This window comes from Anoplophora glabripennis, unplaced genomic scaffold (assembly GCF_000390285.2).
Source record: "Anoplophora glabripennis isolate ALB-LARVAE unplaced genomic scaffold, Agla_2.0 scaffold248, whole genome shotgun sequence".
In the NCBI taxonomy this organism is placed as follows: domain Eukaryota; kingdom Metazoa; phylum Arthropoda; class Insecta; order Coleoptera; family Cerambycidae; genus Anoplophora; species Anoplophora glabripennis.
In genome coordinates this window covers 592,593-664,681 of record NW_019416351.1, presented here as the reverse complement: position 1 = coordinate 664,681, position 72,089 = coordinate 592,593, and the positions used below count along the sequence as shown (strand labels likewise).

The following is a 72,089-nucleotide window of genomic DNA, read 5'->3' as shown; positions in this document are numbered from 1 at the left end:
TTAACAGATTGTACCGAGTCAATAGCAGGTGTGGGACGATTCTAAAAATAACCCCATCTGCGGTGGAGTGGGCCTGCCTCCCCGAATTTTTCATCCCCGGGAGGGATGACGCGACAGTCTGGAGCCTGGGGACGCTTCTACTCTCACCCACGTACACCCGCCGGCCGAAATATGTTTGTAAGGAAAGTCGGCATCCAGAGTCTGGAGATCGAGGATAATGTTATTGGTGGCGTCGACTCAGATTATGTAATATTTACACTTCGATGGTCGAAATGGGGAAAAAAATCGTATCTAGCGCGTGGTACGCTACAAACAATTTAAAAGANCGCCGGCCGAAATATGTTTGTAAGGAAAGTCGGCATCCAGAGTCTGGAGATCGAGGATAATGTTATTGGTGGCGTCGACACAGATTATGTAATATTTACACTTCGATGGTCGAAATGGGGAAAAAAATCGTATCTAGCGCGTGGTACGCTACAAACAATTTAAAAGAAAACAAAAAATAAGATTTTTTGATTTTTTTTCCTTTTTTGACTAAGTTGTGAAAATCTTTATTTATTATTAACAAATAAAACTCTTGAAATATGTTTTATTAAGTAAAGAACCAATCTGTTGTAAAAATAATAAAAATATATATTATAATATTACAACCGACGAAAATCTAAAAATATTTTAAGTTTGACCGGTTATAACTCAATCAATATTAGTCTAAAAACTTTTGGAAACGCATCATTTTGAAGGGAATCTCATATAGTTTTCTTGTAAAGCAATTTTCCTTGCCTACTTCTACTAAAAAAAATTAGAGTAAAAAATGTAACAAAAATCTAAAAATCTTATTTTTTGCTTTTTTAAAAATTGTTTATTAACGACTTTTTGCATAAAATTTTTCTTTTAAATTTTTTAAATAAGCCATTTCGATTCAATTCTCTACAAAATTTTTGCTATGAACTATACCGAAATTTTGATTCGTTTTTGTGCTATATTTAAAAAACTGCAAGAATGCATTTTCAACCCTCTAATTTAATATCACCCCGCGGTTTTTTCATTTTTAATTACCCTTCAAACAAGTCATGTGATGAAAATCCTTGAACGTCTCTTTTCCTTCCTTTTTTGCAAAAAATTAGAATTAAACGCGACGAAAATCGAAAAATTGGCTAATTGTAAGTTTGAGCGGCCATATATCAGTCTATTTTCATCCAAAAATACTTTACAACCTCTTATTTTGAAGGAAATTTTATCTACTTTTTTTCTATGAAGCAATGCCTATACCTATCTTTACTTAAAAAAAAAAACTAGAGGCAAAAAAGTAAAAAAAAATAAAAAAACTAATTTTTCGTATGTTTTTCAAACTGTTTATTACGATTTTTTGCATAAAATTTTCCTTTAAAATTTTTTAAATATGCCATTTGATGGGAAATTCAATTCTCTAAATAATTTTTCCTATGAACTACAGCGAATTTTTGCTTCGTTTTCGAGCTACATTTAAAAAACAGAAAGGGGTGTATTTTCACCCCTATCTCCAATTTCCACCCTCTAATTTAATAGCACTCCGCGATTTAAAATGACCATTTGAACGATTCATGTAATAAAATATCTTGAACGTTACAAATCCTATAATCAATAGCCTAACAGTGCAATTGTGAAAGTCACTTTACCAAAAGACTATACGTAATCTCTCTTTATTTTATGTAATTTTACTCTCTGGCGAACAACTCGTGATCAGATTGTCAGATATTCAAAATTATCACCTGTTTGAAATTCTGATTGCGGCGTTTCAGTTTCAGCAGATAAAAGCAGGTAAAATAAGTCTGGTATTTCTATATAAACATACAATACATGGGGTGTCTATTTTATAGCTTTCAGTTAATTAAAAAATTTCTCTAAAAAATCTTATCTATACGATACAACAGTATCAGAAACCTTAAATAGATGTGAATTGTTTTTTTAACAAACCAATATTTGCCGCCTGTTTTACCACTTCGTTTTTAACAAACTTGTATTTGTTATTAGTTCTTTTTACTCTATTTACGTCTTATACAGCGGTATTTCAGTCTCTGTAATTTGTACACGTGAACTAAAAATTTTTTATTAACCTAGTAATACAAAACACATTGAAAGTCTTGCTGGAGCTGGTATAAAAGCAAGTACATTACCATAAAAGTCACAGAACTAATATTACAAGCTGCCAAATGTTTACTGATAGTTGCCCTCTTTATTACAGAAGTTAAAGCTAAAGGAATTGGCAGCTGAAATTTATGATAAATACAATCACTACTAAAATAGAACCAAACAGCTTAAAAAAATGTGTTTTTAAATCAGCATATATGATTTGTACTTATTTTTCTATAGCGAAGATTTATTTTCTGTTAGCAAGTGGTAAACATGATAGAATAATTTTTTTTAACAAATAAATAAAGGTAAATAGTTATGCTAAATAATCTTTTGATAGAATATAGTGAACAATACCTAAATTGTTATAACATTGTCGTTTTCAAATGAGTTTTCCCAAGATGCTGCAAGCTGCGCAAAGTTTGACCGACGGAAATGAAGGTAAATTGTAGAAGATGCCGACGGTAAGTAAGATCCCAGCTTTAACGCCCTTAAAAATACATCGCTACATTGTGAGAACAAAGTTATAAGTAAATATGTTGCACAGATACTATTAAAAAATTTAATATTTACTGTAAATCCACAAAACTTTAATATTTGATATAAATACCGCCCCCCCCTTAATAATATTTTGTCGTAGGTATCTCATACACAAAGTGAACACCAGTGGAAAAATTTAAAATCAAGCAAAAAATCAAAGCGGGCTTAAAATATTGAAATTTTATAATAATTCACGATTTAATGCTGTTATCTGAAGATGGAGTACAATAAACAATTTTTGGATGAAAAATAGTTTTATAAACTGTGATTTTTTTTAAAAATTAAACTGGTCATTCTCGTATGCTACCATCATCCATATGGTAGTTTTCATTCACTGAACCTTTTTATAGTAATCATTAATTTAAGTTGTTCAGTAGTATTCGAAGAACATACCAACGATTTTAAAATGTATCAAGCACTTCGCGTTTTTTCGAAAAAAAAATAATAAAACGGCGACAATCCGCCCATACCAATCGAAGAGGCAGAAAGCACCGGCCCTGGATGCTAGAGTGTGGAGGCGGTAGCTTTGCCTGGGCTCTGGATATAGAGATCCAATGCGGTATATCGCTCTGAATGGCCATTTTTAGAGTGTATTATTAATACCTACACACAGAACATATCACTACAAGATCAAAAATAGATTTTTAGTAACAGATTTTAAAAACAACCCCTTGAAAACGATTCTCACAAAAATATATCGAGTTTTCTATGTGAATTTGATGGCAATAAGTGGATACAAATAAATAACCATGTATGCAAATGCAATGTTAAAGTAAACGTCATGTCTTAAATCATTAATTGCTAATCTAGTCCTTTCAACAGGGAAAATTTTATTAACACAGTCTGTTAAATATTTTTGGGGGTGAATATGCCTATACCACTATTTTGTGAGTTCATTTAAATAAATTCAAAACCATCCTAAAAAAAATCCTGCCAAATAGTCCTATAAAGTAATCGGAGAAATAAATAAGCAAACCCCAAGAAGGTAAGACCTTGCATGCGTTTGGATTTATTGGTAACAGAAAGTTTTCGCTTTCATTACTTCTCTTTAAAAAAAAAGTATTGATGATGATATTGCTTTCTTTTGTTCCATGCAATTAATTTTCTATTTAACTTTCANAAAACGATTCTCACAAAAATATATCGAGTTTTCTATGTGAATTTGATGGCAATAAGTGGATACAAATAAATAACCATGTATGCAAATGCAATGTTAAAGTAAACGTCATATCTTAAATCATTAATTGCTAATCTAGTCCTTTCAACAGGGAAAATTTTATTAACACAGTCTGTTAAATATTTTTGGGGGTGAATATACCTATACCACTATTTTGTGAGTTTATTTAAATAAATTCAAAACCATCCTAAAAAAAATCCTGCCAAATAGTCCTATAAAGTAGTCGGAGAAATAAATAAGCAAACCCCAAGAAGGTAAGACCTTGCATGCGTTTGGATTTATTGGTAACAGAAAGTTTTCGCTTTCATTACTTCTCTTTAAAAAAAAAGTATTGATGATGATATTGCTTTCTTTTGTTCCATGCAATTAATTTTCTATTTAACTTTCAACTAAAGTATTACTTTTCCAAACACCTTTTCCAGCTGTAGACAAATCACTATCGGAATCTGCCAGAAATGAAGCAGATGAACGCTGGAAGCAATGCAATATATTCTGGCTGTTCTGGATTAAAAAATGTTATTAATTACATTTGGTATCTTGTGATAAAATGTCATAAAATGTTTCCCACAACTTTTGTTTCTATGTTTCATAATATAATTCAGAAAACGAAGCCTTTGTGTATAATATCTTCTATAGATTTGTTATATGTGAATTCCCGCCATCTACAGGCCCCAATCAATCCAATAATCACACTTTTAGAGATTAACAAAGCAAAAGCAAACAAAAAGAAGAATAAGAAGAAATATTGTGGACAATGTTTAAATAATTCGATCGTTATCATTTTCAAATGGTATGAAAATAAATAGAAAACTGTCAGTGAATGCCATGGTTTTAAAACTGATAGTCTCTTCTAAACTGCAGGAGTTCTTCAAGGGTACATACTTGGACCTCTTTTATTGGCTATTCCTATTAACGATATTTCGAAAGGTTTAATGTATAATATCTATTACACACTAATCATAATAAAAGTATTTTGTCACATTAACTGTATTTGAGACAGCAAAAATTCTCATAGTATTCTTGTGCCACTTCAATAACTGCTGACATAGAAACATGTTAGCCCTTTAATGTCAGCAAGCATGTCATATAATGTTTTCAAGAAAAAAAAAGTATAATGACCTCGCTAAAGACTACAGCACACCCACCCACCCCATTAAACAAGAATATGAATCAATCTTACCCAAGTAGCAATGTAAAATCGTTATTTATATCTGGCGCATTCTGAATTACGTTTCTAGTCTAGGCAACCCGAGTTTTATCCAAACTGATCCCGTAAATTTTTACTGTAGTTGTAATAGTTCAAAGTCTGTCTGGAAGAAACTGGATAGTCGCCAATAATGTACTTCCGAATACCGAAGTTCGTTGCCACTGCACTCTCAGACTAGGAAAACAAGTCAATAGGAGTGTTATGTCTTTTAATATCCAGGAAATTCATAGTTTCGAAGGTTTGAGAGTCTGAAATAGTCGAAAGAAGTAGGCGCCTGCTTATCTTTTGTTTACCGAACCCACTGAAGCTGTAAGTGTCTCTAAAAGTATGTTTGTTGGTATTAGTCTTACAAAATATTAAACCATTAATATAAATTACGAATTCAGAATTTAATTTTTGGGTTTGTTATCATTTATAGCACACGCATGATGACGACTTTCGTGGGCGGGACGAACAGAAGAGAAATAATGGACTTATTTTAGGAAAATCGGAATAAAGATGAAAACATCGAAGTAAAATGAGACGAGAAAATAAAAATGTCTCGGTAAAGGTAAATATAATTCATGTGGGCATGAAAAATAGCTTTTTATGTGAGGGGAATAACGAACAGCCATCTGTATCTACAAATGATGTACCAGGAGGAATTGCTTTGTAACTCAATTGAGGAAAAATATTCTTACTGAGACTTACTGCTGTAGGTACATAACTAAAAAATTCGGATTCAGGGACCCAATATGTAGCTTTACTTTGTTGTGTGTTTGACATAGGAGAACTACTATTAGGATCGGTGTAGTATGTTCCAGAAGTAAATTATTGAGTCTAGGTTTGTAAATATCAATATAAATATGAATTACATCTTATCAATGTAACAAACAAATTAATGTCCAATTAATAAAAAAGAAATAACAGTGCTACTGATGACGTTACTGAACATTACTGGGTCAAGGAATGGAGACATTTGTGGATTTCAATTGATAAACAAATGTATTAGTTATTGCAAAAAGGGCTAAAAATCGCATTTTTAAAAACTTCTATATCTTTAAAACGAAAATAGATTTTTTTATGAAACTTTCAGAATATGTAGTCCTTAGCGAGTAGAATAACAGCAATTTTTTAAAATTGCGAGATATTTGATAGTTTTGCAAACATTGAATTTATCGAAAAAAAAAAATTTTTCAAGTTTCAATAAATCATACAGTAATGAATTTACGTGATTCATCTTGGGAGTTGTACTTTCCTGAGGTAATTCTGCGCGAATTGCACAATAATTGGAAATATCCGAAAAATCCACCGAAACTTTGACTACTTTTTGATCGAAAAATGTAGATCTTTTTCGTATCGTTGAAATTTAATTGGAATGGCATTATTGCCATTTGAAAGTTGACATATTTTCAAGAATTTAAAAAAATGTCCTACGACCAACAGGAGCCGAGAAATACGAAGTATTTTCGACAATTTGACTGGCCTACTAGCGTATTTACTTTATTTGTGTTCTTTTTTTTACCAAGGTAAAATGTCATTTTTGTACCCGGCGATGTATCCTGAATGACAAACAGAATATTCTCAAATTCTAGATATTATGGCACATGAAAAAGTTTCCCTCAGGGTTGGCTAATCAGAGAGGCTTATTCGAGGACCAAAATTGACCTTTGTACTTGTCACGGCACATTAAAATTTCGGCGTTTGTGGAACTGAAATAATTTCGGTTTGGTTTATGTCCCCTTGGATCTTTTCCCAAATTAAGAGACAAAAGGGTTCATATCCAACGAAAAAAATAGGGGCGAGTGGGTTTCAAATGGACAGAGTTTCGAATTCTTTCATGATCCCAACCAAATATACATATAAGCTCATATAATCAATTTTCGTTGTTTTTAAAGTAAACAAATGCACCACTCCACGAGTCTGGCTTTTCATCAGCACGTCGTGAACAATTCTCTCCGAGACGTCGACACGCAGAACCCGATTAACAAAATCTCAATAGTTGTTACTATTTGACAGTTTTTAGAGAGCTGATAACCAGAAATTGTGCGACTTTTTCGGTACCAACTTTTGCTTTCCTTCCTATCTTTCCCCCACATTGATTATTGTGCATTAAGTATTCCGCATTCGCATCAAAACCGAGCAAAATGTTATTTACATAAATATAGAGCGAGATTTAACATCGGCAGCGTTGTTTTTCGCTAACGTCCTTGCTCCAACTGGCGTTTTAAGAGAATCAAAACGAACGTCAAGGTGGAATATTAATTGTTTCTATACAGATTGCAGCCTAGTTCTGTCGCAGTGAATCGCGAGACGTCACTTTGTCATTTGTGATCAAACAATAGAAGTTTATCTGTACATGATCGACTGAAGGACGACGAGAATAGACGTGTTTGGAATATTCCTGGTTGCCTACAAGAAATTGCTTCGGACAGAGTTTGCTTAAATGCAGTTTTGTCAAAATATTTTTTTGACAGTATACTTTCTACATTCTTTGTTATAACAACGCACTGTACGAGTATAATATCAACGATACAAAAAAGGAAAAGGCTTCTTCACAGATAATTAACTGAAAATAAGACAACGAGGGTTAATATTTGGCTAGGGGTATTTGCAGTAAAGAATTGACTCACCAAAAACATAAAAAGGATTCTCTAGCTAACAAAATAACTCGCTCGCTTCGTTAAAAGCATTCAAAAAGGAGTATAAAATAGACAATATTGAGAAAGGGATTATAAAGAGAGGAAATATTAGGAAGTATAAATAACTCGTTGTTAATTATCTCCAACTTCTCCAAGTGTAGGATGATAAAATTAAATACCCGAATGATTCGTAGATAACTTACCACGCTGGCAATTAGGGAAAGTAAACGGAGCATTTTTATTGCGAGATTACTGGTAAATAAGAGCCAGAAATGTTTACCGATAATTAAATATGACATCTGATGACCTTTTACTTTTACAAATAAAATATTAAAATCTTCATAACTTTCAATCATTTAATTTTTTTTCGTCAAATATACAACTCATTAACTACTATTTACACAAATCTTTAGGCATTCGCCCAGCTTTTGAAATTTTCTGATGTATTATAAAAAAAACACAACCTTCTATTACCTTTAGTTAGTACGAAAAATTATATTAGGTACACTTATTTTATCATTTTGAATTCTGATTTTTATTTCAGTAGAAAATAGCTCCAGAAACAAAAGTTATAGTGCCCCTTCTAGGGATGAAAAATAAGATAATGGAAATAACCCCAGGAATCGATAAAGCAATCAATTTTAAGCAAAAAGTACCTTCTGAACATTTTTCGATAAGTCAGTATTTTCTGACTCATTGGTGATTGAAAATGTACATTTTTTTATTAAAAAAAACATTTTTCAGTAGTTTTTCTCGAATAACTCGGAATATAGACATTCTATGAAAAAAAAAACCTCACGAAGAAAATGAAGCTTATAGAAAAACAAAAAGAGTTTTATTTCATTTATGTAGGTGCAATAGGTGCTGGTTGAAGATAATTTCATGTCCGACAGATACTAAATTGGAAGCATTTAACGTAAAAGAAAATCTATTTTTCAAGAAAAATAAGCTTAACATTTTTTAAAGTACTTTAAAAAATCCTTAAAATGACCTTGACTTTAAGTCATTATCATAAAAATTAACAGAATTATGATCAAAATAAATTGTTAATTCGCTTTTTCGGACAAATAAAAATCAGTACAAAAACTGATGAATTTTTCACCAGACTTAAAATTAAAGGTAATCCTACAATTTACATTTTTTATGTGTTAACAATATATTAATCAAGTTTAAGCGGTTTAGAATGCATATTTTCGAAAATATTATAATATAAAACCATAACATATTTTTGAAAATAACTTTAAAATTAAAAAAGATACGAAAAATATTCAAGAGTACAAAAGTTTAGATTTTTTTTTTCACAGAATATTTTGTTTTTTTTTATTTGTGTAAGATAAAAATTAACAGAAACCTCAAAAATCTCAAAAATAACGCGTTAAATCGTTTTTGGATCATCTTAATAGCTTTAAAATTAAGGAAGTTATCGTTAATAACCAAAGGCACCTTACCGTTTCAATTTTCGAAGCATATCAATATTTTGGTTATCTATCCACAACTTTGGAGCATTCATAGGCATAGGAAAATTTGAAATTATGACTTTCTGCATGAAAAAAATATTGAGAAATAATTATTTTGAATATTGCTGCATAAATTAAAGTAAATCGCGAGAACGAAAGTTATTACGAAAAACATTTTTATTTTGCGTTGTTTATTGGATTATTATAATTTGTCATTGGGGCTGGTTTTTAAAGGTTAAAACAATGCGATATAGGTATTATAAATTGTATTGTACACAGTTAAAAGAATTTAATTTATCCTGTTTGTTCTATCAAATCATTTCAAACTGTCAAAAACTATTTTTTTTAATATTTTGTTATTAGGGGTACTTTTAAGAGTTGAAATATTGTAATAAATAACCATAAACTATTGAAAAGGTTTCTATCTATAATATATGCGCTATAAAAGTATTATAAGGTCAAAGAAACTATTAATTTTATATTTTTATCATTAAGAGTGGTTTTTAAGTGTTGAAACTTTATAAAAATAATGTAAATTTTAACCACATAACATAACATAATATAACATTGGTGCTATTCTCCCGAGTCATCTATATTTATATAATTTTAAGTCAACGTAACTACCATGAAGCCGACTACGTAAAATTCTAAAACGTAGTAACGCAGTTATAGGAGTTGTAGTAGTCTAAGTGCCAAGAATTAGACTAGAGAGCTATTATTAGTTTAATTCACAATAATTATAATTATGTTATTAATACTGAGTAGAATGTAACTTGAAACGTCCTTGAAAGGTTCTTCTTGTCCTTATTTGGCTTTAACCATACCGACAATTAATTAAAAATGTCATTAAACCGCACTGACCCTCCACATCTCCCACAATCGTAAAACCCAATAGAAAGTTGTGGCCAACTAATGAATGAAATACGACGGACCTTGGTCGATCGAGTGTTAATTATAACATACATCTGTTGGAGCTTGAATAATGAAGCAGGTAATCCATCGGTTTCCAGGAAGAACTGGGCGCGGTTCCAGTAGCAAAACAGTCGTCATTATCAGTTTTTTTTCCTGGAAATCCGTACGGAAAAAAACCGCGTGCGTTACGTAATCGTCCTTAAAAATAGAATCTACGCGCCAGGACTAATAGCCTTTTTCAGCTACCTTTTCATATTGATAAAATTCCGGATTGTGACATCATCAGGAGAAGCCGTCAGTGGCGTGTTGCCCATACTTCCCCGTGGAAAGGGGTTTTGTAAATTGTATAAAAATTGTTTACAAAGAAAATACAAAAAACATACCAAAAATGAACCATCTTGGTAAATCAGTAAGTAGTAAAAAATATTCTATTTGAAAAAATATTTCTGTCAATGGAGTTTTCGCAGCTCGATTTATTTACTCTCCAATTCTGTACACTCCCTGTATAATATTCTGAATTCTCTGCATATTTTTAGGTATTTTTGGTTCTTCTTTTGCATTGTCTAAAAGTACCTACATGAATCACGTTTATTTTATCCAAAGAGCAACATAAATAGGAAGGCCATGATTGGGTAACTAGATTAGTTTAAAGAGAAAGGAGACACTGCTAACGAAGTTATAGGCTCTGTGGCTTTGGGGGCAATTATTAAATTATCCCTTGTTGGCAATCATTTGAGGGATTACCAAGAGAAATATTTTTTTATTAAAAAGCTATTAAGGGCCAATTTCTGGCACGCTGCTCCACAGGAAATGTGAATGTCGCGAGCGACAGGAGATTGATTGGGTGGAAAGCGCATTATTGCAATACGGCAAGGTAAGCTATGTCAAATTTTAGTACATAATCAACTGAATAAACCAAGGCAAACTATTCTTTTAATACTCCGAGTCTATAATTCAGCATTTGGCGATAATTTTTGTAGCAGCCTAATTAGCATAATTCCAATACATAAAAATTAAATCTTACGCTTTCGTCTTAATTCAAAAGGATTTTATAGCCCCATACTGTTGTTTACATGTTTACTCTCAAGATGCAAATTATCCACCTCATATTTTCTTATAGGCTACCAAACTATCCCTATATGATCAAATCTTGTAGTAGGACCTTTCACATGATACATTTTTCATTCACGGGCATAAACCTCATATCTCCAAAAAACCAACGAACCCCGCACGACTGTACATGCATAACACGACACCCCATCGATTTTTAACCGAGACCATGCATTAAGTAGATGAGTAAAAGTAACAATATGTTGTCCAAGTCCCATCGATTAGATCCTGAGGGTGGAAAATAGGAATTTATGAATGAAAAGGCCGGCGGGAAATCTAGGGGTATCATAAGCCAGGAAGTTGCATATATTATTGATGTCGCCCGGTAGTATGGCGATCAATACGGGAACGCCGCGTCGGCCAATGGGGTGGCAGCTTGTTGAATATGCCGCCAATGGGGGCGAATTGTCGCAATTTCGGCCGTCCATCCCCACCGCTGATATTTTCATTGAGAACGTGTGGGTGATACCCTTTCCATAATCGAGGGGAGGCTTCGGTTATATATAGGGGTGGATGGTAAGGGGTAGCGTGTTTTAATCTGAAGGTCTGCTCGTTGCCGATTCGCAGTGAAGTGTCCACGACTTGATTGTGCTTCAAACTTTCCCATCAGGACAAATATGGTGAGTTGATTAAATTACTTAAAAATTATATGGGACGTTTAAATTTTACTCAATTTACATCACGGAAGATTGAATATTTAAAAACCTTAAATAGATACACAGGGTGTTTTAATTTTGGTCACACCGCAAGTACATAGAAATATAATTACATATTAGGTCCGCAATTGATTTCAAGTCTGCATATTGGCAAATACTGTTAAGAAAGTGCAATGCTGTGAAAAGTTTTTAGTGACTTTTTTTAAAGCATATTTAAATTATAATTACACGATTCCTGAATATTGGCGCTAATATAATATTATTTTAGCTACCGCTGCGCCTGTAGTTAAATTTTTCCAATTGTTGTACAGAACTTTTAAGTGTTGGAGAAACATATGTAGGAAAATCGTGTATATAAAAATATGTCATATTATAAATAGTATTTATTCAATTTGTATAACACCTTATAAAAAATAGTCATGATATCCAGAATTACTTAAAGATGAAAAAAAAAAACAGTACGCCGCCATTTCAAAAATACTTCTGCCGCCATTTTGTGAACCACCAACGGTTTACTTCCGCCTCCACAACCACCGTTAATATCGAAATGTAATCTAATAAGTTACAGAGAAATATGCACATATCATGTAATCAGTCACGAACAAACTTTCTAATCAGCACACAAACACATCTAGATAACATCAAATTCATATGAAACGATCCATAATTTCCAGCGAGATTTATTTTTGACGTAAATTGCCCACGTCCACGATGTGTACACAGATAAAAAAACGTATTAGTCGAATGCCCGCACAATTTGTCAAATTGTTTACAGACACCGGCGCCGATAAAACGAGTTTTCGCATGAGATATTAAAAAAAACAAGAGATAAAAGCGAGCTACTCAACCTGTTGTTGGAAATGGGTCGCAAATATCGACCCACTGTGACAAACAAAGCGCCGTTTTATCCTTCGATAGCTATAACACCACACACCACATTGTTTTTTCCACAACTCACCCTTCACTGTTGTTTCAGATGGCTGTTAAACTTCTACCCGCGCTACAATTGCTCCTAATTATGTGCACCACTGGGTGCCTATCTTACCCCAACGCAATTTACGGAACTAAAAGGTATGGACGATCTGCCGGCTCTCGGCTGTCCTCATACGACTCCTATCCCTACCAAACTGCCATGCTAAGAACCCAGAGGTACCCCTTAAATTACTATAAACTCTATCCTTACAGCCAAGCCTACCCCGAGGATTACTACTACCCCCAAGAATCTTACCCTGTGTACTACCCCGCCCCTAGAACTTCCAAATACGAAGTTTACCAGGCGGTATTGCCCTACTACTACCAAGAGCGGCCAGTGACGAGACCAGCTTACAGCTACTACGGGTACGGGGATCCAATGGTGGATCTGCAGGAAGAGATGATCCAGGAAGCTGAAAGGGAAGAACGCGAAGAGGCCCAGCCTATCGGGCACGAGTCTTACTATGAGAACGACAATGGAGCGAACGAAGACGAAGCTTTGGATGAAGTGAACGCTGCTTTCCTCCAGAACCTCATCTTGTCTCAAATGTACCAGGACTCTGTCGAGAATGAAAAGAGCGGCTACGACCAGTATGCTTACAATGACTACGACGGTACCTATGGCAAATTTGAAGACATCAACGACAAGCCAACCTACAGCACTGAAGATGAAGATGTAAGGGAGTTGAAGCAACTCTCTCACCAAACCAACAGGAAGCAACAGCTCAGGAATCAAGACAAACCCGACGGCATCCACTGGTTCCAGAATAACAAGAACTACAACAGGAACGAGAATAAGAGGTCCAATTCCGATGACGACGTACCGCAAGCCTACCCTGGGCTATTTACCGATCGCAAGCCAATTATTAAACCTGTAACTACCACAACTCAGACACCATCGACCACTGAAGAAGCCAAGAAGGAATCCAGGGGTCAGAAAGAGGAGTTCCAGATGAGACCGGCCACGCCAGTACGCAATCCCTTTTCCAACTCTGTACTGAACATGTTTTCCAGGAACGACAAGGAGAAGAAGAGAACGCCTTCTGTCTACGACACCATCAGGCACATGCTCGACGTGGAAAAGAGCCTGGAAAATGTAAGTACACAAAATTGTATAGATTTCATTTATGTTATACTGAGATTTTTAGGGAATAGCAAATACTAAACGTATGTGTTTTTCTTATAAGATTTCTTTTTGGCCCTCAACGTGGGGCTTCAATTATTACGTTAAAAATTTGATTAAACATTTTCATTTATTGAAAAATGTTTCGTATCTGCTGAAGTGATTAAAGAATAACGAATACTAAAAATTTTCACTCCACTCCATACGTTTTAATTATTACGAGACTTCTTTTGGCGCCCGACGTGCGGCTCCAATTACTACACGAAAAATTTAATGAACACCCTTGTACCGCTTAATTCCATTCATTTCTAAATTACATTACACATACGGATTCCCTGGAGTTCCTTTTAAAATTCTACCGACCCCCGTACCTGCGCCTCGGAATTTCGGCACCAAGCAATCCCGCTAATTCATTCAGCGCACCACCCATTCGTCCCAGTTTCGATTTCCACTCACCCCCCCAATTCCATTCATCGCTCCTGCACTGCGCTATACTTAGCTCGTTCGTTTGGCAACCCGCCAGAATCAAAACTATCCCGTCGGTAATATTGGGGTAGGCTATTTCGTTATACATTTCGCGCGATGACGTCATCCGCCCCGCCTAGGGCCGCAAAATTTTGTTGTATAATGTATAACGCCCAGGGCTATGGATTTTTTTACGATCCCAGGAAATAACACGCGGAAAATGATAAAACAAGTTTTCAAGCGATATCTTGTGTTTGTAATATTTCTTGAGTAGAAAATAAGCTTTTAACATATCTATTCCGCTATCTAGTCCAACCAAATTACATTAGGAGAAAAAAAAAATTGTTACTTAGACTTTTATAAGTGGAAATAAACCTAAAAAAAATAAATGTGTAAGCAGGGGCGGCGGAGGCTTGATTTGGGGGGTTGAAAAGTTATGAAAAATTGTATAATTGGGATTTCTGGTGAATGTTGACGTCAAATAAAAAAGTATCCAATATAAAGGTTGTAGATCATGCAAAAATCTGCAACTTTTGTAGAGGACATTTTTTAACATAACCTCAAAATTTCCGAGAAAAATGCGAAAAACAGTTTTCTCGTTTTTTATTTCTCATTTCCGCAAAAATAATTTAATTTTGACGGAACTTGGTGAGAGTACCTATACCTTTCTCTGTCTTAAATAACCACAAATTTTTTTAGGTAAAAAATCAAGAAATTTCTGAGATATTCATTTTTTCGGCCTGAAATACTTTTTTTCCAAAGAAAAATTCTACTTAAAAAATCATTGTAGAGAGTTCCGCCGGTAATCATTTTTTTCGTTTTGACATATACTTTCTGATGACATGCTCAAAAATGTAAAAAATTAAAAAATGACTTGCAGCAATGAATTTTTCAGTATGTAATTGTTGATAATTTGTTTAAATAAAAAAAAAATCAAAAACTAATTACACCATTCAATTGTACGGAAAAAATACAAAATAAACTGTCTCATTATTTGACCCAAAACTTTTATTTTTGTACAGTATTGCTATAAACATCTAAGTCGAATTAAAATGCACAAATGATAAATTATCTCTGGATGATTTGAGATTTCAACAATACAAAGTATTAACTGCATAACTGCAAAGTTTACTGTTGACACGAAATCCGAAAATCCGAAATTTTGCAAAATCGTTTAATTTTTTCTGGCTTTAATTGAAAACGAATTTTAAATAAATTGCATATTTACATTGCCATTTTTTCGCTCTATCCAATGGCGTCAACATTTTTGCAACACGACGTTTCGTCTTCGACGGGCCATCATCAGATTAATTTTTTTAAATATGTCGCTGCTACTTTTATGACAAAATCTAGTCATTTTTAATTCTGCATTAGATGATATTACTATTGTAATCGCTTAGAAAGGTTTTTAGCTATCATTAAAAATTTTTCCTGAGTACGGCTCTGAACGCTTTCAAAATAGCTGTATCTATTGGAGGAGAGAGAGAGAGAGAGAGGATAAAAGTCAATACAGCACAAAATATCCAACAATTTTTTTTAATCCATAATTTAGAAAGTTGTACCTAATAAAAAAATAATATGAATTTATGATTTTTAATTAGTACTTATTCCGAATAGTAGTAAAAAATTGTTGGATATTTTATGCGGTATTGATTTTTATACTGTTATGAGTTCATTAAATAGATATTTTGAAAGCGTTCAGAGCCGTACTCAGGAAAAATTTTAAATTATATCTAAAACAAGCTAAAAACTTTTTAAGCTAGCAATATCCTCTAATTCAGAATTAAAAATGACTTTAGATTTTGTCATAAAAATAGCAGCGACGTATTTAAAAAAATTAACCCGATGATGGCCCTTCGAAGACGAAACGTCGGATTGCAAAAATGTTGAAGCCATTGTATAGAGCGAAAAGTGGCATTGTAAATATGTAATTTATTTTAAAATTAGTTTTCAAATAAAGCCAGAAAAAATTAAAAAATCTTGCAAAATTTCGGGGTTTCCGGATATCTCCGGAACTACCCGGAATTTTAAAACTTTAGAAACGGCATATTGTCAGGTATAAAAAACACAACTTTTTTCTAATCTGGGCCACCCCGTATCTCTTACCGTTTCCTAGATCATAATAATGCTATCCCATCCTTATCTTGGACACACTGTATAATATATATGAATTCATCAAACTTTAAAAAAAAATAAGTACACTAATCCATCCTACGGAAAAAAAAATTATTTATTTTATTTATTCACTATTCGACTTATGTTTATAGCAGTACTATATAAAAATAGTTTTGGATCAAATAATGAGACAATTTTTTTTTGTATTTTTTTCCGTACAATTTAATGGTGTAATCAGTTTTTGATTTTTTTTAAATTTAAACAAATTATCAACAATTACATACTGAAAAATTCATTGCTGCAAGTCATTTTTTAGTTTTTTGCATTTTTGAGCATGTTTCTGAACTGTGGTAACACATTTTTTTATTTCACCAAAAAGTATATGTCAAAACGAAGAAAATGATTACCGGCAGAACTCTTTTCTTTGAAAAAAAGTGTTTCAGGCAGAAAAAAAATGAATATCTCAGAAACTTCTTGATTTTTTTATCTAAAGGTTATTGAAGACAGAGAAAGGTATACTTTCACCTAGTTTCGTCAAAATTAAATTATTTTTGCGGAAATGAGAAATAAAAAATGAAAAATCTGAAAAAAAACTGTTTTTCGCATTTTTCTCGGAAATTTTGAGGTTATGTGAACTTTACAAAAGTTGTAGATTTTTGTATGATCTACAACTTTAGTATTGGATACTTTTTTGTTTGACCTTAATTTTCGCAAGAAATCCCAATGATACAATTTTTCATAACATTTCAACCCCGCAAATCAACCCTCCGCCGCCCCTGCTCACGCATTTATTTTTTTTAGATTTATTATAAGCCCTTTTACCATTTCCACTTATAAAAGTCCAAGTAACAATTTTTTTTTCTGCAAGTGTAATTTGGTTGGACTATATTATGTTCCTTTAGGCAATTTTACAATAATCTCGCGGATAGGACTTTTTTCGAGTAAAAATTTAATTTGTGTGACAGAATTTTAAATGAACATTATTATTAATCTTGCGTTGGGTCCCCAGCGTGTGTTTATAAAACATTCTCGGTTACATAAACATTGAATGTCTCGATGCCGATTCGATTTTGCTAAATAAGTTAGTTATTACTGAGATTCGCCATTAGACTGTTCACACTAAGTGATTAATAAAAGTTGGAAATTAAATTCCTAAACGTTTATTTAGGCCTAAAGACTAGTTATCCTGATATTTGCTTGGTCAATACCTACTTATCTGTATTTTATATTTCACGATTTTCTGGCAGAATTTAATAAGCAATCTAACACGCCTCGAATCAGCAGATATTTGGCAACACTGTCAGAAATTATTCACTTCGCGACCAGCAACTGCTGCAGAAATATTTGTCTTGAAATGTGGACGATGGAAAATTACATTCGAAATATTATATTAATTGAAAAAAAACCATACCTCTGCGGGGATCGAACCCCGAACCTTCAGATTAGTAGGACAACGCGTAACGCTTTAAGCCACAAGACCACACTCATTTAGTTTCGATAACCTGGCTTATATACTTAACGTTGTGCCTATTGTGATATAGACAATAATTATAATGAATATATTGGCAGACGGCTGGATACCAGAATATTATTGGCATATTTTGAAGAATTATCAAAAACAATAAAAAATAAGTTGTTGCATATTTAAAAAAGACCTATTTATCTTTTAAGTAAAATTTTTCTTTGAAAAAAAGTGTTTCAGGCCGAAAAAAATGAATATCTCAGAAACTTCTTGATTTTTTTATCTAAAAAAATTTGAGGTTATTTAAGACAGAGAAAGGTATACTTTCACCAAGTTCCGTCAAAATTAAATTATTTTTGCGGAAATGAGAAATAAAAAACGAAAAATCATAAAAAACCTTGTTTTTCACATTTTTCTCGGAAATTTTGAGGTTATGTTAAAAAGTGACCTTTACAAAAGTTGTAGATTTTTGCATGATCTACAACTTTTGTATTAAATACTTTTTTGTCTGACGTCAACTTTCGCCAGAAATTTATTTTTTTTACGTTTATTATAAGCCCCTTTACCATTTAAACTTATAAAAGTCCAGGTAACAATTTTCTTTTTCTTTTTTCCCTCTAAATGAGTTATTTTCCACGGTCTAAGCCATTAAAAATATTAATTGAAATTAAAGGCACTTGAAAGAAAAACACCGTCCGCGAAAGTAACAAATCGACACAAATGCGTCACCGGACTTACATCGTTAACAGCACTATGTATTTAATTAATAAAATATAATATATAGGGTGATTCATTAAAAATGAGACAGCTTTAATGTACAGGGTGTCAGAATTTTAAACTAAACTGTCGAATTTCCGCAATACTTTTGGCGACTTTCAGCTTCATTGGTGAAATAATGATTTCGAAATATCCGAAAAATAAAAAAGAATTTTTTCCGCCCAATCGATTTAATTTTGAAGCGCGGTTGAATTAATGAACCACCCTGTATAAAAATCGTCATTCGGGTACTATTGGCGTGTGCTTCAACCTTTCTTCTCCGTCTTTCCAGAGTCAGAAGGAATCCGAAGTGCGTCCTTCGATGAAGAAGAGGATCGTCACACCCGAGGAGAGCCTGACCCGTCAACTTACAGTTCTCAAGAAATCGCAGTAAGCACGTAGTCCTAGGCGAACCTGATTTTTAATAAAATTTAACTAATCATCTAAGAGACGGCTATGACTCCTTCTGTGAATATCTTATACTCGCCCAGTATAAATATTGACTATCCCGAGGAGTTCGATTCGCCGCTACTTTGAGACAAGGGTCGGGGCAGATACCTGAAATTGTTTGTTATTAAGACTGACTGAACTAGTATTAGATGCTATTATTACTGTCAAATTGTGTTGATAATCTTAAAAAAAAAAGAATATTGATAAATCGGATAGCGGGGTTCGTTTCTATCTTCAGCTTGTAAATACACTTTTGTGCTAAACGTTTGGATAACTATAAATGTCTGCGTTCAACACCCCTTCTTGATTGTCGTTACTTTTTATTTGGCAGTAGTGAAATGATTGGTGTTAGCGTAATACTTAGGCGTACCTAGTTCTTGTGCCCGACACAATTTTCCGTTAAAGATAAAGACTGATTAGTGATTTTCATTACTGGTAAATAAAAAGTTGACAAGGGGACAATAATACATATATTATATACATGAGAAATAATATCATTATACATATTAAGAAGTTTACATTTCGAGATGTGTGATCTGTACATTTTTACAAGTATATCAAGCAGGTTGGAAAGTACCAATTTTTAACTCTAAGATGTTTGACATTGCTTTTTAGGTACCAGTAAGTTTCGTGAATCATAGCCTTTGCCGATTCTACTCTAATGTATTGATGTCTTTGTCGTTTTAAACAATATACGTTAAGTGTTACACTTTTTCGAGTGGATAGCCCAGATGTTTTGCGTTTTTGCTTGCAGTTCATCCTCACTTGAAAGAAAATGTTAATAATATACAGGCTGTTTATAAATAAGTGCGAAATATTTTAGGGGGTGGTTATCTTGTGAAAAAAACTTCATATAGGTCGAAATATGCTACGTTTCCGAGATAGTGTTTAAATTTTATTTTTTTATTTATTTTTATTAATTATGTCAGAGTTTTAAAGATATTGACTCGAAATTTGATGGTTGTATTTTATTTAGAAATATTGAGAGCAACTTTCTAGATAATGTATCAATAGAAATTAAAAATACACAACTTACAGAAAAATATGTTCTATTTTTTTCCTCAAAAAACGGTGCATCCTACAAAAAAAAAACTGAAGCGACGAATTTCATTCAGAATTGATAGCGGTTTTCTAAAAAATATCAAAACGGGAAAAAGTCAATGGCGTACGATTTTTTTTATTAAAAAAAAGGTTGTGGCATTCTCGTACGAACGCCACTGGTGCAAGTAGAAATATTCGGATCACCCCAAAAAATCCACATTTATCCCTCCAAACCGTTTTTCAAATTTCAAGTCAATATTTTTAAAACTGAAATAATTAACAAAAATAAATAAAAAATTAAAATTTAAACACTGTATATAACTTCGGCAACCACCCCCTAAAATATTTAGCACTTACTTACATAAACACCCTGTATAAGTAAAATATGGCCCCGTTTTATTTGTATCTTGTAACTTAGCGAAATTATTCTCAATTTACCAAGCACATAAAATGATGTACTATTGCGTCTTGTTCAGGATGAAATAAATCTAGGTTTTGCAATTCTTTCACATATTGTGTAGAACACACAAAATAGAGTGCCTTTCCGTTCTAATACTTCAACCATCCACGTCAGTGGCGTACACAGAATTTCGTCATGACTAGCGTGAATTAAAAACCACTCAATGCGATTTAGCGACAAAAGAAACTGATAATACTGAGTTTAATAATTATCGAAAACCGTTAAAAATATAAAACGACCCCTAAAGATGCCCCCTTGCGTACGCCACTGATTCATGTTATCGGACAACGGGTACCATTAAAAAATGTTATTTTTTTAGACTTCGCTTATCATCACTGATCAAACCCATACAATACTGAGCGCTAAACCTTATTTCGTGGGTCGTACGATAATGACCTTGGTTTTGACCCAGAGGTCATACTTAGGGGTCATTTGGAGGTCAGGCTTTATCGAGAAATGGAAAGAGCAAGAAATTCTACGTCCAGAGATGCATATTTGATCTTGGATCAGATTGATCCCTAGGGGCCCTCTGAATGTCAAATCAGCTGTCCGACTAAAATGTTTAGATTTTATGGCAAAGTTGATTAATTTTTGTGGCAAATTCCGTACGAACTGCCGTGGCCACGATTTATGGTCTAATTGTAACTCTGACCTTGAGCCCAGGGATGAAATTTAGGGGTCGTTTAAGCTGATTTGACCTTAAGAGGGCCCTATGGGTCAATCTGACTCAAAATCACATATACATCTCTCAACGTAGAATTTCCTGTACTTTCCATTCCTGGATAAAACAAATGGGGTGTTCATTTAATTCTCATGTTGACTTCTAGGTCGAAACCAAGGTCATTATAGTACGATCACCTTAAAACCTTACAACTTTTACTCAGGAAGTTTTTCGATCGATTAAAATGGGGCACAATGTATATCTAAATATAAGAAGAGAAAAATAGATTGTAGTTGAAAACGAAATTATCCTAAAAAGCGCAAAAACAAGATCTTAATTAGGAGTAAGGTAATCTAGAAATTATTCTTGTAAATATTGCCCCAACCATTAAACCCCAGCTTCGTTAAAATACCAAATATTTGGTATTCATACGAGTGTGTAAATTTTTACGCGCCGTCGGATACGACCTTCTCTCCCTTTTAGGACTCTCTCTAATAAAACGCTGGAATATCCGCTCGATCGATAAGAGTGTACACTGATTGAGCCGATGGTTTACGCTTCAGGAATTTCCAGTGCCAATGCTTTATTGGTACACCACGTGACTGCCTCGTAAAAATTCTTTGACGTTTCTGTAAAATTTATGGTGGTAAAAGTTAAAGCTGCAAGCAAAAAAGTAAACGATTTGTTTCACTTCCCCCAAAAGTAAAAAAATGTTTCTGTTTATGAAATTTGATATTTAAAATTAAATAGGATAAATATAACAGCACTTTTTGCAAAAATATTGATAAAAAAGCATTGAGGAAAGTTTAAAATGACATTCCAGGAGTTCAAAAATTAATTTTTAAGGATTTTTTAAACCTTCAACTTTCTTCACAGCACAAGACTACTAACATCATTAAAGAATCGAACTTTTTTAGATGTTATTTGTATCCTAAACAAGCAAAAACCAGTACATACTAAATGCAAAGATAAAAAACATTAAGTACACATAGTTTGTTGAAAGAACTCTCTTTGTATGTGGTCTTTCTGTTTGTATGTTGATTCCGCAAGACATTTCATCCATGTCTACACTTTGTCAATTCAAAGGAGAATTACAGATAACTTTGTACAAGCCAATATTAACCTGATCTATAAAATAACATAACTCTCCCCCCTTCCACGCATAAACCGTCGGTGTCTAGATTAATTCGTAACGTTCGAAGGAGAAATAGAGACAGTTACAACTAATTCAGGAGTGACTTAATAATGGATGTTTCTCTTCGTTCGTAGTCCGTAGGTGACTTACTAGAGGCTAAGAATCTCATGGTGCATTGCTTAAAAGCGGACGCAGATAGTTCTCACATTCACGCGGAAACGCATATATTTTCCGCCCCATTCTTAATATGTCTAATGGTGTTATTTTCGTCAGGTGTACCAACTTAATTTAAACAGTATCCCACCGTGCAGGTTGTACCGTAACACTCTGTACGCGCCGCATCAGAAAAGTGTCGCTATTTTAACTCCACATTGCAGATGAATTCTGTGATACAGAGAAAAAGGACTGTGCTTCAAGTAGATCAAATGCAATCTGTAAATGTCATTGAATAGTTCAGTATTACTACATATACGTGTCATTTAACGAAAGAAGTTTTAGGTTCTCAGCTGGCCGTGGTGACCGACTAAAAGCCTGAAACTTTTTAGGTATATAAAGCATTTATAAATGTTAATGTTTTGATAACTTGCATTAAATGAAGGGTACTAGTTACCCGATATAGCTCTATGGGTAAATATAATAGGTGTCCCAAAAAGTAGCAGGATATCAACAAACCAAAGTCACCTTGGACTTGAGTTTGACCTTGTTTCAAGGTCAAACTCATTTTTCACAAAAAATAATAGATATGAGAGTAATAATTTATAAAAATTAAAAAAAAAATTAAAAAACAAAGATAATATTAATGATGATGATAAAGATAACAATAATAGACGATACAAAAATCTAAATATTCCAACATTTAGTTCAAATTGATGACCGGTCTACCATTTTACAATAAGCAACGTTAATAAAAATAAGATACAACATTTCTGATTATATTTTGTTATATCAAAACAGTTTGTTGATGGATACGATTTATCTAAATTACCTATTTGGCTTTACTCTTCAGGTAACTCCGTAAAAATTAATCAAGAGGGATTGAATCAGGAGATCGAGCGGGCCACTCGATTTCGTCTCTTATTTCAATCCATCTATGGGGGAAATAGGTATCTAAAGAAGTACGAGTATTTCTACCTTAATGTCAAAAAAATCAATGAATTTGTCGTTCGAAATCCTACAATTTTTTTTCTCCACAATTCGATTTGACGAATTATTCTGGACATAAAATTTCGGACGTAAATTTGACACTATCGATTGCTGGCATCAAATATAGATTGTTTCATTTAAGGCTAAATCACCAGCATATTGGTTTCTTGACATCCCACAACTTTTATTTGAAAGTTTTTCTGATAGGATTTAATCGTGAATAGTTGTCTGAGGGTTTGTTTTTTTTTGGGACACTTTGTATAAAAAGCTCGATAACTTGTCAGTCTCAGTTTTAACAATAATCAGCTTCAATTTGAAGACTTTGGTCGCATTTTATTTTAAAGAAGCAGTTTTGGAGTCGTTATTTTGAAAAAGAACTAAAGAATTGGAAACGTCAATTTTCAGGGGTTTTTGTTTATGTGTTGTTATTTCTAATAACTAACAAAGCGAAATCCTAGAAAAATACCGAGACTGACTGAGTTGTTAAAAGTAATTATAATTTGTCCATACAATACAATATTTTTAACCATACACAGGCAGGGTTAAGAAAAATTGTTGTAGTATTCTGTCAATATGTGTCACGCACATTCTCTCTCTATTATATATCGGTGTGTACATAAATTCAACGTGTGCTGATATCCATATACTAACATTACTTTTATATATCCCGCACGAAGTGCATTCGATTCCTTCTACGAGCTAAAATGGTACGCTTCTAGTCCGAAAGAGCTTCTCAAAACTCGAGCTTTTCCACGAACACGGTATAAGTTTAAACCATAAAGTCCTGAAAATTGTGCTTCAGGTAGAACACTATCTAGTATTAGGCTGTCTATTTTCTCAGATGTAGCTGTAAGAACATATATCTATACATTTTGTTGTAGAACTATTTTCATACCTCTTATGAAATCTAGTCAATTTTTAAAAATAGCTTCAATTGCTGGTGATTGAACATAGTCGAAATGTGCACGCAACTGGCAGCTTTCAATAGCGTCACAATTATTACTGCCATTTACAAGCAATATATCTAAAGAGAGTAACAATACTTGTGTAATTTATAGTTAAATAATCTTCAAATTGCATCAGATAGAAAAAAACGATCTTTAACCTTTCCAAAATCCCTCTGCTTTAGCCCAAAACTCTCAAGTAATTTAAATGGCAGTGATAACCGACGCGACGTTTTCTTTCTTGAAGTTGCGGGTTGCGACGTCACAAGTCACAACATACGTGACTGGAACCATGTAATCTGGTCCATTATCGCTACAAAGCGGCTTTTATAGATATGGTTTTGGCAACTCGACTAAATGTAGCTCATAATAAAGTTCAATGTTTTAGTATGTTTTCCGAACTACTTTACTTTATGAACATATCACGTTTCGGTTAAAAAATTAACAACTCATTACCGACTGAATTGGGATCAAAATTTGTTAGACAGCGACACAAAAAGAAGGGAATGAATATGTAATGTCGATCGTACTAAAACAATGAATTTCTTCTATTTATATAAATGCATGTTAGTTACTCACAGTGTCTATGTTGTTTTAAATTTATGTATACATTTTTTAGAATCAGAAAGCGACAATAAATGGTACGGTCACAGCGGTTATAATACGGCGTAGTTTGGAATTTTCGCACTCCAACTGTAATTTTGGTCAACCGATCGTATTATAGCCGTTTTGAGCGTTGAATTACGTTGGATAGTGACTTTTTAAGTTTGAAAAGGATTATATGTTGTTGAAAGGAGAGTAATATTTTTATTATTGGTATATATTGTTACTGTTTCTGTTAAATCTGAGCCATGCATCATATTTTGCGTATACCTACGAATTACAATACGTGGAACCGCTTCGATCGTCCGTTGCCAAATTTAATATAATATACCGACGTTTCACACTTTCCCAAGTTATATTAGACATTGGTGCAAGAATGAGTTCACTTATTGTAATCCGTGGGATATTTCTGTATATTTTTTGTGTGTCAAATGTCACATAAATTGTACATATCCCCGTATATTTTATAAAAATTGTAAATACTATATTTTGATATCATTAGAATCTAGCTGACGAACTATAACTGTTATAGTAAACAATACATTCCTTCTGTCTATGAGGATCTAAAAAAATCACGCTATTGAATGTACATATATATTCTACTGACTGATAAATAAATGTCAATATGTAAGATTTGTCTGATTTTTATTTCTTCCGCCACCCGAATCGAATTTTCTACCTACCTTCACAAATCCTGACTGAAATTATCAACATTCAATTAGGAATAATGACAAATATACATATACGTATAGCATATGCAAAGTATTCTAATATTATGTAAAAATGGAGTTGAAAAAATTGAAAAAAGTTTTTATTTTAAAGTAACCAACCTATACAGGACGTCTCCTACTGAGAAATGATTAGAAGTATGGCAATTAATTTTATATTTATTATTTTCTAACATTTAATATCTACAGGATGTTCCTAGATGGTCTTAACCATAGGTGTCAACGACAAAAAAATGTTTATGAATAAATTTGACACTATGGGGAACGATTCTAGATGGTTAAAAATAATCTGTAACACATTTTTATTTCTGACAAAATAAGTAGGAAAAAAATATGTTCTTTCTAGGTAATGTACCTTTTTCGTATAAAACATCAAAAACTGAAACTTATGAAAACGTATTCAGAATTAAAACATATAAACAAAATTTTATGCTTCGAACAAACCTTACTTGATTTTACAGAAACAAACATGCTACAAATTACTTTTTTATCATAATTGTTTCCTAAAATGCCAAAATTTCGACATAAAAATTGGAAAACGATTAATTATTTAAATATCCCTTAGTTCATGTGTATTATTGAGTTCTAAGGGTAAAATCAGCTACGTGCTACATTTCTAATGTGTACATGTTTCATTGAACCTGAATACGACATATTGGAATCCGGAATACTTGTATTCAAATATTCGAATTGTAAGGATATAATGGTGAATCCTCAGAGGTTAAAGAGGACAAGAAACTACAGTTGCATAAAAAAGGCGATACTATGCTTCTGAAGTTAAAGTCAAAGCAAGACTGTTCTTGTATTATATTAAAATAAGAACGATACGATTTTCTAAGATGAAAGACAAAAACTATTGTATCAAAGAGAAATAGGTAAATATGAAACGAGGTATTTTATAGAATCAGAATATTTATCTTTCTTTTTTTATTTATTCTTTAGTTTAGAATGTCGCCCAAAAAGTTTACATCATTTGAAAACAGTTTGTATTATTGTTTTTCCTGATTGGAGAAAAACAATCGCAAGCAAAAAAAATTTCTTGCTCAAATATAGAACATTTAATTTTAAGGTCTCGCAGGTTAATATATACGCTTATTTTTTTCTAGCTCATAGCTAACTATGGTTTATATTTAAAAAACTTGAAGTTTATGCTATAACTTGAAAACGAAAGTGTACACGAACAATTTGATCACACTGTCTTATTAACACTGCAAAAATGTGAAACTTTGTAATTTAAAATATTTTTGTAATATAAATAGCAACGAAGCTACACGCATCAGAAGAAATTGGCCGAATTCGGATTTTTACAAATATGTATGTATCTAGTCAGCCATGACGTTTTTTCAAAAAATAAAAGTAACATTTAATAAGGATCATAAAACTGCACATCTGTCCTCAATTAAGCTTTTTTGTATGTTGCTACTTTGCCAGATCCATATACTAAACATCGAAAAAAACTCACCCTGTATATACATATTTTAAGGAACTGGTAGTTTTGAAACAAATATGTTTGCAGTTTATGAGGAACTGTTAAGAGACATTGTAGCTAAAGTGCGATATAATAAATTTCAAAGCTATAAAAGATTTGAATTAAATTATATCATATATTTATTAGGGTGGCCCAAAAAAAAACGATTATTTTTTTCGTGTCTCGTGAAAATATGTTAGTTTATCTTGTTTTAAGAGGCCTCTCAAAAAATCAGCTTAAAAAAATTTTTTAGAGGTCGCCCAAGATTTTTAAAAATTTCCAAAATCGTCAAAAATTGAATTTTTTTTTTAATTTTTTTTCTCCATATTTTATAATTTTCTAGGTTGAAAAAAATCTAGATTCTGAAAATTTCAAATCGATGTTTTAATTTGTAAAGGTCAGTCATAATTAATTTAACTTTAAAAGCAGTGTACCTAAAATGCTTTCTATTGAATTTGATGAACAAAAGAATAGAAATAAAATAATTCACGAGACACTTAATTTACTACCGCACTGTATCAAATATTTATAATTTTTTAATTTTTTAAAATTTAAGTGTCTCGTGATTTATTTCTATTCTTTTGTTCATCAAATTCAATAAAATAAAATTATTAGTTCGATATTTATTTTTTATAGATCGCTCGAAAACATAGGTACAATAATTATGAGCGACCTTTAGAAATTAAAATATCGATTTGAAATTTTCAGAAAGGAGATTTTTTTCAACCTAGAAAATGATATAATAACGAGAAAAAAAAATAAATTTTTGACGATTTTGAAAATTTTTAAAAATCTTGAGCGACAACTAAAAAAATTTTTTTTTAGCTGATTTTTTGAGGGGGCTCTTAAAACATGATAAACTAACATATTTTCGCGAGACGAAAAAAAATAATCGTTTTTTTTGGGGCCACCCTAATAATTATAAATAATATAAATTCTAAGAAAAATTATAGATTACAGAAAATATTTCACATAATTTGACGACAGTATATACATTTGAATAGAATAAAATAACATTTACGGCAAATAATTCCATTTAAAACTATCTGCTCATTTGATACAAATACTTTTTTTTCAGTTGCACTTGTTCAAAAAATGTAAAAATGTTTTCCTAAATTTAAAACGTCTTATGCAGTATACAGTATAGATCAAATTTGGCGTTTTTCTTTCCAAAATATTAAAAAAGTATCTCCCTTAGGGGTTAGGGGCCGCCACTGACAAAAACTCTACTAAGGTTTTCATCATATTTCGACATGTTTTACATACTCTCCAATTTTGAGCACTTATTTTGCTAACACCTTGTATATTTTTTACTTTTAATTTTTCTGTTGCTAAAATTATTTTATAGTCTCATTAAAGTTAGGGACTTCATCGTACCTTTATTTACCATTTGTTTGGCTCCAATAAGTTAATAATCTTCCCGTTTTATCTAATTTGATACGAGTTCTGGATTTTTTTTAAACTTATTTGGATTAACTTGATACCTTTAAAATAAAGTAATAAATGTTCTGGTCATGATACAACTTAATAGATATCGATCTAAATGTTTGCAGCTTATTTTTTTTATTTATTTAATGTAAACACATTCAATATTTGATTACACAAATATTAGCAGTGACAAGATAACAATTTTAAAATTATTTCCCGCATCTTGCGACGGCATCCTCCTATCCCCGACTGAAATTCAAAAACATAAATCTGCTGGAAGCCGTAGCAGTTTACCGGGTCATAGGGCCCGCGCTCGTAAACAACGCAGTTATTCAAAGGGAGAGACGACTCGGGGGTGATTTTCTTCCGAAGAACCAATCACGCACTGTTGCTACCCGAAAATAGTGTCCCCCGACCATCATCTGGGCATAATAGTCAATACAGCCTTGAAAAGTGGGTCACCAGGATAGGTTGCAACTTGCAATCGGCACGGGCTGCGAGGGGGTTGACGACCTAGCTCCTTTTCCGGGTGCATGTTTGTTAGGTACCGGTAAACTCTGCTCAAGCACCCACGGGGTCAACGACTCAGCTAACGCAGATTTTAAATCCTCGGGCGCGGTAAACGCAGTTTTAGAATGTGTTTTTTAAGGGTGACAAGACGCGGGAGGCGTGCCGGTCTCCGTTCCGTAAGTGACGATATAGTCTAGTCGAGATGCGAGTTTTCTGCGAAAAATAGTTATTGTAATCCTAAAAATATGGTTGTTAGTACATTGGATTCAGAATTAAATTCTGAGAAAGAAGTATTTTTTAATTCATCCGCAATTAAAAATAGCAATTGTTATAAACAAAAAACGAAGAGAAAAAAGGGGGTCTCCGTTTTTTAGCTATAACTAAAAAAATATTGAAGATAGCTGAAATTTCAAAAAAGATCCTGAAAGAGGAGAAAATTTTAGTAAAATAAGTCCCGACTCCCGGAATTGTAGCTCCATTATTTATAATTTTAATTTGACGTTGAAAATATGGCTCGTCGCGTCGCCGCCAAGCAAAGTGCGCAACACAAAATAATTTTTTTATAGTATTCAATATTAATTTAAAAATCTAAATAAATTATAGTGTCATCTAGACACTTGAAGGAACACAGCCCAGTTGGAAAATAATTTTTAACTTGACTTTTGTTAAAGTTATTCAATTGTTAATTAACTAATTTTTCGTGGACTTAATCTTTCATAAAATCTGTTGTAAAAGTTTAAATAATGTATCTATAATTTTTTTTCTTTCTGGGAGGTCTTTTTATATACATAATAAACAAGATTCCGTTGTAAAAGTTTATAAAAGTTTTTTCATTTGTTTATAATGATTTTTTAAAGTTAACAAAAAATGAAAAATCCGGGAAATGTTATAAATTTTTTTTTTACCAAATGTTTGATTTTAGTTGTTTTTCTATTAATATATTGCGTTTATTAGCTTAGCTAAAAAATTTTAACGTTATTTGTTTATAAATTTGTTATAAACAAATGGACAAGTTTAATATTTTTGAAACATTTTTTTGCCATTTTATTGTCTTGGTAAATTAATGATTTTTAAAAACAAAAATTTTTCTTAAATAAATTTTTTAATTGTTTATAATCGTTTTTTTTATTTATTTGTCATTTAAATTATTTATTAAGAAATAATTTTTTTTTAAATAATTTGCTATTCTCAATATAATTACAAAAAAAAATATTCAAATTTTCATTGTTTATTTTATAAACAATTTGTTATAAACAAATTCTGATTTTCATTTTATTTTTTTTTTCGTAACTAAAAAATTATAAATACAGCTGTGCATCAAAATGGTAAATAAATTTTTTTTCTAATTTTTATTGCATTTTTAAATACTTTATCACATCAAAGTTGAAGCGGTCACCTATTTTATAAACTTATAAATTGTTATAACTTCTAAACTATTGATGATACGGTCTTTGACATTCAGATAGATCTTTTAGATAATTTATTGATCTATAACATGAATTTACCTGCTTCATATCTACAATGGTTATATTTTTATAAGCATTTGTTTATAAAAAAATGCATTATCTAATTCTTTAAATAACTATAACTTTTAAACTATTGAAGTTACGGCTTCCACTATTCATGACAATTTTATAGAGTAATTATTGGACTACTCAATAAAAATTTTTTTATATTTTTTATTCCATTTGTTTACGATTTTTTTTTATTTTGTTAAATTAGAAAAAAACTAAAACTTGGGTCAACGAGAGATATACTGTAACAAAAGTATGGCAAGATAAAAATGTAAAAAGTTTTCGACAAGCATTTTTGGATGGACTTTCAACAGGGTTCAAGGCACCTTCAGGTAAAGGGCGAGTGTCACATATAGGTAGTGCCAGTGGTTTTGTAGATGGCGGTTTACTTTTATTTGAATCTAAAAATACAGGTGACTATCACGAAGACAAGAACGCAGATGTTTTCGAAGAGTATTTTACACAGATGTTGGATCTTATTCCTCCGGGGTCTGTAATTGTCATGGATAATGCCAGTTACCATTCACGGCAGACCGAGCGGACGCCTACGACTGCTTGGAGGAAAGCCGATATAATTCAATGGTTATCCGGAAAAAACATTTCTTTTGAAACAAATATGGTGAAAAAGGAACTTTTGACACTTGTCAATCTTAATAAAGATCAGAAAAAATATGTTATCGATGAAATGGCAACAAATCGCCAAATAACGGTACTACGGTTACCACCTTATCACTGTGAACTTAACCCAATCGAATTAGTCTGGGCGCAGGTAAAAGGAGATGTAGCGCGAAATAATACGACGTTTAAATTAAGTGACGTGAAAATTTTGTTAAAAAATTCCTTGGAACGAGTAACTGCAGATAACTGGCAAAGATGTATACATCATGTACAAAAAGAAGAGGAGAAAATGTGGGAACTCGATAATTTAATTGACGTTACTGTGGAACCTATCGTTATCAATCTAGGAGACGAAGATAATTCATCAGAATATTCAGAGGATGAATTTTAATATACCTACTTTTTTATTTTCTTTATTGTACATTTATACAACACTACATTTACTCACCATAATTTGAATTTTCAAAATACATATATTTTTGTGTGGAATAAAAGTCTATTCATTAAATTTAAATAAATATTTTGATAATAATATTGAATAATTTTATTTGAATTACTAAAAACCCTCTTAACCCGGTTATGATGCTTAAAGTAGCCTCATGTTTTGAAATGCTGTTTTTATATTGTTTACTTATAAGAGAAATGGACCGAGAAATTGAAGCGGCATAGACAAAGACGGATTGTCGGGGATTAAATTTTAGCTACCTGCTACAATTTAGTACAGTCCGATCGCACGAAGTTTTTGTAAAAATACACCTCATCTACACCGAAAATACATAATATAAAAATATTGAATATAAGCACCAGTACTACATTTATTTACGATTTGTATACATAATGAGCTTTTATTACTCTCTTTCATTTCTAAACAGACTATAGTCACAATGAAACCACTTAAAATTTGTTACTATTTAATTTTAGCGAGTACATTAACAACCGCAATAAAAGCAATTGCGGGAAAGGTCCACCATAAAACCACTCCGTACAGTCACCCGTGAAAATGCCACACTATCATCTCCCTAATTCTAAATTGCTTCGGACTTTTCGGCCTGGGCTCGTGTGCGATGCGATATATCCCTCTTTCCGGTTGTTGCTCTACGACCACCAAAGTACCTTTGTTGGGTATGCAGCGTCTAGGAAAACTGATTAATTAAATGGTAACCTCATCGTCGGCAGCTTTGTCAGATGCATGCTGCTGCTCCAACCTATTAATTAGTCAGTGTTCTGGGGTGCACTCTCGGCAGGAATAGCCGTAGGTCCGTTGTTTTCGCTGTGATTATGTTACGTCGCTCCTGATCATTATTAATGGTGCTTTGATGGTGGCGATGTACGGGATGTTTATCGTATCGCAGATTGCTGTGATGTATAATGGCATGGCGTGTCATTCCCTCTCGACCACAGCAGTTCTCAATATGTTGGCAAATCACGTTTTTGAGTGTATATTCTTGTTATAGTCACTGATTTTACTCATAATCTCGTGTTTCTACTATATTCAATGCAAATACACCGCATTCATAAATCCTTTTCCATTTATTTCCATAAAAAAACATTTTTAAAAAAGTGTCATCGAAAAAAACCCTTTTCCCTTTCCTTTTAGAGCAATAAGGACAACGACCCATGCCTAGGACTAATTTACCACTGCCCACGGAAGTTAAACGGCCCAATCGATAGAAAACTAGGTTATTTATTTTACCTGTCATGATTTCATGTTTATGCACACGACCCTCTAGCGACGAGCTGGAATTTCAGGACGTGTCAAATCCAGGAAATATCGAATCTATTATCGCGCCTGGATTGCTTTTTACATAAACTCGTCGGTGTTTATTGGCAACACTACGGAGCGGAAGCGGAAATGAAACAATATTGCTCTCCGAAATTTCCTCTGTGAATATATACGGAGTGTCAGTCTAACGCGGAAACCGAGAAATTACCAAAAATTACCACTAAAAGTTGAAAATATCGCATTACACTTTCGTACAAGTGATGCGATGCCTCCGCAGCGTTTGGCTGACATTCACGGTGAATTAACGATACATCAACAAGTTAACTGTCATACACAGATACCTTTTTTTATAACTATAACCGGTTTCAGCGAATTAAGTATATTCTAGCAAAATGTGTCTTAGAGTCTTAGCGGATGTAATTCTTTAGATAGCCTGGGCATTTTGGATGTAGGAGCCTCAGTTCGCGACAGTGGGTTAGTTATATGCAATAAGGCGCAGACAATATAGTGAACGTGAATTCGGATAATCATACTTTGTACTGGCTCTAAGAACATTATCTTGGTTAAATAACTGTAGAAAACCAGAGTCGACGTTTTCGAGATCTACTTGCTTCTCACAGGACATCAGGTTATTTAAAAAAGTTTAAGAGCTGTCGTAAAATATTTATTTATAGCGTTAGCCGACAGAAGATATTTCTCCTATAAAAAATGTAGTTCTCAATAAATGTATCTATGACACTTTATAAAAAATGTAGACTTCTACATCTCCGAAGCGAAAAGAGTATATACTCAGTATTACTTTTATAATTTAATAAAAGACGACTTACTTCGTGATAAGCGAGATTGAGAGGCTAGAAAAAATTTAGTGTCAACGTAATGGGTCATAAAATTGGCTGGAAGTTTATGGTTAAACAGAACAACGTATCCTTTTCCTTTATGGGGTATGATGTTACTCGTGTTACCGAACCAGTGTAAAATAAATTACGCTTACAATGCGACTAGTAAGCAATAAAAAGACAGTAGACAACGCAAAATATTTATTAAGGAGTACGTATTAATATGGTTACTCTAGTTTAGATTTAAATAAAATAGTGATTTTTAAAATTTTGTTATACCTGTAATTAGAAAAAAGAATTCGTTTGAAGCTTAGCGATATTATTTAATTAAAAAATACTAGGTATGTTTTGGAATCGTTTGTTTAGGATATATTTGTTGTCAAATGGTATATAACCTGTCAATTTTATGAGCATGTACGAAATTTTTTTAATTTAATTTGCATTAGCTCAGTGCTCAATACTTTTATAGTAAAGTACATGACTTACGACCCGATATTTAACAAAGAATTGAACGCTGATTTTCATGCAAAAAAATACCGTTTTAACAAATTTTATCCCCTATTATTTTTCCTTTGTCAGTAGCGATCCTGTACGAAACAAGCTTTTAGGCTTTCTAAACTCGAGCCACGCCATTTCATTTACTGTTACTGAGACCCTTTGTATTTTTTAGTCTTAATTTCGTGACAACGGAGACAAAGGAGACGGGAATTGTAAGATATTTTGAGTAATCCTTTTGTTTGTCAACCGAGACACCGAAATCCTAAAAAATCGTGATGCACAATTGAAGGCATACCCTAAATTTTTTTTAGGTGTAACCCTATAAAGAATGAAGAAAAAGGGTGGTTTTTAATTATTTTTAGAAACCAAAACAGACGAAATTTTTTTTTACTTAAGTAAAAACGATATTTCTAACATCAGATATGAAAAATTTGGACCCTTACGTAAATAAGGTACTATTTATTTAATATGCTAGAGATATAAGAGTTATGTTAGGTCGAGACCGCTGGGCGCAGGAATGGTCCGATCGGAGTCATTTTGGTGACGGATCTTTCTGCATGAATAGGACATTCTACGATTATGGGATGGCTATGAGGAGGAAAATGGCGGACCTCTATATCCTGGGGATAGTGACGGAAATATATATACAGAGTGACATCTTCTACCGTTTTCTATATCATAGCTTTTTTTAATTTGATTACTATTCTTTCGACACCCTGTATAATTCGCGGTTCAAGCTAACACAGGGACAATTAAATCTGATCCTAGAAGTCCTGCTATTTGTTGAATACGTCCCGTTGAAATTTAAGAGAACTCCTTGGAGAACTCATTAGATAGTTGGCAAATTGCGTAGTAAAGCTGAATTATCCCACCCGCTATTAGGCTCCATCTTTGCGAGCTTAAATCCACGTTACACCCACGCGGATGCTATGCCGGGAGGCCCAGAGGAGCGTAGGCGAATATTAATGGACAAAATTCACCCCACACACAAAATAAAGTGCCGCAGTTTTGTAAAATAAAAAGCGTAATTTATTAGAACTAGGCTAACCCGGTGTTAATCACGAGTTGGGCTGTTTAATTTTATCTGGGCAAAGCGAGAGGCTGACGACCTGGGGATGGGCACACATTTCTGTTGCTTTTCAAAAACCGTATTAGGATTTTAATCTTTGGGCATACGAGTCACTTATATTTTTTAGCCTGTTTTATTTGTGAGAAAGCTTCCTTTTGTTATAATAACCCTTAACTTCATTTTGAATAAATTTAGAAAATGCTTATTCTTCATTCTTCTAAGACACTATTCATTTTTATATCCATTACACAAAACGATCGAAAATTAAAGAGTGATTTTCACGTAGATCCTTAAATGTATCAGACTTAAAAAAATAGTTATTTACACCATAAAGGAGGTAAGTATTATTTACCAGTCGAGTACTGGTAAATTATACGTATAAATGTTACTAAATATAATAACTGTACAATTACTATAAATATTCATTCATAATAATTAATAAAATGTAATGTTCATCAAATATTTTTATTTATTTATTCATAAAATATGCATGGTAAAATTCCCTTACCTCCTTAAAAACAACGTAGTCTATTTACTATAGTGGGAGCAGATAAAATAAATTTAACTTAAGCTAACTAAAAAGTTACACAAGTAAGCTCGAAATCGATGAAAATAGCCAAAAACTGCGGATTAAATGCGCTAAATCAGAAGAAATCAGTTACATTTTGCTCAAAAATCATATCATAACTTCTCAAAGGAAACAATATGCCTTTGTTTGGCCTTTATAAAAGCAATCTGCTTTCCAATAGGTGACTTTGGGATAATACCCCTGCTATGCTGGTCCAGAGGAGTTGTTCATGACCTTGTTTATGATTTCCAGGGCTCGCAGGACGACCTTTGACATTTCAGTTCCTCTGCATTACGCAGCGCCCCACACACAATTCTCGAACAAGACATAATAAAATCGCCGGGCTTATTACACGGTAGAATTGACGGTGCTTTTTTAAAGTAAACATCCATTAAAAAATTGTTATTAGATATTTTACAACAATTATTTGGTCAAAATGCGGTAATTGTACGGGAAATTGTTATATACCTTAAATGCCTTACTTATACCTTAATGTTAATAACTGATATTAAAAATGATAACACAGACACGGAAAAAAATTCATGTTCGGCAGACTAGATTCCCCTCTACGTGGTTTGAACCACTGAAGAATTTGACATCAGAATTTCGCCAACAGGCCAGGATTGTAGAAATAGGTAGAAATAGCAAAAAATTGTGCTTATTTCTGGTGGAAAGTTATGTACCTGACGTAACGATGAGAAACAAACGATTGCTATACATTTTGAAATTAATTCAAAACGACATGAAACGGGTACAAAATTAAGCCGCAAATGATAAGCACGAAATGAAAACTATTATACGTGTGACACTGTACGTGAGGAGGCTAGCCGCAGAAAAAGGTTATTAAATTAATGATAACACGATGACAATGAAACTGTTTCAACTGTCCTGACGTCTATTTTGTTCAGAATTCTGCCGCACTATAACATCGCGCCTTATTTGTTTTTATTGTGCGCTTTCGATCGATGCCTATACTAGATACTACGCCCGTCACATGTCGCGCGGTATTGGCAACGACTATTATAGGAAAATTCCTGTACAATAATTGGAATGAATGAATTTTTCCGACGCCCTCCCCCGTGGATATTTCAGTTCGTTGTTTAAATACACGCGCTCCCAATGCCATTACCGTTACGAGGGAATGCCCGAAGGCAGGGAAGTTTTCTTTATTAGATGTCAGGGGTGGATTAATACCGGCTGTGGAAATTTACGTCGCTGAAAGATTTTCGATATCGTCGGATACTACGAAACAAGGCGTCGCACTCAAATTAATGATTTTTATTATTTATTTCTGATTTCAAAGTTTTTAAATTTGGGCGAAGGTAATCCAGAAAAAATTTGCTTGCTCCCTCTCACATCCACCTCAAAACAGATCCGCCCTGATCTACTAGCAGAGGATAAAAAACGAATAACACTAATTCTTTTAACGTTCCTCGAAAAAGTATCTGTATCAAATTTCAATGCATCCAATGGGGATATTTTTTGGAAACGATACGGCTAAAATTTGATTTCAAAAAATTCTCTTTAACGTCCGGTATCTCAAAAACAAAAGACGATAAGCCCAAAATCCACAGTGGATCTCCAGAATTTAAAACCCACTAGAGCTGGAGGAATTTAATATCGTTCTAATTATTTTCCTCATTAACCTTATCTGGGCGGAAAAATCTGGTTTCGGCATGGCTTGCTTAAACTTGCAGGTAAAAATAGCTTTTGTGTTGTACGTATAAAACAAACTTATCTTTTCAGGAAGTTAATAATAAAAAAAAACAAAGCGTGTTTACGGCTTTGATAAGGTGGCACACATGTGCTGGGGAAACACGCGATGCTTGGCAGGATTTTGAGACAATAGGAATGAACAAGGGTTAATTTTGGTGAATAATATCTCTGATAAAAAGTTCGTTGAAATAATCTTTTAAAAAAAGAAAATATTATCAATAAGCTGTTGTTGCAAAAAGTATAAGCAGTAATACTGGTTATAAAAAAACTATCAGTTGTATCAAGTCAAATATTGTTTTTCTAACTTCAAAACAAACAAATCAACATAAAGCTGAGGTCAAGGTGCAATGAATTCCCAAACAAGTACTTATAAAAGAGCACCAACTTCATTAAGTTAAAGTTGTTAAAGTCAAACATATACTGATCATTGATTCCTCGATTTCCGATACCGACTTCCTATTTTTATCTGGTCGTTTGATATTAACCAGAACAATGCTTAAATATATCGTGGACATTTATTTCTATTAGGTATATCATTCGCTTCAATTATTCACGTAAAGGAAAATACGATTCCACACTTCAGTTTATTAATATTTATAATTTATAACATCGTAAATTATCTATTGATTTCCTATTTTTAACCAGCAAAAGTATATAATTTAACTATGAACTATGACGCTGTAATTATATTTATACAGGTAAATAAAATTAAAACCACTGTTTTCGTGTATGTATTAGGTATATTAGATATTATTACGTACACGAACCTATCCTATGATTATGTGACCAAAATACACATTTGTGCTTCAATGTAAAGGTACCTACGATATTTTTGCTAGACGCTGATTTTTAATTTAAAAAATATCCAAACTCATGAATGTCCTGAAATGTCTAAAAAATGATGGATATTTAAATATAACTTATTCTTATATTTATTTCGTTGATTCTTTTGCCGGGGTGAAAATAAAAAATGGTTTACAGGCGACTCTATATACCGAGGAGAAAGAATATTATTTTTACTCCTGGGAGAATACACACTAATCTTCAGCGACATTGAGCAAGGAGGTGCTTTGTGTATATTTTTTTATAGAGGCCGTAAATGTTCTTCCACACCAGGCCCTACCATATCGCAAGACTTAGGAACAGAATAAAAAAATATGTATCTAAAAACCGATTGAATAGATTCAGTTGCAATAAAGGAAGTGAATTTTTAAACTGATGCAATCTCATTAACCTGTTAATTGACAATTAGGGCAAATATTTAGAGACTCATCTGTTGAATCATCGTAGACCTCCTCATAGACCTCCAAATAAGATTTGCACTGTGAAATCACACTAACAACTAAACAACCAAGAATGTTAACTCGTAAGTCACTAAGCGAAAAAATTAGAAAAATAATTAAATATTTATTGCTACACTGACACGGTAACATAACTGACAGTAATTTCTTCTTTGGGGGTTTCATGTTATTAGTGATGCCCGCCAAACATTCGACGTTCAACTTTTTATTTGGTTTTCAGTAGTACCAATATATGAAAAATAAATTGCGCTTGTTCATTTTTGTTTACTGGTGATTGGTGCGTTGAAATATATATTATATAGATGATAACGATAATTATTGTAGTAGTTTTACGAAAAAATTATTTTGACTCGAATAGGTAATATTTTCGTTATACTGGTTACTATAATATAATTCATTATTCCAAAAGAAATTATTGTCATTTCCACCAACAGTTTTTTCGAGTATTTTGACACAATTAAATAGCTACCTACTATTCCAAAAATTAGGTATGTAGGTACATATATTATTAGTCAAATATTTGTGGACATTTAATTCGTAATATTTATCCTTCCAATAAAACTTTTCATGCGTGAGTATGTATCGGAATAATGAAAACAGTTGTTTTGAAAACATATGGCTTGATTTGTATTATTACCGTCTATATTTCGAACTTGCGATATAGATCGTCTCGTCTGTAACCAAGACGACGTACCATTGGCGTCACGAGTTGTTGATGGCTTCGAAAGGTCTGCTGACGTCAAAACAGAGACAATTTACACTCATCTTAATTATTGCGCTTTGACCAAAACAGACAAAAGATTATATTTGACACAAATTGTAATAGGAATTATTGATTTGTCATAATGGCAACAAATATGCATAATGTGCCTTGACGGTAATAAAATTCCTCTCTGAAAATGGAGGGAAGAAGCACAATACTGAGGAGATACATTAGCATAGAGTTCTTGTACTTGTATTGGTTTGGAGCATAGACCACCATTCGGAGCAATAGAAAATAGAAAATTTGTAAGAACAGATGGCGCTGCCGCATTCAAAATGCCGGAAGGGAAAGTTGTAGACTGTTTTTCAATTATAAGCATTTGATAACACATTGAAACGCATATCCGATTATATACAAATAACGCCCCCATCGCCTAATAAAAGCTCCACAAGGTTGTGTAACGGAGACAATTCTGTTACGCAAAATCAGATACAGTAGCTATTAAGTAATTTTCTCCTTGTGGAAAAATCAAATGAAATATATACCTGCCACTAACAGATACTTGTAATCACAAGTGAATGCACATTTCAATTAAATTTCAATAAAGTCAATATGAAGAGCAACAACGATACAAAGCAATTATATTGTGTTATAACCGAAAGATAAAGAAGAAATTTGTTGCCCTTTGTTTCCTCTGAATTTTGTCACCTTGATAATATGTATAGTTTAATTTACTAATTTATTAACTTTCTTAGAATAAAATTAGAAATCTAGGCTATAATCCTTACTTGATTTTAACTTTTTATTCTCGTAATTACTGGTAGTTACAAAGCATAATACATTTTATTATTCTGAAATACGGACTCCTTTGGTGTGAAAATTCGATTTCATTTCAAGTTATTAGTGCTATTTTTAGAAAGGTTATTTCCGATTCCTACAGCTTTAGCTAAATAATGGACGTTGTCTCTTCCAATTTCTTCTATTTTCGGTTCGGCTTATTAATTTTTCATAATTACCCGAACTCACGGAAGTTCAAAATAAAATAGGCACAGTATTAATCGGAAGTTGTAATAACGAATTATATTTAGCTGCGAGGAAACTCTACGCTGAACGTTTTTTTTTTTTCGTAGGTATAGAAGCATTGTATAAGTAAATACTTATACATAATGGTAGAAGTGACACGATACAACGATAAAACTAACTTTTTAAACACGATTTATATGTAAATTTGACAACTATAAGTATTACGTATCACTATTAACTTAAATTGTCTGTATATATGTAATATATAGCTCATTTGTGTTCGAACGTGAGTCAATTGTTCCTTGGTGACGTCATGCTTCAGCAAATGTGTTTATAGCCAGTGATATTATCATTATATTTGATCATTTGGTTTTTATTAATACCTTTTTAACATTTCTAGAGACTAGACAAGGAGCATGAACTCATACTCATACGGGAAAATTGACAAAATTAGTCAATGTAAATGTAGTAGTAGAAATTACTTATAGTTTTTACCGCTAGGGTCGCTAATGTTCCTTGTACACCATAGGCCGAGTAAACTAAACCTAGTAGTTTATAAGATCTATATTCTACATCGACATATTTTCATTATTTATTGATTTATTTATCTAATTCAAAGTAGCCTACATTATTTATTTTAAAGATTTTAACACAGCACAAAAACGGCATGATTGATATTTAATTCAAACTGCCGCTTCCTTTATCTTCCCACCATTATTTCTGGCTATGTGGGACACTAGCGCCCTCTAATTTGGTAAGATATTTGTTTACATGGAGTTCTTGCTCCTTGTGTCTATGCTTTTCTCTATGAGAGTAGTTTTAAATTAATGTTATAGATGTCACCTCCTGTTATTCTTGTTAAGTCAAATAAGTACACAATGTTTGACTACCTATTTAAAACTAAAGCAATAAATTTTGTCTATTAGTTTTTTTTGAAAACTCACATTTTTTTATTACATTTAAATACTATATTAATTCCCATTTTAGTTTATGTGAAATCAACTAAGCATTTCAAGTTATGCTTTACTGGCGGGTAATAAAAATTTTAAATTTAAAACAATTAAAACTGTTTAAAAAAAAAATTATCGGACAAAAATTGTAGCTTTTTATATGTTTAATTAGTGGTTAAAATTTTGACACTTATTTCTGGGACACCCTAAATAATATTATTGCAGAGTAAATTCACATCATTTTTGTTTTTTCAACGCTCGTTTGACCACTCAAAAACTCATTGTAGAAAATAATAAGGTGAAATAATTGCAAAATTCTTTTATTTTGATAATTAGTGTTTAATTTGTTTGTATTCATACTAAAAAAAAATCTATTTCCCATGACCCCCATTAATAAATAACAACATTAAAAACACTTTATTGGACATAAAAAAGGAACTAAAAAATATATAACGGTATAAAAGATGTTGCGCTTGAATTAGTCGGAAAGGCCTTAAGATTTACAGCTTATAAAGACTTGACTAAAAAATATATAACAAATATTATTGGCTAAGTATTAGTTCTTCCTAAAACTCCTCAAGATGGGGTAGATGTTATCCAAAGCGTCTTTGATGTCTTGCCTGGATTTCGCCCCGGTAAAAACGATCTTCCCGTTGACAAAAATAAGCAGTACCAGCCTCGGTTTGATCATTCTGTATACCAACCCAGGGAAGAGCTCCGGTTCATAACTGAAAAAAATATTACAATATGGTCTATGAAGAAAGATTGTGTGAATTCAAGATATTTACCTACTAAACTGCCCGTGCATCATATTTAGATTCTCCAGCTTAATCGGGAACCTTAAATCACACGTTGCGACCAAATTTTGTACCTTGAAATTCGCAAACTGCACCTGAAAATTAAAAAAATTACTATAATCACAGTCCCTCAATTTATTGACATATACTAACGTTGAATCCAAGTTTTTGAATGATCCTAGCGAATTTCTTCGATGCTAATAGGCCGTCGTGTTCGTTCCTTGCCCCCGTGCACACTATCTTTCCCGATCTAAATATAAGTGCAGTGGTTCTAGGTTCTCTCAGTCTCATTATAACACCGTGGAAGCGGCGCGGGTTGTATTCTGTATTCCTCGTCCGAGCATTGATCGTCTGCAGGTCTAATATCGTATGTAGGTCCACCGTGGCGACACAGTTCCTACGAAAGTATAGGTACATGTGGGTAGTTTTAAATCAAATCTACTTACTGCAGTGTGATGTTCGTGTGCGGCTCTCCGACGGCAGATCCTGGAGTCGCCACGGTCATAATGGAGGCATTGGTTTTTATTGACGGTGCCTAAAAATGTCCCATTATATATTTTGCTGAAAAATATAATATAGTATTTTTGCATGTATTCGTATTTCGACATGTTGCATCAGAATTAGTGAATAGTTTCGTCAAAACTAAAACGGTTAGAATTCATTTTTATAGAATTACCGTAGCAGGTACGCTTGTCGGAGTAGTTTGGCTAGGGGCAGGTTGACTTGGAGTAGAATTCCAATCTGGAGTGGGTACAGCTGGGGTGAATCTTGCAGGGCTATTTAGCATAGCCCTCAAATTGGTGTCAGTCTGTGTCTGAATCTTATTCTCCATAATTTATGTTTATTACAGAACTCCTATTTGTTTATTTGAAGTTGCTTCCTTTATTCTCCTGATCCTACATGTTTATAATTGCACATTATTTCAAACATCACTTTTAAAAACAGACGATAAATAAGGTTATGTTTACCATATGGAGAACTTTGATTTGACATTTAGGGGAAACAGTGTCGCCAACCTACAGATTTCTGTCCGATGCGTCCATAAAAATTTTCTCCTACATTGCAGTCATTGCAGCACTTACCAATTCTAAAATAATAATTCTAATCTGTGCATCGTCATTTAAACTGTTAAACTAAGAACTGTACACAAGTCAATACTAATTGATAAATTTAATAAAGAAAACCGTAACTTTCAAGCTACTAAGCACATAATATTTTTATTATTTTTGTAAATTCTTGACTGTGAGTTACTAACTATTACACCATTTACTCTACCAATACTCTTTCCACCGAAATAAGGAAGTTATTTATACTTTGTACACCTGATCTTTTGACATTCAATTCACAGTATTTTGAAAACAATGTAGAAAACCTATAAAAAAATCTGTGTTGTAAACTTTGGACTTGAACTTAAAAAGATAATTATTTGTAGTTTAGATCTTACGAATCTTATTATTTACTAATCAAAGTTACTTCTAGATATTATACATCCAGGTTAATAATTTTACTTAACAATTTTTTTTTCTGTCTGCATCTCGAAATTCTATTGTTACATTTGAAATTATAATGTTATTAAGTGCATTGAAATACATTAATATCACCAGAAAACTATGTAGACAATGCTCGTTCTGATTTTAGGTCTAACGTCTGCTATGTCCCAACGAGCTAGAGTTATAGAACTTTATAAGACGGTAGATGATATCAGAAGAATTGCTACCCTTTCTTAATTGTTTTACTTGTGTTTTAGCTTCTTTATTTAGGAAGAGACTGGCCAAATGGTTTTGACTTTTTCCGTAAAAGGCTACATGGTGCATTTATGAAAAATAAAGACGAGAAAGATCCGGAGAAAATTGAAAAACTGATAGCACATGCCCAGTACATAGTTAAGGAAGTAGAAACGCTCTATATGCTTAAAAAGTACAGAACTCTCAAGAGACGCTACTACAGGGATGGATAAATGACACTTTATGGCATTTAGTTATAAGCGTTATATATGTTTTCAGATACTTTAATTGTATGTTGAATTATGTTATAGTTTTATTTCTAAATAATTAAATGAAGTTGTGGTTTCATTTCGCTAACATATAACAAAATTTTAAAATACTCAAATTATGGACAAATTGATTGAACTAGACTAAAAAACCTCTGTTGAGAAAAAAAGGAAATTGTTAGATTATCAGTGTATTATGCACAGTGATGTACAAGAAACGGGTAGACACAGGCATTTTTAAATATCTTTTCTACGAAATGACACACTATTTGATTGCAATGAAATATAGTTATGGTAAAGCCTGACCTTGCATTATTTCTTATTTTAAATGTGACAAATTCATTATAGAAATTTATATTGACATTTCATATACACCATTATTTGCAATTATCTTTCTAAATATCAAATCTTTACCTTTTGACAATATAAATATTTACAATACCTAAGTTGAATATTCTAATTATCCATTCCATTGTTATTTATAACTTTAACTTTCATCGATGATACATTCATTTTGAGGAAATGGAACTATGCAAAATTTAAAAACATTTTTTGCCGCGTCGACTGCTTATTGGTTACCACTATTGAGGTTGGAAGATGTAGATACAATAAATGCTAGAACATATCTATGCATAGTTTTTTATGTTTGCAAAGTCTGCCGTTCTCCGCGTATGGCTGACATAGGTTATTAGAGGACAGAGTCAACTTGTATATAATACAACTTAGCTGCGCAACTGGGTTGTTCAACTACTAGTGATGGGCGGGTCGGGTCTGACCCGGATCAAAGATTCGGATCTTTACGATGATCTAACTGACCCGAATCCCGATATAAGTTCTGTCGGATCACTCGGGTCGCGGACCTCAGCTAATCTCGTATGGCCGTGCTGTGGCACTATGTAATGAAATTGATCGCAGAGGTTTACGGAGTACGCCGCCGCTCCCGAGACCCGTATGTAGTGATGGGAAGACTCGTGTATTTTAGTGACCCGGGTCATCTAGATCAATCATTATGATGACCCGTTCTGCCCATTCATGCGGCTGAGCCACCTGCAGTAGCGAGAGCGGTGACATCAGATGATTATGATATATTTTATTGGCTCGTTATTTCCATCAGCTGCTCGATTTTGTTTAGTAAAATAAAAACAGTTTTATTCTCTCATGTCAAGTGAATTATTATGTGAAAAATAATGTAGACTATAGGATTTAGTAGATATTTAGATACCTATCTTTCTACTAACTTACCTTGCAACCTTTAAGGATATATTTTATTTATTTAAATCGTTTTTTTATTTTTTGATAAGTGGATATAATAGCTATTTATGATATAATTTTGGATATATATTTTTCCTTTCATACCACCACAGCAATGGATCTTCATGTCTAACAACAACAACAACAATTTTTTTAGATTCAAAAGGTTCAAGAAAACATAAAATATACCTATATAACGGCCTTATGCTTATCTATAATGTAATATACTATTATATTTGATTTGTGTCAATTGTGTCAAATAAAATATTACTATTACTAAAGAACTGCTCTTTTTTGCGATGTATGCAAGTAACATCGAAAGGCAAACATCGATATTGGAATCGATGTTTCGAACTTTCTAACATCGATGACAATTGACAAACCATCGACAGAAAAACATCGATGCTTTCCAAACATCGGATATTATCGCCCAGCACTAATACCCCAGATTCTAATACAGTCCCACAACCAGAACCGTTCAGTCAACGTCGGATCCAGAACGAAGCGACCGACCCGACGACCCGGGATCCGGATCATAGATTCGGCTCATTGAAGAGACCCGGATCCGGTGACCCGAATCCTAAAAATGACCCGTTTTGCCCTTCACTATCAACTACCTTTAGCTTCTTAAATCTATGGTACCTACTTTTGAGGAAACCTCTTCTGTGCAAACCTTGATTTTCATTCAAACGAGCTCATGCGTACTACTACCTTGGTTTTGGGTTTAGTATAGTATCGCTTATAAAGATGGAGGTACTATCACTATTTTGAAATTTTCCTCGATTTTGTTTTCCAATTCGAAATCAATTATTGAATTTGTGCAGTTTACAAATATAAGTGTGTGCCTGTGAGTGTATAGGACCTGAACACTTGTGAACAATATGCTGGTGTTGAAGATTTCACGTACTATTTTAAATATCAAAACTATCAGGAAAAATGCTAGCAAAAAAAACTATAAACCCAATGCAGAAAACGTCACAGGCAAGTAAAACATAATAATCACGTATTATGTAGTTAACATACTCGACTGTTGTTTTGTATTTGTTTCATATTGACGTATTTATTTGCATCTTTATTCATCATTTATCACATACATCACTTCGACACATACAAAACTGTGTCAGTAAGACAGTCAAAATAAAAAATCATCAACAGGACGAGTGATATGATTTATTTTGTCTACTTAACAAGAGCATGATTTGCCACATTTTGTTATTTCCCACAATATAATCAATTTTTATTGTTCTTTATAGAGTAACATTTAAAAATTAACTGGGGTAATAATAATAAGTGCTATAGCTAGCTAGGTATTATGAAAAGCTGATAATATAGAAGTCTTTTGTCTTTCACTAAAACTAAACTATTTAAAATACGTACATTGTCTATTTCATTTTATTTTTACAATCTCAATCTCTACATATTGCCTTTCCATTAAGCTGGTGCTCCTCTATTATAAACCTTCATCGACATATTTGGACACAAAAAAATTATTTTAAAGTTAGAAGTGTTCACGATAGCTTTACAGGAAAGAGAAATAAGTTTAGGTGGGTAGGTATCAGAATATTCATAATTTAAGCTCTTCCAATAGGTCCTATTCAAAGAAAAGCATTGATAAATCTCCAAAACTTTGAAAATCTTACTTAGGCAGTCTTTTTTTTGGCCAAAATTCATTATGTAGCTACCTATGTTCGACTCCAAGCAATTAGAGATATAAGGTTTTTCAATGGCCTGCAAAAAAAATAATTTTTCTTGTCCATCGTAGGTATTTATAACTAAAGATTTATCACCACACAAAATGTTATCATTAGTGTAAAATAAAGCTCTACGTGCCTGATTAAAAATCTCTAAATCAGTATTAAACATTTTGGGCCCAAAGTGGTGTTTAGGGGTACATTGATTTTTAAGTATAAAGGGCCGTAACACTTTTACTATATAAGTTTACATATTTTTTATATCATACACAACATTTTAACATTATTTATAGGTATGTACAGTAATTTTCTGATTTCCTGAAGAAAGTTTTGCCTTGTTAGAGTACTTGAAATAAATTAATGACTTTATATAGCTTCCTAACACCATCATAGTTTGATACTACGCAAAATCTCGTGGATGAGTACACCGAAAAATCTAAATAAAGCTTGCATTTAAGTTTCCTCGGGAAATCAGAAGAAAGGATAAGGAAGAATATCATTCACTGAGTAATAAAATAATCTAATAAAATTGAAATATATTTACAATCATATAACCTTATTAGATTACATTATTTTCGCTAAATATACATAAACTAAATATAAAATACCTATTGGTTCGGACTTCCGGTTTTAGCTATTCACTAGACGGTAATAATGAACAACCTACGTATATTTTGTCTCTTTGGTACCGTCTAGATAGAGCGTCTAATCCAAAATATAAAATTCAAACTATGCATTTTAAACATTCACCATCATTTCTGCACAGAAATGGTTCTCCGATTACTTTATATTTTACAATTTGGATTAGAAGTGTTGATCTTGCTCACAACAACACTAGGTCAAATAAAATGTTGTTGCAAGGTTTCACCTAATATTGTGCATAATTTTATAAAAACCCCAACAAAACTAACGTATTTTTACATGATCTATGAGCTAAATTTCTATTGTCATTATTAATATAGTTTTAATTCTACCATCTATTATTTGCCATATATGTTTTCATACATGACAGTCCGTTAATTTTATATTAATTAATAGTATTAGGTAAATAAATCTAAAAACTTCATTAAATCACACAATTCCTCAATATCGAATTTGGGTTCTGAATGAAAAGCTATTTTGGAATTAAGAATCTATTTGTCATGTAACACAATACTGATGTACATTTATACAGCCCGCATATTCAATTTTTTGTACCTTGTCGAGTTTGTTATTTCATCAAACTGATTTTAAACAAAGCCAAATATTAGAGCTGTATACAATGATAAACGAACCGATATCTGAAAAGCCACTTGTGCAGATATATCTCTTTTTACGATATAAATGTTTTCATAAGCTTCGTTTAATAACTTTAAAGGCGTATATCTCAGGATGTCTATATTGGTAGTAAGTATAGTAATAGCTTTTAACTCTTGGAAATGAACCGATAACAGTTGAACATCAACAACAGTGCATAAGTCGAAGACAAAAATTAGTAATAAACAATGACATCTAAGATGTTGTACACATTTATATGATCATATCTTTGGATGAAGGGCCTACATCATACTGGGGGGTTCATATATCTGATGAATTAATCTGGAAAAGTAAAATCTTATGAGTGAAACTACTACCACTACGTTGAAGTGACGTCATATTCAGGCTTTATATCTCAAATTTCTATATATCAAACAGTTTTTTAAATGATTTAGGTACCTTATGTAGTATAATAATCAGCGTTGTAAGCGACGTTTGGTTTAGTCTTTCTTTTCATCCTCTGGGTCCTTAAGTGTGTGCCACTGTGCGATCGGCCTGCGAGGGGATGCCAGCATGTCCGACCAGTGACGTAGTTCTGTTCCGCTTGCGTTGTATCCTAGGACGACTTTTCCGATTGGTTCAGATGTTCCAATCCTGTCGTAGTCCACTACTGTTACCACCAGATTCACTTTCTGGAAGATAAAACCATTTTTATAACTGAAATAATCTATAATCTTTAAAATTTTTCAAATGGATATGGAGAATGACGTAGCTGCTCACCTGTATTTGTTCGAATGGTACCTCAAACGTAAACGATTCATTGTAGTATGGATTTAAAGTGCATTTCTTGATACTCGTCTTCTTTTTCTTAAGCCGCTTGCCGTTCTGCATGAGAGCAATCTTCACGTAGGGATCTGTTTTGGAAAAGTGCGATTATTACCTTAATTATCGTGGAGGAACAGATTTTAATTTTTCTACATTGCATTGAAATTTTGAACTGATATTCGGTTACATTGTGGTTTCTTAAGGATTTCTGTTAAAGAAAAGCGTTATACCGGACAATCCGCCAACGTCCATCTTCTTCAAATTCTTAGCTTCCAGGATCACGACGGTTAACTTGCCTGCTGTTGGAACATACCTCAGAGAGAAGCAAATGTCACCCAGCTTGTTTTCCTACAACGTCACATAATACAGTGAACTAAAAATATCGTTAATCGATCAGTATTTCGGAGCCGAACTTAAAAGTGAAACAGACGGTGCATTTGAGGGATAGTAGTGTTACACCAATTCAGTTGCTAGGATATCCATTCCTATATTTTGGTTCTATCTACGTTCATTTTTAGAGAAAACAGTGTGTGAACATCCTAAATACAACAATCTGTTTCACATAGCTTATTCTTAACGGTTCCTATGCCTAAACTTGGCTAGTGTAAGTTTAGGTCCTGTCAAGAATAAACTATATTAAGTAGGCTCCGGCTTAATCACAGTATTCGTTTGTTTGCGATGCTTTTGACATTTTTTCCATGGCGTTCGGACCTTAAGTTTTGACGCAAAACTTGCAAATTGTTGGGTTGTTACAAAGAAACATTGTAGACTATTTATGGTTGCAGAAAAACTGAGGATATTTATCTCAAAAGCTATATTGGAAATAAGCTATACATTTGAATAACATAACCATTAACTGAACAGTTTCTGAGATGGTCGGTCTAAGCTTTTTGCCGTTAGAGTGATATCGTTATCTTCTTGAGGAATTCTGAGACTAAGAGATTAAGTCCGCTGGTTGGTATTTCATTGTCGATCTAGTCCTTATTTTTAGGGATGATTATTTCCAAATTACAGGTAGACCTAATCCCTCATCTTGATTGATATCACCTCTTTGTCTATTGCACCAGAATTCTGCTCATTTTTGTATGTTGTCTTCTTCAAACGACACTTCTGCTTCTTCAATCTTCTATTGAAGCTTATACACAGGAATTAAAATACCAACCAGAGGAGTTAATCTTTCGTTTCACTGTTTCTTCTGAAAAAGAGAACGACATGTCTCTGGAAACGCCGACCAGCCTATGCCGATGACGTGCAACTCGTAACAACCCAAACTGTGAAAGGATATGAATAATGAGGTACTGGTACTTCGAATGCGAATAGACAGATAAAAAAACATTAAAAAACACGAAAATACACTGTCACACAAGAGACAAAAATTTGGGAAACATATAACAGATCCTTTAAAAGAAATCGAAAAAACAAGTCCCTATACGCATGCGCAATCAAAGAGTAGTGTGGTCAAGCTTAAACAGTAGTGAGATCAGAGGCGTACGCAAGAGAAAATCTTTCCGGAGGGTTAGATTACGCCACATGCTACTTTTTTTAGTCCTATTTTGCATTTCTCCAACTCTTCTGCGTATGCCACTGTACAGGACCTGGGCAGAGGGGTTGGGAGGGGGGGAATTTGAGAAATTATATTCGGAGGATATCTGGGGACACAACAATCAGATTTGTGTGGAACTGAAAATGTCATACATTTAGCACTGTGTAGGTATAATGCCTAGAAGCTTCGCCAAAACCAGTATCATTAGGTCAACAGATGTTTGCGGTTGTTATTATCAGTTTTTGCAGTCTGTTGACCCCCATGAGATGGATATCACGTTACTTAACGATTCTATTTAACTTGTGAGATTGTTTGTTTCAAAGAATCATATTTTTTTGAAACACTGACTTGTATAGACAAAGGTACATCGAAATCTAGATTAGATTAAACCACCAAGATTCTATAAATAATATAGAGAGCCTTGTTAAGATTTATTTGTTTATTACGTTTCGGGAGATCAATAGTTCTCTTAAAAAGAAACCACACATCGACGTTTCCTCCAAGAGGTGGCGGAAAAAATAAGAACTAAAGCTGCAGATTTATTACGAACTATGAAACCAAACCGAATTATTAGAAATGAAGTCAAAGCCATCACAGAGTTACTACGAAGGCATCTCTTTCTATCTGATGCAAATATGAATACCGACCAGGGGGCTTAATGTCCAATTTCAACCAGCCTGGATGTTCTTTAAGTACAACATGATGTGTTAAATAAAATCGTTAGATTTGGTGGCATCCATATTACCTTTTGGCTTTTATTGTATAATGTACTAGTAACTGTATCACGTGAGTAGATTGTATCTGAAAGTAATAATGTCTGCAATGTTTTTAGGTTCTTCCTAGTGTTAATTTTCTTCTCTAAACACCCAGCTCAAACCAAATCTTTTGAGAAAATCTAATCTGTTAAAAAACTAACACAGTACAGGGTCTAACACTATATGTTTGTAATAAAAAAATGGTCAATTACTAATAAAAAAATATATATAAGTCTGTTGGTAAATGCTAAGAAAAATCTTGTATAAAATGTTTGGAAAAGAATAAAATACCTTAAGTAGATAGACTTCAGGGTCTCCATTTTAACAATAAATGACAAACAGCTAAACAGAGATATGTTCAGGGCATTCCAGAGATAATCAAACACTTTTTTTTAAACAGCAGAGCTAAAAATACATTTTGGTTTGTTTTTATATTCGTTTCGATCTCGAAGTATATTAGTAAATATTTGAGGACCGAAAATAGATTTCTAAATATTTTAAAAAGCCTAAAATGTTTAAATAAATAATATTAGGCAAGTGAAAACAGCACGTTCTTTTTGGGGGAACTTTAATAAACTTTGTTTCGTTTGCGATTTATAGACTACTTTTTCTGACAATATTTCACCGAGTTTATACAAGGTATTCGCAGTATAAATGCCCTACGTTTAATACTGGTGCATGGTGACAACATTTTCAGAATAAAATGGCTAAATTTGTTTGCTTCTAGCATTCGTGATGTTTTTAGTTATGCTTATTTTAAGTCTAACAATCCTGCAACATAGCCAGTCTACCATTTTCTGTTGTTTTTATTGTTTTCTGAACTGCGCTATCTCGATCGGCAATAGTCGTGATGTTAAATTGTCATCAGTGTGTTATTGGTGTATTATTTTGTTCACTCGATCAACAGAGAAACTTTAAGCTTCTTTTAAAATTTCTTTGAAGTGTAGGATCTATCGCATAAGACTGTTTAAGTTTATATTACAGTATTCTGATGCTCATTCAGCATAAGGCACTTATACCGCGGACATCCTTTAAGCGTTTATTTAATCACAGATAGTTTTTATTAGTTTTCTTGAAATATCCCATGTAAGAGGGGCAAGCTAATTTTTGCTGGAATACCTTCAGTATAACTCGCATAATAAAAGTGTAGATCTGGGCGAGGTCCGGATCATTTTCAAAATTGCAAAAATGTTTGGAACGCATGCATTTTGGAAGAATATTGAAGAGGAAAAAAAGTTTTAGAATTGAATTTTGCACAATATACCGGAAGTTAAAAATGTGTAAATTTATTACCGATGTTGCAAAATAGAATATTGATGAAAAAAAGGCAAACAATCGTTTTTTGTGGATAATTTTTTTAAAATGTTTTAATTGCTCCGAAAGAATTCTAATTTTAGTGCAAAAACCTCAAACCAGATCCGCCCTGATTTATTAATCGCAAAAACCGTCTTAAAATGTGTCATTTTTTTACTTAAGTGCCTTAATATTGGTTCAATTTTGTTTCATACTTCATTAAGTATTGTAGTTTTTTCTAATTATCCACTCTTTATATTAGTGCTGTCAGAGAGCCGCAATTCAATGGCGTGCCAAGCGGATCAACCGAGACATGCGCCAGTCGCTGCCTCAGAATGCTTTTTACGTTCACGTCAAGTTAGTATACTGTTGCCTTTGCTGCGAATGTTGCGTAATTAATTCCTATCCGTTGGTGGTGTATCGTAGACAATTTACTTTGTTGCTTTTTAATAAATAATGCGTACGCCTATGTCCCGCTACTCAGTATATTATTTGTTACAACATTTACTAGATGTGAAATAATGTAAATCTCTATCCTTCCATCCACGATTTTTGTTATTATTCGCCATCGTCAATTTTTTTCTTGCAGAACTTACTGAACTAACTTTAACATTTAACGAAATTATCTCGAGTTGATTTCATCCGGAAGGCCCTTCGTTTTAAAAATGTACTGTGCCTTTGGAACTAACTAATGGTGCTGGCATGCTAGATTTGTACACGCAGACCTAAATTAATTTAATTATCTCAGTTATTTTAACTTCGATAACAACATTAAAAAACGATTTTAAAAACAAGTACCAGCCAAATGCAATGCCAAAAAAAGGGGTCATGCATATGCAGAAATTTAGGAACAAAGGAAAACAGATTGTGGGGCAATCATATAATAGAAAATTTCAATTGTCTTAACTACTGAACAAGGTCATTGCATCCAAAACAATCAGGACAGTGCCCCAGAAATAGACTGTTTTTTTGTTGAGGAATATTTTTCTTTTAATGCAAAATTCAGTTTAGAAATTAAGTAAATCTAGAGTCAAAAGTCGTTTGTTAATAAATTGGGATTTAGCAGTTTTTGATTTTTTTATTTTGGATACAATTTTAAATATAATTGTAATAATTGTAACTAAATTATTTTTTATAAATATAACAAATATCAACGTTAATGCATAAAGATTTAAAGAAGTTTTTGATTGCTTAAAAGAACGGGGTTGTTCTACGAATTTCATAAAAGGGCAACATATTAGCTTACTTAGTATTTACATATTTTGGGGGGGGGGTTTATGGAATTCATAGAACTAAAACCAAAATTTAATATTAAAATGTATAAACTACAAGTGAATAGGTAGCAGAAATAAGCAACTGAGATCAAATTAGTTTTACTTATATCTCATTAAAATAGTGCACCTTGCTTTTTCCTGCAAAAATATTAATACACACCGAAAGACGTAAGATGACCCAAAAGTGACGTCCATTATCACCTTACGTCTTCCGAGACCATAGAGGTGTGGGTAATGCATCAAATGACCAAAAACGTGGCTGTTTTGACTCGTCCTAAACCAGAGGACGTAAATTTCGCCGGCCATTGGATGTATTACACGCCGACTAAGTACCTTATTTATGATGAATAATACTTACGTAGAAATTTTGATCGTTTTTGGAAGCGTCATGCATATTGAGCGTCGGCAACACGAACCATAACAGAGCCATAACCAAAAGCAGAGCGAGAAATTTTAGGGAAAAGAGAAAAAACAGTTTACGTCAATACATTTGTCCACTGCTTTGAGTTTGGATGTGTGTTAGTCTCGATCACCTTTGCTTCGGTCGGCACTTTCTAGATTCCTGTAATACTTTCAAGGCGCCTATGTGTGTTAAAAATTGTTCTTAAGCTCTAACAACGCACCGGCCCTCCCAACTATGCCATTTTGCCTCGGTTTAATCGGGAAATTCGTCCGCGTTCGAAACTCTTACAGAAATGTGTGTGACGTGTCATTTTAAAGTCACCATATTTTTTTAATATCACTGTGGTCGAAGCGCCGAACATTAAAAAAACGTACTATTGTTTAAAGAAATATGTGTACTGTTTTTACATGATTTATTAAACACTTACTATAATAATATTCGTACGTTGATAAGTTATTAATTGTAAATGAAACTAATTTACAAAGTTCCGAAGTAAACAGGACTTTTTAAAAATAAGAACAACAAAAAGTTTTTTTTGGCACAACCGATTTATTTTATTCAATACAGCGATTTGCATGGTCTAAATAGATCATCGTCCTCATTTCATATTTAAAATGAAATTGAATGAAATACCGCTGCATACGCACTGTGTTCTGGTAGTAGCCGTAGTCGCCCAGGTGCATCGAGTGTAGGAAGTGGTCGGTTATACGTCAAATACTAACCTGGCGAGCTTAGTCGTAAATCAGAGAGCGCCTCCAAAAAACAAGTAAATAACAGTGGCGTGTACAGAAGTAAAATGTAGTACATATGTGGAATTTAAAAAAACAAATTGGATTTATAATAAATTACATTTAAAATAAATAGTTTATGAGAATAAAAGAATTTTTGTAGGAACAAGGATGCCAGACGTGAACTGATCCCTTCGTCTCATCATAATGTATAAAGAAATTATTCAATTTCTAAAACCCTTAAAAGCGTACTGCATTGGATCCCTTGACAGGCAATGATTTATTACTTTGCATCGAATATGATCCTACTATAAGTCTCAGTATTAAGGAGCTTTGATATTGACCTAGTTTAGTTGAACTATACTATGACACACTATTTAGGGACGTATTTTGGAAAGTTAAAACCGATGAAATTTTAAAACAAACGTATGATAAAATACCAATAAAAAAACTGATAGATTTTTAATATCTTTTGAAGTAATTGTCACGATTTTAATAAGAGGTATTTATTTTTTTAAAGCACTGTGTTTAGTTTGTGTTATCAATGAAGTACACACATGTATAGGTATGTATCTAATATGATTGAATTCGGTTTTAATTTATTCGCGAAAACAGCATAGTCGGAGGTGGTGCTGAGTAAGTGTGGGAAATTGTGTCGAGTTATAATAAAAATATACAGCCTTCAATGATGTCAACAAAGTTGAAGAAACAAGCAAACTTTAATACATATTAACTCTACTAGAGCTTAAAATTCTCGTAAAAGTAACTTTCTCATCATGAATTTGGTTCTTTACTGGTAGGTACTGGTAGCATATAAAAAAATTAGAATGTCTGCATCAAATATACGTATGTTATAATTGTTAAATATAAACTTAAATCAGAGAAAAAAATTAGAATTGCGATACTGGAAATCGACTTCGGCTGTTTTTTTTTTTTCAGAAGAAAATCGAATTTTTGTTTTCCGATGTGGAGGTTCCATTTTCCATCAACGTACGCACCAATATAGAACCCTGAGTCGAGACAGATATGTACTCTGGATGTAAGAATGAAAATTCAATAATGGTGTAGCAGATAAAGTGCTAAAAAGTCTTCTGTAACTTGTGCAAGCATCCAATGGTCAGAACTGGGTGTGAAAAATATAAAACATCCGATTGAAGCAAGGACCGGACTATACTATTGAAATTATTATGAGTAATTGATTAGGATATCACCTGACCACCTTCCCCTTCGACGCTCTGGAGTTCGCGCCACTCCTCGATGGTCTGGGCCAAGTCCACCGTGCACAGGGGTACCTTCACCTCGCCTATCTGGTCGTGCTTGGAGAAGCGGTCGAAGTCGAAAATGGCGAACACCAGCGTCTTGTTCATTGCCTCGGCGTATGGAAGACTCTGGAAAATAGTATTGGTCGGTTTTCTGGATTTTATTTTCTCGATTTCCGCCACCACACAGCCTAGCCCGAGAGCTAGAGATTCCTAACTAAGGCTAAGTGCAATATAAGTCTGCAATTGGCGGCGACTATTTTCTTTTGTTTACAATTTATTGTATTATCATCGTCAGTGTGTTTTATTTCATTGTTTTGTGTCATTTATAGCACAGTAAAGCTGATCTGATAATCTTACCTTAAACACAAAAGTCTCATTGAACACGGGGTTCAGTGTTTTCCTGTGGACTTTGGTCTCGAATTTCTTTTTCTTGTCCGGAAGTAAGTACACTTTGACGTAAGGATCCGACGTGCCTCCCATATCTAAAGCCGGTAGATCTTCCGCCTGGATGACGGTTACGGAGAAGCTGTTTTGGTTGAAATCGTACTCGAGCTGAAATTTAACGGTTAGGTAAAAGAAACAGAACGAAATTGTTGTTGTCCCTATACCTTATACTGAAGTTTTCCCAATTTTTGGACCTCTGGTTTTTCTCCATCGTCCGGTTCTTCGGCATTTTCAGTTAAATCGTCCATGTCAGGTTGCACCTAGAGAATTTTTCATAAATATGGTTTGTAGGTTTGAAAATGTTGAATGGACTACAAATCTTGCAAACTTGACAGTTTACAGTCAAATCCTTTGAAACAGCAAGCGATTCCAAAAATGTTTCTTCGTATTATCATGGAAAATCGGTGGGTATTTGCAAAAAATATTTCTGATAATCGAGTTTTCACACCTGGATTTATTTGCGTTTCAAATATTCTATTCAAGTTCGTAACTTGTATATGTTTGCAGATAACTAATGTAATGCCTTAATTTTTCAAGTAATTGTACACTTTCATAAAAACTTATATATACTTGCATATCTTGAGTAAAACACATGATAGAAGCGTTAAAGAAGAAATATAATGTCTCTCGGGTACGCTGTTATAAATCCAGATTATTTTTAGAAAGAGATAGGATGTCGGAGTGGCGTAAACTGGATACATGCAATTTATTTCTCAGTTTCTATACGCTTCTTCCTATTAAGATGAAACGTGACACCACTTCCTGATATAGCATAAAAAGTTAAGAGATACGATCCAGCAAAAAGTGACTTTGCAAACTTGTTTAATGTTTATGTTCAAGTATTTCTAATTTAATCTTTTTAGAAAGATGAGGTTGTACACCGAAACAAAAATTTATCTTGAATACATTTATTTGAGCATCAATATGTGGTGAAAAAATGTAGGTTAGTTAATTGCTTACGTACCTTCTCTTTGTATGAGGAACTTAAGATGTGCACCGACTTGAAATCCACCACCTTTTTGGAGTCCTTTGGCCTTCTTTTCCGGACACATCTTCTTATGCAACAGAAGCATATTCCCAGTACTATTACGGATATAGCTGAAATAAAGAATAAAGCATATGTGGTATTTTATATGCAACAGCCCGAAGAAGACGTTTTGTTATTTTCGCAGATAAGTATAAATTGAAGTAATAGCAAAAACCACACGTCAATATCGCACGAAGTTTCGAAGTTGGAGACTTTGAAAAGGGTCGTAATGTAGGTCACCCATGCGCTTGGGTTTTGCGAGTTTGTCGAGATGGGGTCTCACCTTCAAAGTTCAATTTTACCAATCGTAGATCTTGACGTACACAAGAACTGTACCCAAGTCGGATTGTAAATGTTATTAACTTTTCCCAAACTTTGCGTATGAGTTCATAGGTCGCCACTTGTGATATACTAAAGATGCAGGTATTTATTTCAGCTTAGAACTTCAGCAAACTCGAAAAGAGTGAATCTAAATGCCGAAAAGTCAAAAAGTCAGGTGACATGAACTGTGGTTACAAATGAAAGTAATACCAAAGCCCCCATGTTCACCACATCACAATGTGCAAGTTGAAAAATGTCCTACATTTCGCATGTCGAACGGATCAAATGAAGCAATGGTCACGGATATGTTAAAAGTAGAGTTATATAATTTTATAAAAATGCATAAATCATCTTTTAAAATACTTGAAGTCTATCAAATTTAACAGAAATAAGGTCACACTTTAGAGAAGAGAGATATTACCACTTTGCCAGCCTGACTTGAACCCTATGAAACGAGATGAGTTTAGTCAAGCTGTACCTGCGACGAGTTGGCTAGGTCATAAAGGTTAAGCACGGGGTGACCTCACAATTTGAATAATCACGACTGTTGAAATGTCTGTTCTAACTTCATTATTCTCTATTATCTATGAATGCATTTTCAGCGTTACATATATAATTCGCATTTATGTTGACATTAGCCAAAATTAATCACGCCTCAAAGCAGCTAGTTGACCATGAAGTTCCAGTTCTAAAAGTCGTGCTACTTTAAAAATTTGTCATTTTCCCAACAACATAGTGACCTACATACTATTTATCACTAATTTTTGGAATGGTAACATTTAACTCTGTACCAAGGATCTTAAGTAATGTGTTCTTCTGTTATATTGTGTTCAATATTTCCGTTGAAATAATTTCAATCTAATAGATAAGGTATTAGAAGTCGGGTCCCGTTTTCAAAATGAAAAATAAAAAGTCCTTAGACGTTGTAATAAAAATTTATATTAATAAATGGTAGCGCTCAACTTTTTTAAATTTTATAAGTTTTAAGTCTACAACAGCCTACATATCTACATAATACACAAATTAGTATTTTAAGACAATCCACCGAGTTATATATTTGGGACAAGTAAACAGTAACAAGAAGAACGACCTTGCATTAACATAATCATAATAACACATCGAAATCATGTTTGCCCAGCCAGATGTAATCTATATTAAGTGAAAAAATCTACAAATACGAAATGCTAGAAAAAGTCTAGAATTATCGTCTATACAGGGTGAGTCAAAATTCACTCCCCAGCGGCCGGATATATATTCTAAAATAAAAAATAAAACAAAAATGTAGAATACTAAAATCTCGAAAGCGGAGCCGTTTTCGGAAAATTTTGTAAAGAAAAATTCAAATTTATAATTTTTTTGTTTAATATTAACGCCATTAAAATCCATAATTTAAATCCATACAAAATAAGAAATAGCAAAAACGAAGATCCTTCTGGCTTTGGCTAACCTTCAAAACCATTACCATTTTCGTTAATACACTTCTGCAATCTGTGGTAGAAGCTCCTGGCAACAGAACAGAAATTAGCTTCATTTATTTCCGCTACTGCTTCATGAATCCTGCCAACAGGCACAGTAAAATAAACCTTTTCTTTTATGTATCCCCATAACCAAAAGTCTATAGGAATCAAGTCAAGAGACCGGGGTGGCCATGGTGTTGGTCCACCCCGCCCAATCCATTTATTAAGTTCAAAATATGTCGTACTTGTAATGTGGCATGTGCGGGCGCACTTTCATTCTGAAACCACATGTTGCACATTGTTGTAGAGGAATATCTTCTATCAAACCTGGCAAAATGTTCTCGCAAAAATGACTGTAATTTTCACCATTCAGTATTCTTGGCAAAAAATATGGACCTATGATCCATTTCCCGTAAATACCTATCCAAACATTTACAGACCAATATCTTTGCTGATTCCGCTGACGTTTTTCATGAGGATTCTCATAATGCCAATAATGAAGGTTGTGCTCATTGAAAACTCCTTGTTTTTGTCCGGCCAACTTGATTAGTCTGTCAAAATTTGCGCATTTATTGAACTAAAATTAATAATTTATTCGAAAACGGCTCCGCTTTCGAGATTTTAGTATTCTACATTTTTGTTTTATTTTTTATTTTAGAATATATATCCGGCCGCTGGGGAGTGAATTTTGACTCACCCTGTATATCCCTAATTTTATTGTCTAAATAAACGTAACATAAACTAACATAAAATTTCAACCAATTCACAATTTTGTCCGGTGTTTTGCATCCATTGAAATAACGCTAATGGGTTACTTATGAATTAAAAAAATATCGAGTAATTTATACAAATGTTTTGTGGAATGATTCGCCGTCTTAAATCTTTTGCTAGCGTTTTGTTTCTCATTTTTTTTGCTTCATTTTATGTATTATTAACTAAATTCTCAACTCATGCGGCTAACAAAAATTTGTAATACGAGAAAAATAAAAATGTACTAATACAGTATTATACAGGGCGTCCTTTGTAAAATATGAACGGTTTAACTAACAAAAATTAAATACAAATTACTTAAATTATGTATAAATTATTACTCAAAATGTTTTAACTTTCTTTCAAGCGTGAAAAAACTTATATTGCGTTTATTGCTAATATGTTTCAAATAGAAAAACAGTAATTAGAATTACATTAGAATTTTTCAATCATGTGTAAATACATTTTTTTAACAAGACACAATTAATTTTAATATAGACAGATGTAAAATTCAATTTCTTTTTGATTTTATTGAGGTTTGTTGAGGCTAGTTTCTTATGGCAACAATTTATGTTTGGATGATTTTAGTTTATACCGGGTGTTTGTAAATAAGTGCAAACTATTTTAGGGGGTGGTTACCAAAGTTATTTTGTGAAAACAAGTTCATTTAAACGTAGGTCGAAATATGCTTCGTTTGCGAGATACAGAGTATTTAAATTTTAATTTTTAAAATATTTTTATTAATTATTTCAAAGAGTTTTAAAGAGATTCACTCGAAATTTGATGGTTGTATTTTATTTAGAAATATTGACAGCAACCTACTAGATACAGGAATTAAAAATACACAACTTGCAATAAAATATGTTTTATTTTTTTCCTTAAAAACGGTGCATCCTACGAAAAAAATTGAAGAGACCAATTTCATCCAGAATTGATAGCGGATTTCTAAAAAAAATATCAAAGCGGGAAAAAGTCAGTGGCGTACCATTTTTTTTTATTAAAAAAGATTGTGGCATTCTCGCATGAACGCCACTGGTGTAAGTAGAAACATTCGGATCACCCCAAAAAATGCACATTTATCCCTCCAAAGCGTTTCTCAAATTTCGAGTCAATATCTTTAAAACTGAAATAATTAATAAAAATAAATAAAAAATTAAAATTTAAATACTCTGTATCTCGAAAACGATGCATATTTCGAGCTACGTTTATATTTATATATTTATATTTTTTTACAAAATACCTTCGGCAACCACCCCCTAAAATATTTCGCACTTATTTACAAACACCCTGTGTATTTTAAAGATTTCAACTACTAGAAATACGTCTTACCAATCAAGATGGTCACCAGCACCCAGGTCTCTATCCCTCTGTCGTGGGCCATCTGCACGACATCGTCGACGATGCCCTTCGTCTCATTCGTGGGTTTCACTGAAAACAATTTTACGACAGGGTAAAAATCCAAGCACGAAAACAGCGCCCCCAGAACAGCGTACTGAAACAGCGGGTACCATCTCAGGACGCGCTTGCTGGCGACGCCAACGCTGTTCTGCGGGACAAGCCGTGGGGAACTGTAGGCTATTGCCATGGTGGAAAAATTATTGTGTGTGCTGGTAGTGGTGTCGTTGTACAAGAATTGTTTCAAGGATAGGATCGTCTACATCAATGTAAAGTGTATACACAGTGTGCTGTGTTGGTTCGGTAGTTGTTTTACTTGGTCTCGCCTTGGGATCAAGTTTGCCGGCCTATTTTCGAATGACGCCTTTATACGAGATGAGTTTGATATGTTTTAAAACTGGGGTCCCATAAAATCAGCATCTTATAACTTTTTTTAATCATTATAATATTATTAAGGACAACTTTTTGATTTTATTTTGCAATAAGTTCTTAAATAATAAATAACAGATATAAGAAAATGGAAAGAGCAAATAGAAAACCGCAAGACTTAAAATTTCAAATGAGGATACAAAACATTTGAATAAAAAGGTAAATTCCATTTTCAGTCGAAAGTATTATCTTTGGGATTTGACAGATAAAATAGAAAACTAGAAATGGTTATGATGTTGGAGAAGCTCGAAATTATCAGTATGGTTTTATCGAGACAAATGATGTGCATCAGTAGTGAATGTATCTTGTTTTCCACGGCAACGTTGATAACATCAGTAACAGACTTGATCAAACCAGTGTTTCTCTATACATTTCATACTATATCTTTTAAACAGGAAGAGATATCGAAAAACATTTTCAATGAAAATCGTTGAGAAAAATGGGAAGCATCATATGATGTAAAAAATGTATGTGAAATTGCAAAAAATGATTTCGATGAAGTCACAGCCCTAAGAGCGGAAAATTTACCAAGAAGTGATCTTACTCGTAGAGTTCGATTGCAGACAATCTATGGTCGTGAGACTGATGTAATACATCAAGGGCCCAAAAAAAAAAAAAAATTAAATTAATTGATCGTGACTTAGGTGCAAAACCAGATACTGTATCATTGTGTTGCCATGTGGCGTATACAGTGTGTGTGGTGTCTCGTGGCAAAACATCAAACAACACCTAGATACCTGGTTCCGGAAATGGAGTCGTACGACCATGAGATGGATGAAATGTTTTGTTACCAAAGATATGTTTCTGTGGGATTTCCGCACCTGAAGGTTCTGGACTTGTCGATAAGCCCTCTTTTATGGTCGGAGGTTGCAAGGTTGTCGTAGAAGACGATGCGTCTGGTTTTGGGGTTTGGTCCTCAGAGCTCATTTGCTCCCGTTTCACTCTAGGAGCTAGTAGAGACAGCATGGTTCTGAAAATAAAAAAAAACGAGGTGATTAATTGACCGGGTTTGTGTGGGAGAAGGGGCAGTGTGTCGTTATTAGAGTTCGAGACACGCGAGTCGTATTCACAGAACGAAAATCATTTGTCGTCAACTCCTTAGACCTTAGACAATCCAATGACAATCAAACATTCATTCAAAGGAACATAATGGGTTTACGGCTAAGATATTGAGACAAAAGTTCTAACTCAAATTTTATGATCTTAAAATTAAGTAAAAAAATACACAGAATAAAAGCCTTAATTTGTGTATTTGTAGAGACCGAGCGTCATATTGTTTATAACAAAAGAAAAAAAAATAATTGCTCTTTTTTCAGTTATTCATTTTTATAGACTTTTCACGTTTTTGTTTGTAATTTCATAATGCTTTCGATATTTTGGAAAGTAAGGTCTTTTTACGTATCTAAAAACAAAAGTCAATTATTTCCTTGAAGAAAATGGTCATTATTCTATTTAACGTGCTCAGAAGAGGTCGACGTATAAAATATTGTCTTAATTAACTGTTAGTTATTGCGTGAATTGTGTCTAGAATATTATTGAATGTTACAATATAAACATTATTATGTTACAATGTTACAATATAAACATTACATACATGCTTACCCTTGCTTGGGGGTGAAAGTGGCGGAGTCAAAAATACCAGCAAAGAATGTCCCCCTTTAATCTAAAATCGACAGGTCTGTCTGAGCGTTTTTCTACAATCTTGACGCGGTTCCTGAAAATGGCTCTGTTTCGTTTTCATTTGGCCACCCTGTATAAGTACTGCTTTTAGCGAAAGATGTTTTTTTTTAATTTTTATAAGAATATTAAAAGTAAAATAAATATTTAGTGTTTAATACAATCTTGACGTGGGCAGAAGATATACGCGCTAGCATTTTCGACTTTTGCAGTAGGTCGCCATTTTGAAATCGGGGGTCCGCATTACGGGTATTTGTTGAGCAACCCAACAGTTATCTTTTCGTTTACTTTCATCCAATTTCAGTCAAATTCTTTCTTCATTAAATAAATGCTGAAAATTTTGCACATTTTTTTCTTCACTGCCAATTTTGCTGTGTAAAAAAATTTTTCGAGCTTTTGCAAAATCCTATCCTTGTACAAAATTTCCTCAGGAACAAAATCGATAAGTATACCTCATCTCGATTAGAGGCTTATTTCCGGAGATATAAGCGAAAAACTGACAAAAAAAGACCAATTATTTTATTTCTTTTGTTATAAACAATATGACGCTCGACCTCTACAGATATACAAATTTAAGCTTTTATTCTGTGTATATTTTACTTAATTTTAAGCCCATAAAATTTGAGGTAGGCCCGATTTTTGAAACAGGCATGTGTTTGGTCTAATTCGCCCGGATTATTAATCATTGTTTCAAGTAGACTAAACTCACTGTGCTTTTGTAAATATTCGAGAATAATTTATTTAGTTGTAATGTAAATGTAATAAACGAAATGTACCGATTTACAAATCTTCATCCGCAGCTATTTTGAATTGCTAATAGCTTATATGGTTGACTTTAACACTGCTTCGCTAACTCTACAGTACACTGCCAATTTTATTTCCTGCACCGTATTGACATTGTCAATCCCAAATTTGATACGATTTAGATTCAAATTTTCTCCGTTACAACTGATATTACTTCAAACAAACAGAACAGCTCCCGTAGTTGTTCCGTAACATTTTCATTTAAGTTAAATATTACTGCTTAAGCTAGAGAACATGGAAACTACAGTTTGTGTATCACAATTGAATATTTCGTGTTAAGTAAGCAGGTAACTATATGAAACCCGACCTGATCTTAGGGCGATTATATCCTAGCATAGCAACAATCTGCGTGAAAACATAGACAGCAATTTAGATTTCAGAACGTTAATTTATATAAACCAGTCGAGATGGTCGTGATAAGAAATTGTGAAATGTAATGTACGTACCCCCATATGAAGTAGACTTTGCTTGCTTTATCGAAGTTAATGGCTTGTATACCGGTGTTCCTTTGTGAAACGTATTTGTTTTTACACGCTTTTTTATCGGGCTTTGACGCAAATCTTCATAAATGCACTAATTATACGAGTAAATTGAAGAGCGAGGAAAATATTCTTTGTAAAATAGGTCTCGGTGTGGAAGCGTGAATAAATATAATCGTAGGCGTTTTATGTTTCCTTTGCGACTTGATAATACTCATATTGCGTGTCAGGGTGACCATTGTAGTTTTACAAGGCTTGCTCAAGATAACCGAACGCTTTGCATGCGTTTTATATGTTCCTCAATACTTTTTGACATTGACTCTGGTTCTACTTTCCAAATAATAGTAAAAAGTGTATCCAAGTTCAAATAACGGGCTTAGCATCGACCTGAAGTTAGGTTTATTATCGCATATTTCAAATATTTCGAGGATAACCCTGTATCAGTCCCCGGTAGTGGCTTATTCAAGCGTACGTTTGTGACATTGTGTGTATTTTATATTTCTAAGTAGTGGCCTACATTTAAGGGTTATCAATCATAATTATCTTCCTTTACAAACCCTCCATTGAAGCAGTGAAGCTAAAATTGTAATTTTTTGTATTGATATATAAATTATACGGAGTGTCCCCTCGCGAAATGCTTCGATCGATATCTAGGAAAGTACTGCTCCGAAAAATTTGAAAATTTGGCAACATGGCAATGTCCCTAGGGCGAACACAACTAAAATATCTAGAACTCTTCAGCACTTCCGGTTATACCGGAAGTCGACACCAACTTCGTTATTTTAAATGGGACACCCTATATATTATTGCATTATCGGATTCTACGTGAAATTTGAAGGTCACTTTATTAAATATCCCCTATACCCAGAAGTTATAGATTTTGAGATATTAAATTTAAAGAAAAAATTTGACAGATGCAAGAGTCCGAGGAGATGCTAGTAACTATTTTCAGGAGCGTGATATCAAGTGGATTTTTGGTACCTGTAAAGGGCATAGGTACCTAACACTACATTATGGTATAGCAACTAATTAAAACCTTTAATACTAGGTGTTTCATTTTTGCTGTTACATTGTGATAAACTAAAACAGCTATAACTTTGTTAACTTAAATGGAATTATTTCACTCTGTTGTATGACTGAAATTTGCTTTTAAGTCATATAAGCATTGTTAGGGTTGCCTTACTACTTTTAGAGATATTTGCAATTTTCTATTATTTGGTACTTTTGCTCATATCAGACCTGTTGTCAAATTGGCTATGACTAGAAACACTCCAAAATAATTAAAATAACTTGACATTTCTCAAGTTAGTTGTCAAATTATTGTTATATGTAATAGTTTTTGCTGAAAATTTATATAAAAATGGCTGGAGATCGTTTAAATTATACTTATGAGGATTATTTTAATTTGTTTATTATTTATAACAAACGATAGTTTGTTATAAATAAAATTGGAACGCTTATTAAATATTGCATGAAAAATAGGAATGGATTATATTTGTTTTTCATCTTCAATCTAGATCAAGGGTGCCTGTTTTTCATCTACTTAATTTCTTATGCAGTCTCAGTTATAAATTAGCACAAGTGAATACAAAGGATTCCTAGTGGTCGTTCTGAACACGTGGGTAGTATTGATTTTGGCATATATTGCGAAGAATAGTGTGTGGGAGACGTAAGAATTTTCTCTGCATTGGACAATTCGAATCATTGTAGATTTAGAACTGTCACGGTAACAACTGCAAATACGGGGCGTAATAAGTAAAAACAACAACTTTTGTCTAAACTCCTTATTTTTNATCTTATGCAGTCTCAGTTATAAATTAGCACAAGTGAATACAAAGGATTCCTAGTGGTCGTTCTGAACACGTGGGTAGTATTGATTTTGGCATATATTGCGAAGAATAGTGTGTGGGAGACGTAAGAATTTTCTCTGCATTGGACAATTCGAATCATTGTAGATTTAGAATCGTCACGGTAACAACTGCAAATACAGGGCGTCTTAGAAATAAGTAAAAACAACAACTTTTGTCTAAACTCCTTATTTTTCATCATACGAGAATTTTTTTTAATTTTAAAGCTTAGTTTTCACATTTTTTTTAAACTAGCGATATTACTTTTGATGATAAATACGCGGCTGAAGTGTTTGAAAGGGCAAATTTCACAACGCGATTAAGAGCTTCTTTAAATTTAAGCTATCTTTGAATTCAAACTATGCAATAATACAAATTTCAGCAAATACATACATTTTTTTAGCATCCGCCCAAAATATCACCATTATTCGGCCAAAATTCGAAGATTTGTGTGGGAGAGGGGATCGTTTATTATTACTTGCCGCTGGAACCTCGGGCACAGCACGAGACCTACGACATCGTTATTTAATGCCGTTTTACGTTAAAAAATCGGTCGGGTCGTGATGCTAGGCCATTCATTCTAGCGGAAAGTCGCGAAACCGTGCTAGACTCGCAGCGGAAATCATACTTGTCAAAGAAAATTCATTAACGCTATTTTTAGTACGCGCTAACGCTTCTGAGGAAAAATCGATAAGCCTGAATTGAATTCCTCACTGTTCATTATGGCTGAGTAGAATAAAAGATACGAAAATAGACGCAAAATTTACATGTGTAGGAGGGTTTTAACCTGAAATTGTTGGTATTTTTCAAGGTTGGCAGGTCTTTGCTTAAATGAATAGGAAATATCGCGGGGTTATTTTGTTTTTCTATTGTCGTGGTAATAGGTAATGGCTGTAAAAAGGAAATTCGAGTAAGCACGCTACAATATGGATATAATAATTTTGCTAGTTGAAAGCGAGGTCTGTAAGCAGAGGAATGTCACCTATGTAATTAAATTTTATGCAAAATCAGTGCAGAATGTCCCAAAAATTACAAAAGTGGTTTTAAAATAAACTTAAACAGTTTTATTAAGTGTCAGTAGCGCTTTATATGGTTTTCAACTAGTTTTTGGAAGCTAAAAATAGGAAAAATATGGAAAAATTGCAAACTCTCAATGAAATCATTTATTAAAATATTTTTCATAATATAATAAGCCTTAATCAGAAAAACAACATTTTCTGTTTTTATAGTTTTGGTGCAAAGGTATTCAACAAACAGTATTATAAGCAAAAATTGGAAAAATAAATTGGACTTTTTTAAATGTTGATTGTTTATTTTTTTATATTTAGATAATAGCTCTCTTATTTTTTCTGTCTTTTCCCAATTTTCTATGAAAAACCCGTTTATCTTATCGACAAATTTTTCTGGAAACTTAGAATGATAATTCCTTTAATCACGTACATTTGCATAAATTCTGATTTTCTGACCAATTATAAAAATTTCATCCTGTTTCATTTTTTACCGAGTTATTTTCACATTACAGAAAGTTAGATCCTGCAATTTTTTGACAACCGATAGTTCCTTTTCAATTATCGACTTTATTTGACCCCTTTTTACGAGACGCCTCTGTCCAGACGGGCGCACCATTACTTATCGCGATATATCTTCACGGTCTACATCGAATCCAAGAGAACGATGTAAAATGGGGCTTCGAGGGGTCGAAAGGATGTTACGGCCCGAAATGGCAACTTAAATAAACGTCAAAGATAGAATCGACTTTAGTAAAAAAAAAGTTGTTTGTTGTAACGACCTGAATACGTCGAGACATTTGTAATTCTCTATAACTCGTAACTGATTGTAATTTTTTTAACTTGAGTAAATAGCTTTTATTCGTGTAATGGATTTGCATCTATGAGAAGCACATTAGATTTTGAAGGACTTAATCAATAAAGGAACGTAGCACAGACGTAGATAATGTCGTCTTTAAACTGTTTATGAAGGAAAACAAATTTTTATATTGTTACACTGTCTGGGTATCTAGATTTGATATTTCTGGCAAGACAAATCAGTAATGGTGTTTGGAGTAATAATTAGTTTTGGTTACTTGAAGCTACAAGTACAAAAATGGGACACAATTGCTCTTTGGCCTCTTTGTATGTAATAAACTATTAAGTGTATGTTTGTGTTTAGATGGTTGTTAAATTTATCAGTAACATTATCACAAATTTTACTTTGTTTTGTTAATAGAAAATGGTTGTCTACATTTTCCAGATTATTATAACACTAGACACTACATGTGAAACGATGTTCTATAGCTTGATTAATGTTCTTTAAATTATACACAGTTTCTTTAAAACTATAAATTTATTCATTTGTAGGTTTCAAAACAAAATATTATCGAATTAGATTGGAATTTGCTCTGATAAAATTTGTTTCGTCCTTTTCAAAACACTTACTCAAAAATATGTTTCCAATGTGCTATTCTTTGTACCGAAAATCAATAATTTCATTGTAGAATGATTTTTTTCTGCTAGAATTAAAAAATGCGACAGTGAATTAACTGAAAACTAGTTAGTCGAGAATGTACATATAAAATCTAACGGATAAATCTAAATCTGAAGGGTACAGTGCGTTCTGCGTAATGATCACTTAATTTCGGAAATAAATGCGTTTGTAGGTTATAATTTTATAGTTCCCCCGTTTAATATTCCATAAACCTGGATGTTTTTATATAAACACGCACTCTGTTGTTCGAGAGAAGAAAAAAAATTGAAGCTCCGTTATACTTGAAGCGACATTTTTTTAACTGGGTTTTGAAAAATGATAAATTGAAGAAGATTTAATTATTATCCTTTAAAACACAATTCATAGGCATTTGCAAGATTCAACGGCATGATACGTTGAGTATTGATGCGCAGAGTGCACTGGTAGTAGTTCAAAAATTTTATTCGCGGTCCAATATACTTACCAATATTCCTCAAATCCAAAATGTTGTTTAAACTAAATAGTATTACTGGATGCACTGTGACAATGATACCATAGAAAGAAGGCGAAAATAGAATCTAGTATATGTTCGCAAATGACCAAATGCCAGAGTTGTTTTCCAAAATTACAAAATTATGAAATGTTTTTTAAAAAATTGTAAAATCAATCTGTACGTTATTGATGTGACGGTGCTACATTGTTGGACAATCAAAACAGTAGCAACTTTTTAGTACCAAGTATAATCTGACCTTTCAGTGTGACATTTCGTGAAATTTAATGGATTTATTGCCGCAGTAACACAAATAGAAACATTTTCACACACAGTTTGTTCTACAACTGAAAAATTTATTTTCGCAAGACAACAAACACAGCGAGGACCATTTCAGGGTTAAAAACTACCCCATCCGCTGGTCGCGTAAACAAAATACTTCCCAAGGAGTACGCTGAAATGGCCCTTCGAAAGCGAAATACAAGTCTTACTCACGTTAAGCGACGTCCAGGCACTCTTCTTCAGAATATCAGCACACTCAAGGATGGAGACACATATTTGTTGAGTTGGTATGGAACGAAAGACGGCTGTGACCGTCTGGAATTCTGACTCGTCCCGCGTCGGTGCCGATTTGTTTCAGTAAAATGGCTGCCCTCGGCACCCTGCTGAAGTACGTGAATCGATAGCGAGAGCTCGGGCGATACGCAGGACTCCTGAAAAGATCCTGAAAATGCGCATGTTGGGGCTGAGCATTGATATATTCCGGCTTACTACGATTTTTCTTGCCGGCCGTCGATCGGGCTCGTTTCGGCCGATTCTGTTTCGTCGTCAGGGATTATTGACCGTGTTTTTCGTTGAAGGGAGAAATATACCCGGCCCAGTTCTTTGGAGTCACTGTTAAATAATTATTTCCAAATCCGCATTTATAGCTATCGCTACAACTATACAGGGTGTGAGTTTGAATGGGGTCATATTTATACAGAGGCTACCTTTGACCCTTAGACACATATCGTAGGTTTGTTTTCTCTGATTCAGGCGTGAAAAAGATTCCATTCATTCATTTCTTTCAACACAGAATAATAAAAAAATACGTGTTTATGTATAACTTTTTTATTATTTGATCTGGGGGAATGCGGTTGGTTTTTGCTGAAAAATTCCGGTAAATTTATGGTCGCCGGTTTTAGTTTTTCGATATTTTCAATAGTTAAAAAGATTAGCTGTGGACGGGTTCAAAAATATAAATAAATTTTCAAAATTTATGCATTTGAAGGCCTGTAACACAAAAACCAAAGAGTTTTTATTTAACTTTTTTTTCGTAGATCGCATTTATTTATCGTCGTGAATATGCAGTCAAATGTTGTCGGTGAAATTTGCGGATACCCTGTATATTCATAGAATTAACTTGGGAATCTCTTTTATTATCGGAACATACTTCAAGACCACCCTGTATTTCATTTTTTTTTATATTTAGAAGCAAATAAAATATTTTGGTATACTTACCTTTTACTCAACTGAACATTTTTGTATTTTTTTTATTATCAATTTAGTGCACCACTTTCTCCTACTTTTTTACTCTTTGTAGCATTCTCCTTCGTTGCATGGGGGATATATTAGAATTATTTGAAGAAACTGGTAACATGCATTGGAATTTATTACAAAATCCATCTGTTTAAGAGGGGAATAAAG

The 72,089-nt window shown here is 33.1% G+C and overlaps 4 protein-coding genes across 7 annotated transcripts; 2 read left to right on the top strand and 2 right to left on the bottom strand.

Moving 5' to 3' along the window:
* Window positions 1-11,688: 11,688 nt before the first annotated feature.
* LOC108908607 lies at window positions 11,689-19,076 on the top strand. Its single transcript, XM_018712691.2, has 3 exons — window positions 11,689-11,753; window positions 12,766-13,857; window positions 18,975-19,076. The coding sequence occupies exons 1-3, from the start codon at window positions 11,751-11,753 to the stop codon at window positions 19,074-19,076; spliced, it is 1,197 nt and encodes a 398-aa protein (XP_018568207.1). The 5' UTR covers window positions 11,689-11,750.
* A 23,098-nt stretch (window positions 19,077-42,174) lies between these two features.
* On the bottom strand, window positions 42,175-43,578 carry LOC108908612 (TATA-box-binding protein). Its single transcript, XM_018712695.1, has 5 exons — window positions 43,246-43,578; window positions 43,016-43,104; window positions 42,723-42,966; window positions 42,561-42,664; window positions 42,175-42,500 (listed from the first exon to the last, which is right to left on the bottom strand). The coding sequence occupies exons 1-5, from the start codon at window positions 43,399-43,401 to the stop codon at window positions 42,329-42,331; spliced, it is 765 nt and encodes a 254-aa protein (XP_018568211.1). The 5' UTR covers window positions 43,402-43,578; the 3' UTR covers window positions 42,175-42,328.
* A 329-nt stretch (window positions 43,579-43,907) lies between these two features.
* LOC108908619 (electron transfer flavoprotein regulatory factor 1) lies at window positions 43,908-44,629 on the top strand. Its single transcript, XM_018712704.1, has 3 exons — window positions 43,908-44,063; window positions 44,208-44,260; window positions 44,317-44,629. The coding sequence occupies exons 2-3, from the start codon at window positions 44,222-44,224 to the stop codon at window positions 44,524-44,526; spliced, it is 249 nt and encodes an 82-aa protein (XP_018568220.1). The 5' UTR covers window positions 43,908-44,063; window positions 44,208-44,221; the 3' UTR covers window positions 44,527-44,629.
* A 2,331-nt stretch (window positions 44,630-46,960) lies between these two features.
* Window positions 46,961-71,046, bottom strand: LOC108908631 (synaptotagmin 1). 4 transcript variants are annotated; one of them, XM_018712725.2, is made up of 11 exons: window positions 70,899-71,046; window positions 63,465-63,613; window positions 62,149-62,247; window positions 58,229-58,362; window positions 57,429-57,524; window positions 57,178-57,372; window positions 56,770-56,946; window positions 49,793-49,901; window positions 49,518-49,651; window positions 49,197-49,429; window positions 46,961-49,079 (listed from the first exon to the last, which is right to left on the bottom strand). In XM_018712725.2, the coding sequence occupies exons 2-10, from the start codon at window positions 63,607-63,609 to the stop codon at window positions 49,238-49,240; spliced, it is 1,281 nt and encodes a 426-aa protein (XP_018568241.1). In that variant the 5' UTR covers window positions 63,610-63,613; window positions 70,899-71,046; the 3' UTR covers window positions 46,961-49,079; window positions 49,197-49,237. The 4 variants fall into 4 exon arrangements, with proteins under 4 accessions (XP_018568241.1, XP_018568242.1, XP_018568243.1 ...); XM_018712726.1 differs by lacking the exon at window positions 70,899-71,046 and adding an exon at window positions 65,571-65,749; XM_018712727.1 differs by lacking the exons at window positions 63,465-63,613; window positions 70,899-71,046 and adding an exon at window positions 63,381-63,455.
* Window positions 71,047-72,089: the final 1,043 nt, after the last annotated feature.

Excerpts from the sequence above, each read along its gene's own strand:
- LOC108908631 (XM_018712724.2), bottom strand. The coding sequence starts at position 62,404 with ATGGCAATAGCCTACAGTTCCCCACGGCTTGTCCCGCAGAACAGCGTT. Across the intron at positions 57,373-57,428 it reads TGGGAAAACTTCAGTATAAG|CTCGAGTACGATTTCAACCA; the intron begins GTATAGGGACAA and ends GTTAAATTTCAG. Across the intron at positions 56,947-57,177 it reads ATGAGACTTTTGTGTTTAAG|AGTCTTCCATACGCCGAGGC; the intron begins GTAAGATTATCA and ends ACTATTTTCCAG.
- LOC108908619 (XM_018712704.1), top strand. The coding sequence starts at position 44,222 with ATGTCCCAACGAGCTAGAGTTATAGAACTTTATAAGACG. Across the intron at positions 44,261-44,316 it reads TTATAGAACTTTATAAGACG|CTTCTTTATTTAGGAAGAGA; the intron begins GTAGATGATATC and ends CTTGTGTTTTAG.
- LOC108908607 (XM_018712691.2), top strand. Across the intron at positions 13,858-18,974 it reads TGGAAAAGAGCCTGGAAAAT|AGTCAGAAGGAATCCGAAGT; the intron begins GTAAGTACACAA and ends CCGTCTTTCCAG.
- LOC108908612 (XM_018712695.1), bottom strand. The coding sequence starts at position 43,401 with ATGGAGAATAAGATTCAGACACAGACTGACACCAATTTGAGGGCTATG. Across the intron at positions 42,665-42,722 it reads TTCAAAAACTTGGATTCAAC|GTGCAGTTTGCGAATTTCAA; the intron begins GTTAGTATATGT and ends TTTAATTTTCAG. Across the intron at positions 42,501-42,560 it reads ATGCACGGGCAGTTTAGTAG|TTATGAACCGGAGCTCTTCC; the intron begins GTAAATATCTTG and ends TATTTTTTTCAG.